This window comes from Oncorhynchus nerka, linkage group LG20 (genome assembly GCF_034236695.1).
Source record: "Oncorhynchus nerka isolate Pitt River linkage group LG20, Oner_Uvic_2.0, whole genome shotgun sequence".
NCBI classification, from domain to species: Eukaryota; Metazoa; Chordata; class Actinopteri; order Salmoniformes; family Salmonidae; genus Oncorhynchus; species Oncorhynchus nerka.
Genome location: NC_088415.1, coordinates 83,845,207 through 83,915,664, shown reverse-complemented (window position 1 = coordinate 83,915,664; position 70,458 = coordinate 83,845,207). Strand labels below are relative to the sequence as shown.

The 70,458-nt window shown below is 42.9% G+C and overlaps 2 protein-coding genes across 3 annotated transcripts; one reads left to right on the top strand and one right to left on the bottom strand.

Moving 5' to 3' along the window:
- Positions 1–7,840: 7,840 nt before the first annotated feature.
- LOC115101825 (nucleolin-like) lies at positions 7,841–12,165 on the bottom strand. Its single transcript, XM_029621300.2, has 14 exons — positions 12,038–12,165; positions 11,619–11,679; positions 11,434–11,535; positions 11,186–11,242; positions 10,981–11,064; positions 10,749–10,872; positions 10,507–10,643; positions 10,283–10,409; positions 10,038–10,180; positions 9,695–9,824; positions 9,376–9,512; positions 9,126–9,252; positions 8,809–9,041; positions 7,841–8,172 (listed from the first exon to the last, which is right to left on the bottom strand). The coding sequence occupies exons 1-14, from the start codon at positions 12,152–12,154 to the stop codon at positions 8,141–8,143; spliced, it is 1,611 nt and encodes a 536-aa protein (XP_029477160.2). The 5' UTR covers positions 12,155–12,165; the 3' UTR covers positions 7,841–8,140.
- Positions 12,166–24,392: 12,227 nt separating this feature from the next.
- Positions 24,393–64,989, top strand: LOC115103300 (unconventional myosin-VIIa-like). 2 transcript variants are annotated; one of them, XM_029624156.2, is made up of 48 exons: positions 24,393–24,553; positions 25,018–25,054; positions 25,890–25,991; positions 26,503–26,652; positions 26,960–27,144; positions 27,383–27,504; positions 27,754–27,896; positions 28,179–28,292; positions 29,983–30,136; positions 30,354–30,430; positions 30,543–30,662; positions 30,925–31,067; positions 31,223–31,433; positions 31,523–31,658; positions 31,765–31,934; positions 34,610–34,753; positions 34,991–35,149; positions 35,301–35,393; positions 36,089–36,183; positions 41,017–41,101; positions 41,586–41,804; positions 41,920–42,129; positions 42,362–42,688; positions 43,442–43,591; positions 43,841–43,909; positions 44,221–44,348; positions 44,558–44,684; positions 44,824–44,943; positions 46,077–46,250; positions 47,698–47,925; positions 49,128–49,295; positions 49,509–49,626; positions 49,779–49,905; positions 50,272–50,444; positions 56,960–57,141; positions 58,046–58,155; positions 58,387–58,535; positions 60,032–60,185; positions 60,611–60,766; positions 60,997–61,102; positions 61,630–61,743; positions 61,830–61,941; positions 62,356–62,462; positions 62,692–62,877; positions 63,402–63,518; positions 63,612–63,695; positions 64,400–64,519; positions 64,741–64,989. In XM_029624156.2, exons 2-48 carry the CDS (start codon positions 25,037–25,039, stop codon positions 64,837–64,839), a joined length of 6,555 nt encoding a protein of 2,184 aa, XP_029480016.2. In that variant the 5' UTR covers positions 24,393–24,553; positions 25,018–25,036; the 3' UTR covers positions 64,840–64,989. The 2 variants fall into 2 exon arrangements, with proteins under 2 accessions (XP_029480016.2, XP_029480018.2); XM_029624158.2 differs by lacking the exon at positions 34,610–34,753.
- Positions 64,990–70,458: the final 5,469 nt, after the last annotated feature.

Genomic DNA, 70,458 nt, shown 5'->3' with positions numbered 1-70,458 from the left:
AGAGTCTTCTGTGGCCAGGGAAGGAGATGAAGACATCTGCTAATGCTTTGATAGCCAGACACACACTCCTTATTGTGCGGCAAATTGTGGCCTTGTTCAGCTGTTCTGCATCCCCCACTGAGTACAGGAAGGCTCAACTAGCAAAAAGCGCAAGGCCACACAAACCATTTGCTCCACACTCAGTGCATGGCTCCGTGCAGTGCGGTGCTTAATCCTGGGACCCAGTAGTCTGCATAGATACCTGATGCCATCTGCAGAAAACCTGTATCTTTCATATAGATGGTCATCAGGGAAGGCCAGTGGGTCCAACCGGTCCCTGAAGACCCTTTCTCGCCTGAAGGCTCTCCTCAGCACAAGTGCTTCTTCATCCACCACATCTCGCACGAATGGGCATGCCATTGTCAGAGCAGAAAGGAACACACAATTTTGGGCCTTCATATAGGCTAGTGGCCACACCTGGTGCTGGGGGGGTGGGCAAAAGAGGGCGATGCCTTATAACGATGACTTGGTTGTACTGATTGCTGGGAAAATAAAAAAAACCTTAGAAAGATGCCACCGTCCTGTGTGCTCACAATAAGAGCTCATATGTCATGGCTCACTTGACTTTACGAGAATATACCTAATTTTTATTTTGAGCTGTGTCATCTTCTTGGAACTGGGGGAGGAAAGAAAAATAATGATTAATACATTTGTGTTACAGTTAGCATACAGTGTACATTGAAGGCATATCTCACCTCCCTCTCAAGTTTTTTTATTTCAAGGTCCAGTTTCCTAATTGTCCTCTTTTTTATTTCGGACTCCAGTGCAAGATTTTCCATCTTTTTCTTCTTGTACTGAATGTCTATGTCTGCCAGTTCTATTTGGCGCCGGAGGTGGTTGCCATACAACTTTCTGATAGCTTGTGAGCTCTGTGAACACAATACAATTAGCGCAGCTGGAATTTGGCAGGATGTGGTGTCCTTTTATTAATACGCACTATGTTGCCAGGCTGGTTTTCCCACTGTATAGCATCTGGGTCCTGTAAAAGAAATTAGATTTTTTGATTTTGATGAGGACTCCTCACCATTGTAGAGTAAATAGTACTTTCACAGTCTTAACATGATACCTCATGCCTTCTGGAATCCAGAGAGATGGTCTCCTCCTCATCATCGTCTCCATCATGTGCTGTTGCTGCTGCACTGGGGCCTTCACCCTATCACATTTAATCGGATTCATATTGAAGCTAGTAGACAAGACATGCCAGGCCTACAGTATGCCTTTGATGGAGTACTCACTGGATCAGCATCGTCTGGTGCTTGTGCTGGTGGCTCTAACAGGAACACAGTGCTGCCAGGCACTGCAAGGCAATAGGTAAACCAAAGTCAGACAGTCCAAATTGATTCAATATGAATGTGGTTGTATCCCATGTAGAGATGGAAGGACATACCTTGAATGAAGCGGGTGGCATCTTGGGAGGAACCTATGCTCGTCTCTTTCCCCCCAGGGATCCCCTCTAAGACGGGCCTGCCTTTATTTAGCTCCAAGGCCATGTCCTCTGCTGGGGTAAGGTCAGCCTTTGGTGACCCACCACCCGTGCCTTGTCTGTGGGTATTCTTTTTCACTGCTAAAACAGTACAGACAATGTGTGAGCAGGCACCTTCTGGGTACAATATATGCTTGTGCTTTGTTAAATATTAGTCAGGGACCATACCATTCTGCAGAATGTTCTTGTATTTGATTTTGACCTGCTGCCATGTCCGTTTTGGCCCGTTCATGTTTAATCTACACACACACACACACACACACCACATTTAATGGAGTCACACTGCAAAAAATTACTTGGTATTTTTGTCTTGTTTTCAGTAAAAATATCAAAAAATTTATCATAGCTTTATACAGTGTGATGGAGTTACTTTACACAATTTCACTCATATCTGCAGTGCATTTCAATTAAAAATTGAACCGTTTCATAATTACAGTACAACTGCATTTTTGGAGATGTGAATTAAATATTTGAATTGTAATTGTGATGTTTCAGCGGAGCGGTGAGTGTGTAATTGTGCACTACTTACGCATTCAGGCGGTCTGCAATACTTTGCCACGCTTTTTCTCTTTGCTTTATCACTGTGGCGGTGTTGCCTTTCTTCTTAATTATATCTTTTACCTCCTCGTATGCCTCCATGAGGATTTGTGCTTCCGACGGGGAAAAGTACGCGGCTCTAGTTGCCATGGTAAATCAGTTATAATCTGTGATCTGTGGCGGGGTCTATTTGAGTGAGCCGTGAGCGCGCACCTATCCAGGATTGGTTTCACCTGGCTTAATGAATCCGTGTCTGCTCATCCTGGCTTGGTCTTTGTGCAACCAATTAAGCCTGGACGCACATGTTTTGGCTTCATTGAGCTCAGCTGAGTCATTTATCCCGGATGTCTTAATTCTACTTTTGTGCAACAGGCCCCTGGTTTTAGTATTCTGTGTGCTCGTTATTATTTTGGTTAGGCCAGAGTGTGACATGGGGATTTATGTGGTTTGTTTTGTCTGGGGTTGTTTGTAGTTATGGGATTGTGGTTAGAGTAGTACTCTAGGTAAGTCTATGGTTGCCTGGAGTGGTTCTCAATCAGAGGCAGGTGTTTATCGTTGTCTCTGATTGGGAACCATATTTAGGCAGCCATATTCTTTAGGTCTCTTGTGGGTATGTAAAGATCTTATCCCGAAAACGACATGAAAGGTGCACTATGCAGAAATCACTCTGCCATTTTCTGTTTGCTAAAATTCTAATTTCAGTTTGTGGCAAACAAGCAAGTATAGTGTGGAGAATCATTGTACCGTCTAAACTGCCGTGTAAATATAATTTCCATAACCCAAAATATTGTATTTTCAGCTGCTTGAAACTGGTATACAAAGCCTAAAGAACGGGAAGCAGAGAAATTGCACACATAGAACAGATATACCGCTTTTTAGACTTGCTTTCAAGAGAATGACAGATCTATAACTCACATATGTGAATTTGGTCAGATCAGCCAAAAAGTTACATATTGCAGCTTTAACCAGGATATGAGCTATTATCCGGAATACTGTGTGGATGTTACCGTGGTCAATGAAGTAGGTAGACCAGACCCAGCTGCTATGCATTGGTGTCTATGTGAGAGTCACCCCTTAATAACTTTTTACTGTAGTCGGCTAAATCAGGGTCCCACAGAGTGATTCTTGGTCTTAAACAAATCTACTTTGAAACCAAAGTATACACCTCACACACATGGTTATGGGGTTAAAAAGAAGAAACGTGAACCATGTCAGATTTTAGAGTTTAAATGTATTCCATTTTAAGTTTGCATCCCAATATTACACTTTATATACATCACAGAAGACTGAAATATAACAAAACTGTTTGACATAGAAACACCAGATTTGCATCAGTAAAAAAAAAAAAACTTTATTAATTATGAAAAATATTATTACCATTCCACCCATGAGGCCAAAGAGGGTGCTTTTGGTAATTGACTCCAGTAAAGGAATTATATATATATATATATATATATGTAGACTTTTTTTCAATGGTAAACAACCTGAGTAAGACATCTTAATTTATCCACCATCTTTGGTTAAAACAGACCTCAAAGACTGGGCTTGCATCATCCATCTCAATGTGTTACATCTACTTGCATGCAAGACTTTTCTGTCTTCTTAGGGGGGAAATAAGAAAATGTTCCAATTTATTCTGAAAACATTCTTCCATCGGTTTACACTACCCTATCATGCTTATCCAAGAGATGGCAGTGTTCTACAACATTTAACCATGATCTAAAATCGATTGATATCAAATAACAATGTGTGTAATATTCCAATCATTACGGTCACATCACGTACATTTTACACCAGGTTGGACATTTTTGACTAAGAAAACATTAGCAAAATGGGCACCTACTGAAACCTACAGTATATATATATATATACAGTATATACTGAACAAAAACATACATGCTACACGCAACAATTTCAACACTGTTACTGCGTTACAGTTCATATAAGGAAATCAGTCCATTTAAATAAATTCTTTAGGCCCTAAACTATGGATTTTACATGACTGGGCATGTGCATCCACCCACTGGGGAGCCAGGCCCATCTACTGGGGAGCCAAGCCCATCCACTGGGGAGCCAGGCCCATCCACTGGGGAGCCAGGCTCATCCACTGGGGAGCCAGGCTCATCCACTGGGGAGCCAGGCCCATCCACTGGGGAGCCAGGCTCATCCACTGGGGAGCCAGGCTCATCCACTTAGGAGCCAGGCCCATCCACTGGGGAGCCAGGCCCATCCACTGTGGAGCCAGGTCCATCCACTGGGGAGCCAGGCCCATCCACTGGGGAGCCAGGCTCATCCACTGGGGAGCCAGGCTCATCCACTGGGGAGCCAGGCCCATCCACTGGGGAGCCAGGCTCATCCACTTAGGAGCCAGGTCCATCCACTGGGGAGCCAGGTCCATCCACTGGGGAGCCAGGCCCATCCACTGGGGAGCCAGGCTCATCCACTGGGGAGCCAGGCTCATCCACTGGGGAGCCAGGCTCATCCACTTAGGAGCCAGGCCCATCCACTGGGGAGCCAGGCTCATCCACTGGGGAGCCAGGCCCAGCAAATAAGAATACATTTTTCCCCACAAAAGGGCTTTATTACAGACTAACCGGTGCCCCCGCACATTGACTCTGTACCGGTACCACCTGTATATAGCCTCGATACTGTTATTTTCACTGTCATTTGACTGTTTATTTTTTTATTTCTTTACTTATCTATTGTTTACCTAATACCAATGTTTTACTTAAAATTGCACTGTTGGTTAGAGCTTGTAAGTAAGCATTTCACTGTAAGGTCTACTACACCTGTTTTATCCAGCGCACGCGACAAATAAACTTTGATTTGAGAAATACTCCTCAGTTTCATCAGTTGTCCATTTTGGCTGGTCTCAGATGATCCCACAGGTGAAGAAGCCGGATGTGGAGGTCCTGGGATGGCATGGTTACATGTGGTCTGCTGCTGTGAGCCAGGTTGAATGTACGGCCAAATTATCTAAAACAACATTGGAGGCGGCTTATGGTCAAGAAATTAACATTAAATTATCTGGCAACAGCTCTATTGGACATCCCTGCAGTCAGCATACCAATTGCATGCTCCCTCAAAACTTGAGATATCTGTCGCATTGTGTTGTGTGACAAAACGGCACATATTAGAGTTGCCTTTTATTGTCCTCAGCACAAGGTGCACCTGTGTAATGATCATGCTGTTTAATCAGCTTATTGATATGCCACACCTGTCAGGTGGATGGATTAACTTGGAAAAGGAGAAATGCTCACTAACAGGGAAGTAAAAATAAATAAGCTTTTTGTGCTATTGGAAATTTCGGGGATCTTTTATTTCAGCTTATGAAACATGGGATCGACACTTTACATGTTGCATTTATATGTATGTATATAAATGTACATATGCTGAGCACTTGTTGGATGCTTTTCCTTCACTCTGCGTTCCAACTCATCCCAAACCATCTCAATTGGGTTGAGGTTGGGTGATTGTGGAGGCCAGGTCATCAGATGCAGCACCATCACTCTCCTTCTTGGTCAAATAGCCCTTACACAGCCTGGAGGTGTGTTTTGGGTCATTGTCCTGTTGAAAAATAAATTCTAGTGTTAATAAGCGCAAACAAGATGGGATGGTGTATCACTGCAGAATGCTGTGAACCATGGTGGTTAAGTGTGCCTTGAATTCTAAATAAATCAGTGTCACCAAGAATGCATCCCCACACCATCACACCTCCTCCTCCATGCTTCACGGTGGGAACCACATATGCGGAGATCATCTGTTAACCTACTCTGCGTCTCACAAAGACACGGTGGTTGGAACCAAAAAATCTCAAATTTGGACTCATCAGACCAAAGGACAGATTTCCACCAGTCTAATGTTCATTGGTTGTGTTTCTTGGCCCAAGCAAGTCTCTTCTTATTGGTGTCCTTTAGTGGTTTCTTTGCAGCAATACAAACATGAAGGCCTGAGTCACACAGTCTCCTCTGAACAGTTGATGTTGAGATGTGTGTGTTACTTGAACTCTGTGAAGCATTTATTTGGGCTGCAATTTCTGAGGCTGATAACTAATGAACTTATCCTCTGCAGCAGAAGTAACTCTGGGTCATCCTTTCCTGTGGCGGTCCTCATGAGAGCCAGTTTCATCATAGCGCTTGATGGTTTTTGCAACTGCACTTGAAGAAACTATTAAAGTTCATGAAATTTTCCAGATTGACTGACCTTCATGTCTTAAAGTAATAATGGACTGTCATTTGTCTTTGCTTATTTGAGCTGTTCTTGCCATTATATGGACTTGGTCTTTTACCAAATAGGGCCATCTTCTGTATACCACCCCTACCTAGTCACAACACGACTGACTGGCTCAAACGCATTAAGGAAAAAAAAACTACAAATTAACTTTAAACAAGGCACACCTGTTAATTGAAATGCATTCCAGGTGACTACCTCATGAAGCTGGTTGAGAGAATGCCAAGAGTGTGCAAAGCTGTCAAGGCAAAGGTTGACTTTGAATAATCTTAAATATAAAATATTTAACACTTTCTTGTTTAATACTTTATTCCATGTGTTAATTTAGTTGTGAACTCCTCACTACTATTCTATATTGTATAATTATGATTTTTTTAAAAACCTTGAATGAGCAGGTGTCTACAAACATTTGACTGGTACTGTATATATGGGTGATTTCGTGGAAAAGTTAACCCGAGCGAGCGAGCCAGTACAAAACAAAAAGTTGTCATTTCCAAATGAAACCATGTTCATAATTGTCCTTAAAAGCCAAATTGGTTTCTCTCTTTTCACTGTCAGTATCCTTTTTCAGCATTATATCCTTAACGGTAACGGATATTTCTGTATCATATCTTAGCTTCAGACGCTTGTACATTCACCAAATGTTGTGTGCTTGCTCCGAGCTAGTCTTCAGACTTTCACTGAAGCAACCGCTGATATCTTGAAAATATGTTCTAGCTAAGCTTCATGGAAAATATGCTAAAATGTGTTTCTCATAAATGGCAGTACTGTTCTTTTGATAGTTGATAAAACACAACTTTCTATCTGCAATTGGTCCGGCAGCGCCTTTTAAAAATGAAAGCCCCCCCAAAATATACTGACTTAATTCAGTGTCCAGAGAAGTGGACTGTCACTCAGTATAGGCAGTCTAATTAGCATGTCAGTTTTGAATACAAATTAAATTCTGGTCTGCATTCATTCTGGTAAAGTAAACTTTTCATACACAGTAAGTGTACAAAACACCCAGAACACCCGAATATTGAGCACCCCCTTTATGTCCTCAGAAACGCCTCAATTTGTCAGGGCATGGACTCTACAAGGTACCGAAAGCATTCCACAGGGATGGTGGCCCATGTTGACTCCAATGCTTCCCACAGATGTCAAGTTGATTGGATGTCCTTTGGGCGGTGGTCGATTCTTGATTCACACAGGAAACTGCAGAGCTTGAAAAAACCCAGCAGTGTTGCAAATCTCGACAAAAAACAGTGCGCCTGGCACCTACTACCATACCCCGTTTTAAATCTGGTCTTGCCCATTCACCCTCTGAATGGCACACAAAACACACTCCATGTCTCAATGCTTAAAAATCCTTCTTTAAACTGTCTCTTCATTTACACTGATTGAAGAATTTAACAAGTGATCATAGACTGACCAGGTGAAATCTGTCATGGAAAGAGCCGGTGTTCCTAAATGATTTGTACACTGTATACATTATTTTTTTAAAGAAAGATTTTGTCTCAAACAAAACACAAGCTCCCCTAAAAAAGACAAAATAGAAAAAAACAGAAAATCTGAAATTTGGGGACCTTTTAATTGCCCAGCCTTCAATAAAGTCTTTACATGAAATTAACAATTAAAAAGGTAAACTAAAGTAAAACAGACAAAAACGGTACAATGTGTCAGACATTTCACCATTATGTATGAACAGCGTGGTAGAAACTTTTCACATATATCGCTAAACAAATTGGTTTGTTTCTGATTATCGTTAGGTGCCCATCACAAACTTGTCAGGAAATGTAGACGTTGAAATAGAGCTGTTGCAGTAGTCCACTGTAAAAAATAAAAAGCGCCTTCCTTTACTTCTTTTATTTTTTAAGTCCTCTTTGCGCCGCCACTACCTCTGCCTGAAAAACAACAATAACAAACGAAAGCATCTTACAACGCTGGTAGAATTGTTGGTAGATACAAGTGGAGTAAAGAGAATACATTGAGTATGAAGTATCAATTGACATGTCCTCATCAGTTTTGCAACTTCAATTCAACCTATAGCAACCCCCCCCAAAAATCTGAACTTATCACAAGGGGCCACAGTTGCGCGCTTGTATCTGCTTACCCACACAAGCAGTAAGAGTTGGCCCTAGCCTTTTGTGGGCCCCAAGCAAAATTCTGCTAATGGAAAATATATTTCAGTGGTTTAAGATGGTACAATGATTCTCTACGCTATACTTGCTAGTTCTGCATCGTGCATTTTAATTTCCTGACATTTTGCCATGGTGCGGAGAGAAATGTTAATAGTCCCCCCCCCCCCCATAAGTTGAGATAGCTGGCCGCTAGACTAAATGTATCATTCTAAAAAAGAATGAGACTGACATAATAGAAAAACATCCGACACACAACCAAATTGGACCCTGTGTATTCTATCACTCTAACTCTCAACAGTAAGTTGAGACCCCAGCGGAGTTCCTCCTGGTGGAAATTGATCTACGGGCCTACAAAAAGGTGGACCGCCAGTTAACCATCCCTGACCTAGATGATCTCACCTCCTCGTCCACCTCTGGAGCCGCTACCTCTGCCCCTGCCTCCAGAACCACCTCTAGCCCCGGGTTTCTCTCCGTAACGCATGTTCGAGCCCGCTCCTTCTCCACGAGATCCTCTTTCACCCTGGGGTTTGGCATAGACCAGGGTCACCTTGCTCCCATCAATCTGTAGGTCTGCCATGGCATCCTTGACAGCCTTACAGACCTCTGGGCTCTCAAAGTCCACAAAGCCAAACCTTAAGAAGTGGCCAACTGTGAGTATTCAAAGGACATCTGAATGTAAAAATGTGATTTGAAGGGGGAAACTTTTCACCACATACCCTCTAGATATGCCAGTCTCCTTGTCTTTGGTGACTCGAGCTTCAATGGCACCTTCAAAGACACTTTTCAAAGTCTCCTCACTCGTCTCTTTGGCAAGATTCCTGACCATCAACGTCTTCGAAGGAACTACAAGAGAGCACACACATTACAGAAGTATGCATGATCACACAGCCAAACAACGTCAAATGAGTCGCCAACCAATTCTCTGCTATGAGACGTTCACTGGGCAAGTCTAATAGTGATATTTACCAGTGTTCCCTTTGTCACCTTCTGGCCTCTTCTGGCTGAACTCTACTCTGATGGCTCTTCCACTAATCTCTTTGTTTAACGATGATTCCAGGGCTTCTTTGGCATCTTCCACACTTTCAAACTGAATGAAGGCATGACTTTTGAAAGAAAAAGGCCTAATTGTCACAATTTAATTATTTCCAGTCAGAACATAAAATGAATCGCATGAATACTTAATCATTTAATTCAACAACAAAAAAAATTGGCAATTTGATGGCGTTCAACATTTTCAATAGAGGTCAACAAAGCAGATGCAGCAACAACCTGCATCTTCACTCACCCTCTTGGTTTACCATTGCTCTGTGGTATCTTGACACTGACTGCTTTGAGAAAGATTTCCTTCAGGGCATCCTCTTTTGCAGCGTAAGCCAGGTTGGTCACCAGTAATTCGTTATTTGGTGTGGCCTCAGCTATGGAACAGAACATTTGAGAACACGTTAACTTCATTCACTTTTCAGAGAACTATGATAAACAAGATGTCTCAACTAATCACTGAATTACAACATACTTTAATCTTGAAGATGCTAACGAGCAACATGACTAGCCATATAGCTAGCTAATCAAGTAGCTTGTGCTTCTACAGTAATTTAATTCCCATTGACCTCATTTCTTTCCATCTTTACCTGGAGCTTTGATTATTTTTTGTTGTAGGCTCTTTTCTCCCAAAAAGTCAATAACGATTACACGGCCTTGGACATCAATCCCCTGCTTCTCCTCCAGCACTTTCTCAGCATTGGCCTCCGTTTCGAACTCTATGTAGGCAATTCTGTCACAACGAAATAGATGCAATAGACGTGTTTAGAACAGAATCCTGGGATAGACATAACTAGCCATTTCACGTAAATATCAAATGGACACTGCATCTCACCCTTTGCTTGGGGTGCCAATGCCTCCAGGAAACCTGATTTCCACAGCCGTGTCAAAGACTTTCCTCAAGTCCTCCTTTGTTGCTGCAAATGGAATATTCTTGACAAACAGGGTCCTGGCATCTTTAGCTGTGAGGAAAAAGACTGTTACTACATGGAAATCAATCAATTCTAGAAATGACTCATAACAGTAGCAAGGATAACTCACTCAAGATGAGACTAGTACCTTTTTTGTCATCTACTGTGGGGTCTTTGACCTTGGCCTTGCCTAGCCTCATCTTTCGGTCCAGGATCTTCTCCCCATTCAGCTCAAGGGCTTTTGTCAAGTTTTCCTCTGTGTCAAAGTCGATATATGCAAATTTCCTACAGAATGCACAAAAACATGGGGAAGAATCTGTACCATGAAGAAATCTACAAACATTTGTAGAGGTTAAGTTTATGCAGTGCATAACAATGCCAAGTACTCACTTTGTAATGTCCACTCGAATATCCTGAAACAACAGACTATGCGATGTGAAGAAGTTTGCCAAGGCATCATTAATTTCCTCCACTGTCTTGGATGTGTTCAAGCTTCCAACAAAAAGACAAAAACCTTCAAAATAAAATAAAAACAAGATGCATGTTAGCACACTGTTAGCACACTGAAACCATCAATCGCTCAAACAGAGGAGGTGATATTTACTGCTGTTCACAATCGTACCATCATTAATGCACTTTGTTTTCTTCGCTGGAGAAGTCTCATCCTCTGTTTCCGCTTTTCTCTTTACTGGGGCAGCAGCAACAGCTGGAGAGAGAAATGCAGACATGTATTAAAACACTATTCCATAGATACCCTGATGAAAAACAAATAATGGGTGACATCTGGCAAATATTGGTTACAATTCCGTTCTGTTCTTTGACCTCACCCTGGACTTGAACCTTTTCCGCATCAGCAGTTGTGTCCATCTGTTCCGCTTCTGAAGCTACACAAACAATATTAATTGACATTGGAAATACCTACTGAATTTAAAAACATATAGTTTCTTTTGTGTTTTGCATTTAAGAAATTTCATATTAACATTATCACCATTCCAATTAGGCTACATGTTGGGACTTGATGTCATACGCAGATATACAGTCTACGCTTCTTACCACCCCTCAAAGCATTTGCTACCTGGGGCATCTTTGACCTTGTTCTCTTCAGGTTCTGTGGAAACGATGACCTGTGGAGTAGTGGCAGCTTCCTCTGTTGATGCTGGAGAATCAGTCTGAACCTCTGCAAGGCATCATGTTATATCAAAGGCTGATTTAATGTCATTATAATTGTATTTATTGCCAAAGTTACACTGGCACACTTACCAGAGTTATTGTCTTCGCTGATCTTTCCGGTTCTCTTTTTAGAGGTCTTTAATTGGGTTGTCTATAAAGCATTTTGGGGGAATGAGCATTTCAGTACATTGCACGTCATGGTGTGGACTTTGGTGATTGATTAATCATCGTCAATCAAACAGAACAGGCCGATACTGAGCATTCGAATTACATTATAACTCATTACGTTGAACACGTTTCAAGTAAAATGTGATACAAAGTTGCTAGTTAAACATTCCATGAACACACAGTTAGGCAGAGTAACATTGGAGTTCAGCAATAGCTACCTAACGTTAACTTAGCTAATTAGCTAGCGTTCAACAATGTCATTTCACGTGTGGTCGTGTGAGACTAACTGCAGTGAGCCAGTTCGCCTTTAATAATAAGTGTATTTTAGATGTCATTCTTACTTTGCCTGACTTTGCCATGTTTTCTGCGTATTCTTTTCTTTCTGCTAACGTTGCTGTACAGCGAACACGACTATTCACATGTGGGGAGCAGCGATTAAATACTTTCTTTCCCGGCATGCAAGTTGACCTAACGCCCGGATATGGTTTGAAATTTTGACGGGGATATTTGGGATCCTTGGAACGTCCTTACGGCAATTAAGGATTGTGCATTTGAATAAGATGTGTAGTGCTAGGGCAAAAAACAAAACGTGCACCCCTTGGGGTCCCCAGGACCGAGTTTGGGAAACACTGGGTTAGGGTAAGTGTAGGGGTTAAGGGTTTTTAGTTAAATAAAATAAAGGGTTTAGGGCATGGACGTCCCAATGATTCCGGATTGCAATTACCAGTCATTTACACACACAGTGGTTATTTAAGGTCTCCCCTAGATAGCACAGCCACAAAGCTATATCTTGACTCAAATAAGCTTTTTGGTCTTAATGTAAGGTTATGCATATCAGGTGACTATTTTTCGGAATACTCAGGTACTTCAATTTATTAGTTTGTTCTTATATGACCAGAAGACTTGTTTTGTTTACAAACTTACGAAGAAGACTGAAAGCTGTGTTTTTTTTTGTGTTTAAAAAAAATGTATAGAGTAACTAAGATACGGTTTTAAAGGGCATACAGGTCTGCTCTGACTTTACACGGGTATTGTTCTATTTAGTTATTAATACTTATTTCCAAGTGAAAAAGGTCTTAGGAACATGTATATGTAAAACATTTTTTATTCCATTTTTTTATGATCAGTTTTCATATGCACTTAAAATAGTAGGTGCCGTTTTATTTAAATTATTATTTCGTATTTTATTTCTCAGAATAGTTCCTGATTACACTAAAGAGGGTTTTTAGTCTCTCTTACTACAAGAACCCTTGGTTTGGTCTTGAACATAATTTTCAGCCGAGTTGAATTTAAAAGCCAGATAACATCTAGCTCAAAGTTGATGGAATAAGCTATTTTCACTTTAAATAGACTTAAATGGTGCAGATCTCGGTTCCTTATCGTTTGTTCACTGCTCCTACGTCTTTGACTCATCCTACTACAGTTTATACTTTTATATAATATTTGTTGTTTTGTCTTTGTCTATAGTTTATCTTACTTCTAGGGGATTACGAAACAATGTGGAGTGCAAGGCCTACTTTTTATTTGCTAAACAATTTCAAACAGATGTATGCTTTTTTCAAGAGTCTCACTCAATTTCGGCTAATGCCAACTTCTGGAGGTCACAGTGGGGCAACGATATTTGGCTCTCCCATGGATCTGAACGCTCCGCTGGTATCACTACAATGAAAAATACATTTGGTGGTAATATTCTACACTCGGAATGTGACCCCTTTGGTCACTTTATTTGTCTTGTGATCAGTTATTACACTCATTACACTCATTACTGTAAACTTCTATGGGTACAACACCAAACATGAGAATGATCAGTTACAATGACATTACGCTCATTACTGTAAACTTCTACGGGCACAACACCAAACATGAGAATGATCAGTTATGACATTACGCTCATTACTGTAAACTTCTACGGGCACAACACCAAACATGAGAATGATGAGTTGCTTTGAATCTATAGAGAAAGATATACTTCATTGGTTTTCTAAATTTCCCAATTCGTTATTATTGATAGGAGGGGACTTTAACGTTCAACTGATAGATGGCCCCCAGGTAGGCCAACCAATCAGAATTTGGGTTTAATACTTTTTATGGAAAAGTTTGATCTTACTGATATATGGAAAGAGAGGTTTCCGGCCTACAGATCATTCACTTGGAGTAACAAAACAGGTCCCAGACAATCCAGAATAGATTTTTGGCTTATATCCAAATGTATTGATAGTGAGTGTGTTACTACAAATTTACATTGATATCAAAATATTTACCCCTGATACTAACCTTGGTAGAGCATCCCACTAGAAGCTAAATAGCTTATTATTAAATAAGGATATAGTTACATTTTAGGTTAAATATCTGCTCTCACACATTTGGGAAAGGGCTTGTGAAGAAAAATCTTATTGAACTGGGAAGAACTGGGAGCTCTTTAAATTTGAGGTGTCTAAATACCTTAGAAAATATTATTAATGTTAAGATATAGACCAGATGCTTTGGAAAAGGATTGTAATCACATTGATCGATATGGGAACTTGGTTAGCATCTTTCAGTAGTATCGTCAGCCAGCTTGATGAAACACAGTCTGGCTTCATGAGGGACAGACATATTTCTAAGAATGTCAGTGTATAAGACAATGTATAAGACATACTAGACTACTCAGACCTAATAACCGAGGATAGTTTCATATTATTTTTAGATTTTTAAAAAGCATTTGACACAATAGAGCATCAGTTCCTCTTCCACTCCCTTGAGAGACTTGGCTTTGGGGATATTCTTCCGTAAGGCTATTAAGACTCTCTATACAAATGGTAACAGCTCTATCAAATTGAAATATGGCACCTCACCTACATTTGAGTTAAAGAGTGGTATTAGGCAAGGTTGTCCTATCTCTCCGTACCTGTTTTTATTCATCACCCAACTTCTTGCAAATTCTTTAAATAATAGTCCTGTACAAGGTATTTCCATAGCTGGTAAAGAAATTATTATAAGCCAGCTGGCTGAAGATACTACACTTTTTCTGAAAGATGCTAACCAAGTTCCCATATCGATCAATGTGATTACAATCCTTTTCCAAAGCGTCTGGTCTATATCTTAACATTAATAAATGTGAACTCATGGCTGTCAAAGATTGTGTGACACCTTCATATTATGGTATTCCAGTAAAAGAAGAACATACATATTTAAGCATAACCATTACAAAGGATCAGAAGTCTAGAGGCTTACTTAATTTTAACCCTCTTATTAAAAAACCCCAGAAGAAGCTAAATCAATGGCTACAGAGGGACTTATCTTTAAAAGGTAGAGTCCTAATAACCAAGGCTGAAGGTATCTCTAGACTAACACATGGCACTCTATCTTTATATCTTGACAGTAAAATAAGCAAGGAGATAGACCAGATGCTTTTCAACTTTCTGTGGAGAAACCGTACTCATTACATTAGGAAAACTGTTATGAGAATGGTGGGATGAATTTTCTGGACTTTACTACCTTAAATAATACTTTTAAGATCAATTGGATAAAACAATTCCTAAGAAGACCCACTTCTATCTGGAATTTTATTCCTCATCATGTCTTCTCTACTTTTGGTGGCCTTAACTTCATGTTGTTTTGCAATTATAATATTGACAAAGTTCCAGTGAAACTTTCTGCTTTTCATCGGCAGGTTTTCTTGTCATGGTCCTTAATTTATAAACACATTTTTTCTCCACACAGATATTATATATGGAATAATCGGGATATATTGTATAAAAATACTTCTTTGTTTTTAGAATATTGGTTCCGAAATAATATCCTATTGGTGAGCCAGTCAGTTAAGAACAAATTCTTATTTACAATGACAGCCAAACCCGGACAACTGTGCGCCGCCCTATGGGGACTCCCAATCACAGCCGGATGTGATACAGCCTGGATTTGAACCAGGGTCTCTTGCACTGAGATGCAGTGCTTTAGACCGCCGTGCCACTTGGGAGCCCACCTGGGATGCCGAGGAGGTCCAAAGAAGACAGTGTTTGAGGCGTCCATGAACATGGAAGACGTTTCCGGCGGCCTAAAGAGAGGAGAGCACATTCAGGTGAAGACATTCCCAAAAACAAAGATTAGTATGATGAATACTTATATCAAACCAAGTAACCACGGTGATCATTTGGCTACTTGTTTACCAAAGAACACTGGCTTTCATACAATGCTGACCAAAAGCTGAATCTTTCAAAGATGATCTAACGCACTAGGCATCTAACCATCCTTCCAGTCTAAGAAATTGGTCAAGGTGACTACTAACAAGTTAAGCAAAGCTGTAGCATACTAATAGAAACATTTCCATCTTCTTTGCAGGGATCAAGAGAATCAACCCTAAAAAGTATCATGAGGCTTTCATTGCAGCACCTGTGTGTGTGTGTACACAAACCGAGAGATACATGTTTGTTTGGACTGTGTGTGTCTACACAAACATGTATCTCTCTGTTTGTGTGTGTGTACACATTTATTATTTTTTTTATAAGCTGGGCGGTTCCAGCCCTGAATGCTGATTGGCTGACAGCCGTGTTATATCAGACCGTATGACAAAACGTTTATTTTTACTGCTCTAATTACGTTGGTAACTAGTTTATAATTGTAATAAGGCACCTAGGGGGTTTGTGGTATATGGCCAATGCAGTGTGTGTGTGTATACCTCAAGAAAGCAAGCGAACTGGATTCAAAGTGAGCTTAATGGCAACTAGAGAGCTGGTTGTATAGAATGTATTGGCAGTAATTTTTGTCAACTTTTTACATTTTCCTCTTTCTTTCATTCCTCTTCCAGGTTGGTGGAGGAGTTCATGTTGCTAGCCAACGTGCTCTTCTACAGACAATTCACCTTGTTGCAACGCTGATGTCATCGTCCACAGGCTGGCAGACTCTCTGGGTGGGTGGCGAGAGGAGAGGACACTGGGCTGTGTGTGTGTTTACCCCATAGAGAACAATGACTTTGTTGTAGAACGAGGGCAAGGAGGCAGTGTCTCTGCTGTTTTGTAGCACACAGAGAAGATTGGGTCTGTGGTGAAATAGTAATGTGTTGAAACACCAGAGAAGATTGGGTCTGTGGTGGAATAGTAATGTGTTAAAAGACCAGAGAAGATTGGGTCTGTGGTGGAATAGTAATGTGTTGAAACACCAGAGAAGATTGGGTCTGTGCTGAAATAGTAATGTGTTAAAAGACCAGAGAAGATTGGGTCTGTGGTGAAATAGTCATGTGTTAAAAGACCAGAGAAGATTGGGTCTGTGGTGGAATAGTAATGTGTTAAAAGACAAAGCTTCCCTTAGATTCCAAAACACCCTGAATCTCAGATGAGGCTTTGTTTCTCCCGGTGTTCTCTCTGAGAGATTGATTGGCTTTGATGGTGTTGTGCTGCCCTCTCTGTAAGAAAAAAAGTAGTTCAAGTTGACGCGTGTGTGTGTGCCCGCGCGTCTTGTCTTTACAATACATTATCTGCCTCTTTGTGACATTGGTGTGTAGGCTGTGGTCCTCTTCTGTAGTGGAGGTGCAGAAGCAGGCGTCCCGCTGTAACGATGACGTGACTGCCTCCGATAGAGTCCAGGAGCTCACCTCTGAGCTGTTCTACATCAGGGTACCAACAAGACGCTGCTTAATGTTCCCACTAGAGCATGGGTACGCAACTCTTACCCTACAAGGTCCGGAGCCTGCTTATTCTGTTTTACCTGCTAAGGAATTTCATCCACCTGGTGTCCCAGTTCTAAATCACATTTTATTTTTCACATACATGTCTTTAGCAGCTGTTATTGTGGGTGTAGCGAAATGCTTGTGTTTCTAGCTCCAACAGTGCAGTAATATCTAACAATTTCACAACAATATACACCAATCTAAAGTAAAGGAATGGAATTAAGAATATATAAATATTTGGGCAAGCAGTGTCAGAGCGGCAGAGACTAAGATACAGTAGAATAGGATAGAATACAGTACATACATATGAGGTGAGTAATGTCAGAGCAGCATAGACTAAGATACAGTAGAATAGGATAGAATACAGTACATACATATGAGGTGAGTAATGTCAGAGCGGCAGAGACTAAGATACAGTAGAATAGGATAGAATACAGTACATACATATGAGATGAGTAATGCACAATATGTAAACATTAAAGTGACTAGTGTTCCATTAGAAAAGTGGCCAGTGATTCCAAGTCTATGTACAGTGGGGCAAAAAAGTATTTAGTCAGCCACCAATTGTGCAAGTTCTCCCACTTAAAAAGATGAGAGAGGCCTGTAATTTTCATCATAGGTACACTTCAACTATGACAGACAAAATGAGAAAAAAATCCAGAAAATCACATTGTAGGATTTTTAATTAATTAATTTGCAAATTATGGTGGAAAATAAGTATTTGGTCAATAACAAAAGTTTATTTAGTCTTCACAAGGTTTTCACACACTGTTGCTGGTATTTTGGCCCATTCCTCCATTACCCCACTGTATAAATATATATTTAATTTGGCCTCTACTTCTATAGCCTATAGAAACACATTGAATAACATATTCATAAATGGCAAAAAAGACTAGGTTTTGAGTAAGAAAGGTTTTGAAGTGTCTGTCCTATATTTGCAAGATTTATAAGAAATCTCAGGATACCCCTTATTTATGTTGGCACAAAACGACCTCCATACTTCCATTGGTTTGTACTGGTTACATTCAGACAAGTCCCGTGACACTTGTGGGGGTCGTAGAGCAAAATGAATAGTCCCCCCTTTCTATAGAGTGGTCATAATAGTTTTGTAGGCCAAACCGTTCAAATGCTGCAGACATTTTTGTGAGAAGATTTTCCGGAATGTCTCATGGTCTGCAAAAACACAGCTGTAGCTCGGCCACATTCCACAGCAGATGTGATTGGCCGACATAGGTGGATGCGGTGGATAGAGCTGCAGCCCATGCAAAAAACCCCGGATATCTCTATCTTAAACTGACAGATTTTGATGGGGAGTTTTATTATGTTACTTAAGGAAAGACTCTCAAGAACATGATGGTGTCCTCCGTTTTTCTCTACGACCCCCACAAGTACCTTCACCTCTGAAGGTAAGCAGTACTGTTTTTTTTAAAGGTATGGAAGTCAAATCAAATCCAAATCAAATGTTATTAGTCACATGCGCCGAATACAACAGGTGTAGTAGACCTTACACTGAAATGCTTACTTACAAGCCCCTAACCAACAATGGAGTTGAAAAAATAACTAAAATAAGAATAAGAAATAAAAATAACAAGTAACTAAAGAGCAGCAGTAAAATAACAATAGCGAGACTATATACAGGGGGGGAGGGGTACCAGTACAGAGTCAATGTGCAGGGGCACCGGTTAGTTGAGGTAATTGGGGTAATTGGGACTATATACAGGGGGGGGGGGGGGGCAATGCAAATAGTCTGGGTAGCCATTTGATTAGGTGTTCAGGTGTCTTATGGCTTGGGGTAGAAGCTGTTTAGAAGCCTCTTGGACCTATATTTGGCGCTCCGGTACTGCTTACCCTGCGGTAGCAGAGAGAACAGTGTATGACTAGGGTGACCATTTTTAGGGCCTTCCTGTGACACTGCCTGGTATAGAGGTCCTGGATGGCAGGAAACTTTGCCCCAGTGATGTACTGGGCCGTACGTACTACCCTAGTAGTTTTGTGGCTACCCAAAAACAGGGTTAAATATGTGTAATGATAATGCTGTTAAATCAGCACCTTGATATCTTGGCAAAAATTCTAAATCAAATAGCTAAATGATCCATGGTATGACCATCTTAAAACAATTCAATATATTAGCTGAGTACACCCTCCTCAACGGCTTAGACTTTTAGAAGCGATTAAGGTGTTTACTTGTACTAATAATGTGAAAGGTTGCTCAGAAAACCAGGTGTTTTAATCAGTGTATGCTTACTTCCATTTGGACCGTACACCGATTAAGTTAAGCAGAGTAAGGTGTTTACATGACTATTGCATAATCTGCCTACTGCCATAATCAGTTTAATATCGAATTATTAGTGTGCAAGTAAACATACTAAATATAATTGAAAGCAAATCTAAGAAGTGGCAGATCTGTTCTCTGTGCACTCTTTCTATGCTTCCCATTCTTAAGTTTCATTTTTGCATCTTTTACTTTCAGTTTTGTACACCAGCTTCAAACAGCTGAAAATACAATATTTTCGGTTTTGGAAAATATATTTTACAGCGGTTTAGATGGTACAATGATTCTCTGTACTGCACTTGCTTATTTAGTCACATAATCAGAAATTAGGCAAACTATTCAAACTAGTTTAGCATCCAGGAAATGCTGGGGTGATTTCTGCATAGTGCATCATTAGAAAAATAATAAAAAATTATTCAAATCAATTGCCCATCTAAGCATTACCCCACGAAAGAGCTCCAAGTTCTTCTGTCCTTCACACCGACTGATGATCAGTCTGATTTGTTTTGACTATGTCCCATTGCTCATGTGCACACATTTATTGACCATATCCACTGTGCTCCCCTAAAATTGCCATATAAAGATGATGACTCAGATAAATTGGTGAAACTTCTCTGGAGATGAGCCTGATAAGATTATTCAGACTGTAATGACTAACTGGCTGACTTACTGACTGACTGACTGATTGACTGACTGATTGACTGACTAGCTGACTGACTGGCTGGCTGGCTGACTAGCTGGCTGGCTGGCTGGCTGGCTGGCTGACTGGCTGACTGGCTGGCTGGCTCACTGTAGTGACTGGCTGACTGACTGACTGGCTGACTGTAGCGACTGGCTGACTGCCTGACTGACTGGCTGGCTGACTGACTGTAGCGACTGGCTGACTGACTATCTAGCTGACTGGCTGGCTGTAGCGACTGGCAGACTGCTGGCTGACTGACTGTAATGACTGGCTGACTGACTGGCTGGCTGACTGCCTGTAGCAACTGGCTGACTGGCTGGCTGACTGACTGTGACTGGCTGACTGACTGGTTGGTTGGCTGGCTGTACCAACTGGCTGGCTGACTGACTGTAGCAACTGACTGGCTGGCTGACTGACTGTAATAACTGGCTGACTGGCTGTCTGGCTGACTGTAGTGACTGGCTGACTATCTGACTGACTGGCTGGCTGACTTGCTGGCTGACTGTAGCGACTGGCTGACTGACTGGTTGGTTGGCTGGCTGTACCGACTGGATGACTGGCTGACTGTAGCAACGGACTGGCTGGCTGACTGACTGTAATAACTGGCTGACTGACTGGCTGGCTGACTGTAGTGACTGGCTGACTATCTGACAGACTGGCTGGCTGACTTGCCGGCTGACTGTTGCGACTGGCTGACTGACTGGCTGGTTTTAGCAGCTGGCTGACTGGCTGGCTGACTGACTGTAGCGACTGGCTGACTGACTGGCTTGCTGACTGTGACTAGCTGACTGGCTGACTGACTGACTGGTTGGCTGGCTGTACCGACTGGCTGGCTGACTGACTGTAGCCACTGGCTGACTGACTGGCTGGCTGACTGTAGCAACTGACTGGCTGGCTGACTGACTGTAGCGACTGGCTGACTGACTGACGCTGGCTAATTGACTCTATATCTTGTTAAGGACAAGGTTCTTTACCCAGCTGATATCATTGTTATTGTCCTGTAAACATTACAGCTTATCCTTAACTCACATAAACCCACGTTACAGCAAACCAAATAAGGTAATGGCAGTGAGAAGAGGCACGGGGAGTTGTGCTTCATTTCCCCTTTGGATTGGCACGGTTTCCAATAAGCCATCCGAGAAACTGATATGCCTTTATGATTTCCTTATCTGAATTGGTTACACAAACTTTGACTGTTTAGAACTTTTCTTCTTCTAATTCCACAAGGAAATTGTCCCTTAAATCAGGACCCCATTTTTTTCAATATCATTTCTGTTTTGTAAATAAACAATTACAATTTTACAATCATGGGGAAACAATACTTGTTCCAGAACAACACAGGGTTCAATTGTCAGTTTGGTATAGTTTGCTGTAGCTCGGTGAGAGAATACAAACTGCTTTTTTGAACAGAACTTATTGGAGGAAACAAATGTCTTGTTATTTTTCAGCTAATGCCTATTTGTGTGTGTGAGGTGATGCACACGTCCTATTAACTAGAGGGAATTCCTCGACTAACCATCATCAGTGTGATGCAGGTGTGGGGTCATCTCCAAGTACTGTTGTTTAAGATGACTATCTCAGTGATTTACTACTTTATTAAATCAAATCAAACTTTATTTGCCACATGCGCCGAATACAACAAGTGTAGACTTTACCGTGAAATGCTGACTTACAAGCCCTTAACCAACAGTACAGTTCAAGAATAAGAAAATATTTACCAAGTAGACTAAAATAAAAAGTAATAATAAAAAATAACACAATAAGAATAACGAGGCGAAATACAGGGGGCACCGGTACCGAGTCAGTGTGGAGGTCATATACAGGGGGCACCGGTACCGAGTCAGTGTGGAGGTCATATACAGGGGGCACCGGTACCGAGTCAGTGTGGAGGTTATATACAGGGGGCACCAGTACTGAGTCAGTGTGGAGGTTATATACAGGGGGCACCGGTACCGAGTCAGTGTGGAGGTTATATACAGGGGGCACCGGTACCGAGTCAGTGTGGAGGTTATATACAGGGGGCACCGGTACCGAGTCAGTGTGGAGGTCATATACAGGGGGCACCGGTACAGAGTCAGTGTGGAGGTCATATACAGGGGGCACCGGTACCGAGTCAGTGTGGAGGTCATATACAGGGGGCACCGGTACCGAGTCAGTGTGGAGGTTATATACAGGGGGCACCGGTACTGAGTCAGTGTGGAGGTCATATACAGGGGGCACCGGTACAGAGTCAGTGTGGAGGTCATATACAGGGGGCACCGGTACCGAGTCAGTGTGGAGGTTATATACAGGTGGCACCGGTACCGAGTCAGTGTGGAGGTCATATACAGGGGGCACCGGTACCGAGTCAGTGTGGAGGTCATATACAGGGGGCACCGGTACCGAGTCAGTGTGGAGGTCATATTCAGGGGGCACCGGTACCGAGTCAGTGTGGAGGTTATATACAGGGGGCACCGGTACCGAGTCAGTGTGGAGGTTATATACAGGGGGCACCGGTACCGAGTCAGTGTGGAGGTTATATACAGGGGCTACCGGTACCGAGTCAGTGTGGAGGTTATATACAGGGGGTACCAGTACTGAGTCAGTGTGGAGGTTATATACAGGGGGCACCGGTACAGAGTCAGTGTGGAGGTTATATACAGGGGGCATCGGTACCGAGTCAGTGTGGAGGTTATATACAGGGGGCACTGGTACAGAGTCAGTGTGGAGGTTATATACAGGGGGCACCGGTACGGAGTCAGTGTGGAGGTTATATACAGGGGGCACTGGTACAGAGTCAGTGTGGAGGTTATATACAGGGGGCACCGGTACGGATTCAGTGTGGAGGTTATATACAGGGGGCACCGGTACGGAGTCAGTGTGGAGGTTATATACAAGGGGTACCGGTACGGATTCAGTGTGGAGGTTATATACAGGGGGCACCGGTACCGAGTCAGTGTGGAGGTTATATACAGGGGGTACCGGTACGGAGTCAGTGTGGAGGTTATATACAGGGGGCACCGGTACCGAGTCAGTGTGGAGGTTATATACAGGGGGCACCGGTACGGATTCAGTGTGGAGGTTATATACAGGGGGCACCGGTACGGAGTCAGTGTGGAGGTTATATACAAGGGGTACCGCAGGATTCAGTGTGGAGGTTATATACAGGGGCACCGGTACCGAGTCAGTGTGGAGGTTATATACAGGGGGTACCGGTACGGAGTCAGTGTGGAGGTTATATACAGGGGGCACCGGTACCGAGTCAGTGTGGAGGTTATATACAGGGGGCACCGGTACAGAGTCAGTGTGCAGGGGTACAGACTAGTTGAGGTAATCTGTCCATGTAGGTGGGGGCGAAGTGACTATGCATAGGTAACAAACAAACAGCGAGTAGCAGCAGTGTACAAGAAGGGGGGGGGGGTGTCAATGTAAATTGTCCGGTCGCGATTATGAATTGTTCAGCAGTCTTGGGGGTAAAAACTTTTGAGGAGCCTTTTGGTCCTAGACTTGGCCCTCCGGTACCGCTTGCCGTGTGCGGAGCAGAGAAAACAGTCTATGACTTGCATGACTGGAGTCTGACAATTTTATGGGCTTTCCTCTGACACTGCCTATTATATAGGTCCTGGATGGCAGGAAGCATTGCCCCGGTGATGTACTGGGCCGTTCACACTACCCTCTGTAGCGCCTTACGGTCATCTTACTACTATTACTGTAGTAAGATGGCGTCGGTCGCTCCATGAACAGGGCGACCATGTCTACCGGCGCCATAACATCTGCTAAATATTTGTATGCAACCAATAAAATGTTATTTGATTTTGTATCAATACAGAAACCAGACCAGTGTCTGCTGCCATTAACACAGGTCAAAAGAGCACTACTATAGTTTCATAAGAGCTCCCAGCTCATAAACTCTTTCTAAAATGTTCTGTGATTCAATTTGTAGATTTTGATATGGATTATTTAGGTTACAGGTTAACGTCTGGAAGCAGGCCCAGAATTGAAGGGCGTATTGGTCCAAATGCACTAGGAGAGTGAGTGGGTAGGAGCCGACTTTGATCCGGTCTTCTTGAGCAGTGAGTCTACAACATGACAGGTCAAAGTCAAAGTGCCATAAAGGAGATGTGTCAGGGCCAGGAGTTTCAGTCGTTTCCTCGTTCCTTGTGCTATCCTGGTAGGGTTGTGTTAACATCATCTAACAAACATATGAGCTCCACATCTACTGTACAGGACTAACTGAAGAACTGGGATTTCAATGAGGACCATCACCTGAGTTGCTACGAGTAAGTTGGCAGATGTGTGTTTTTGTGGTATTTTTTTGTGGAGTTATGAAATGTGGCAATAGCCATTACCCACTGGGTACAAACATCAATTCTATATCTATTCCACGTTGGTTCAATGTAATTTAATTGAACTGAGGCAAAAACAACATTGCTTCAACCAGTGTGTGCCCAGTGGGTAGGCTGAATGGTGTAGAGTAACGATTTGCTGTCATTTCAGCTGTCCTTCTAGAAGGCGATAAAAGGTCTTGAGTTCTGTATCGTTCGTCTTGTATAATATGTTGTTAGAATGGATGATTGCAGTTATTGAGCACCATTATCTCCATATAATCACCATTGGAATCTTTTCTTACAAAATGGAGATCACAGACATTGAGATCACAGTATCTCCCGGTTTACATTATACAATCCACATATATTTCTTGAAAAAATGCATGACTCGTGTCTTTCTTGTTTCTTGAATTTAGGAAATAGGAGGGTTCTATCATGGTGATGTTGAGAAAGGTAAGCTCCTCGATATGATCTATGTTGACTATTTGATCAATGTAACCCGGATGCCATCCTTTGGTTATAAAGGTTTTTGAAATAGAATAGTGTTATGTGATCAGCACTTCCATTGCCTAGTCATTCCAACTCCTTTGGGCCTGAAAATGACCATAGGAGATGACTATACGGTGCAAACAAATTTGATACCGGACAAAGAATTCTCTCTGGCATTATGTCTGAATGTGATCTATCTAGGGGTTTGGGACAATGCCATTGCCATTCAATTCAGAAAATGGCTTGAAATGGCAAAATCCCTATTTTGGTATCAAATCTGTTTGCAGTGTATGGCTTCGGTCCTAGACTTGGCACTCCGGTACCGCTTGCCGTGTGCAGTAGCAGAGAAAACAGTCTATGACTTGCATGACTGGAGTCTCTGACAATTTTATGGGCTTTCCTCTGACACCGCCTATTATATAGGTCCTGGATGGCAGGAAGCTTTGCCCCAGTGATGTACTGGGCCGTTCACACTACCCTCTGTAGCGCCTTACGGTCATCTCTTAAATCTCCTATGGTCATTGTCATGGAGTTGGGAAGACAGTGTAAACAGATCTGTGCTAGAAAATACCTATGTTGAATTGTAAGCTTTAGCACACTGGCAATCTTAGATGCTCCACAAACAATTTATTAGATCTTACACAATGATCCTACGGTCACCAGTGTGATGGACTTTCTTGCAATAGGTCTTTGCACACTGTCCTTTTTTTTCAATAGAGTAACAAGCCTTTGAATGTAAGGGCAAAATCTGCGTTCTTTCAAATGTATGATCCTGAACCACTAAGCTACTTGCTCCCAGGGTGAGTGGGTGTGGGTGGACTCTGGTACCGGGGTGCCCATCGGAGCCCGGGTCAAAGTGACCGACACTGGACACCAGCTCCTGGTGGACGATGAAGGAAAGGTGACCGTGGTACTTCATTATACTTGTATTGTATTGAATTGTATGACTCTGGTATTTTAATGTACTGCTGGTCTCAAATTAGCTCAAGATATAAATCAATCACTTTAGGGAATAATCTATCAAACTACTATCTCATTTACAAATGACATAATTTAGAACATTAAAAACATTTGTTTAGTTTTGTCTTTTCATTTTTGCATTATTGTCTTTTTATTTTTGCATTCTGCACTGCTCTGTTATAAAATGATGTAAAGCCTAAACCAAAAACTTAAAGAGACAGTTTAAAAACAAAGCTAAAGTTTTCAGACCTTCAGACCTCAAAATCTGACATTATGTAACTTATGATATCGAACAAATCAGGTATTGAATCCAGGCCGTCATTGAAAATAAGAATTTGTTCTTAATTAACTGACTTGCCTAGTTAAATAAAGGTAAAAAATAAAAAATAAAAATAAAAATTGATGTCAATCTGTGCCTAAAGTTCTGTTTATTGTCCCTGTATTGTTCCCAGGAACACAAGCTCTCCCAGAAGGAGGACTCCATAAGGGTGATGCACCCCACCTCGGTGGAGGGGGTGGACGACATGGTCCGCCTGGGGGACCTCAACGAGGCCGGGCTCCTCAGGAACCTGCTGGTCCGACACAGACAAGGCATTATCTATGTGAGTCCCCTATTGTACTACACTACCCATAATGCTTGGTGTAACAATAAAAGGTTTGGTCTTGATGTTTTGAATCTTTTGAAGCGTAACCCATCTCCGTACCAATACACCCATCACCACTCCTACACATGCTTGCTGTACATTCAGACCCTTTCTACACTATGGATGTTGGACTATTTAGATTATGTTGGAAACAAGCAGAAAAATATGAAAGATTCATGAAAGACGTTCACAGAATTATTAATGTGGTGCCCCCACAAAAAGTGGGCTGCGCAAGCCTAAACCTCTGTTAATGTCTTTCGCACAGACCTACACAGGCTCTGTGCTGGTGGCAGTCAACCCTTACCAGGAGCTTCCTCTCTACAACGCCGACCAGGTGAGGCTGTACCACGGGCGTAGGCTGGGAGAACTACCCCCACACGTCTTTGCCATCGCAGATACCTGCTACTTCAACATGCGCCGCCACAACCGAGACCAGTGCTGTATCATCAGGTTAGACTGGCAGCATTCCACTTATCAGACACTCAAGTCATTCGGTTGAGCAATAGGAAACCAAAGCAGAAGTGTCACTTTTTTATTATTATTATTGTGGAATATGCTTTTTAAAATGTTATTTTATTTGAAGATGCTCTTTGGAGGGGTTCAGTCCTACTTTTTACATTGACATTTACACTGGATATACACCTGAAATCCAATAACTGATGGACTGTCTCTCTCTTTTGTCTGTCAGTGGGGAGTCGGGTGCAGGGAAGACTGAGAGTACCAAGCTGGTACTTCAGTTCCTGGCTGCAGTAAGTGGACAGCACTCCTGGATAGAGCAGCAGATACTGGAGGCTAACCCTATACTAGAAGGTAGGCTCTGTACTGATTAAAATATTTTCTCTACAGTACATCTCTCTTTCTCTCTCTCTATGCCCCTCTCTGTCTCTCTATGTCTCTCTCTGTTGCTCTCTCTCACACACGGACACACACACGGACACATGCACACACATACATACACACACATGAGACTAAGAGGGGTCTGTGTGTTTTTACACAGACACACACACTATTGTAAGTGTTGTTACTCATGACAACCTTCCTATTCCTGCGTTCCCCCAGCATTTGGGAATGCCAAAACAATTCGCAACGACAACTCCAGTCGCTTTGGGAAATACGTGGAAATCTTCTTCAACAAAGATGGCGTCATCGAAGGGGCTCGACTGGAACAGTACTTACTGGAGAAGTCTCGTGTCTGCCATCAGGTAGGGCAGCAAAGGCAGTATCTTTTAATAACATGTAGAACATGAGGTAATATCATAGCTAATTGCTTCATAAAGGGAATTGATTCCAAAACCATCTAAACTTTCTCTGGTAAACAACAGGTTTGTCTAATTTAATATTAATTTTTTTGTGTCCGTACTTGGAAGAGGACAAAATTCATTGTTGGATTTTCCAGTATCAAGGCAAAAAGTTTTAATGTCATGAGATTTTGATATATTGATATATGCAACACTACTGTTATAATTTTTACTAACTAACCCTAGGCCATGGAGGAACGGAACTACCACATATTCTACTGCATGTTAACGGGGATGACAACAGAACAGAAAAAAAATCTGTGTTTGGGAGATGCCTCTGAATTCAACTACCTCAAGAGGGTAATATCACTAGACTGCTACAACACGACCACTTACAGGTTTTCCTACTCACATTTATACATCTAGCTCATTAATACATTACATTTTTACTGGGTACAACTAAGTAACTGTCCACTGGGCACAGACGTCAGTTCAACGTCTAGTTTTGATTTACAGTGCCTTCAGAAAGTATTCATACCCCTTCACTTATTCCACATTTTCTTGTGTTACAGCCTGAATTCAAAATGGATTAAATTGTGGTTGTTTTCCTTGCCCATATACACACAATACCCCATATTGACAAAGTGAAAACATATTTTTAGAACTTTGGGCAAATTTATTGAAAATGAAATACAGAAATATCTCATTAACATACATTTTCACACCCCTGAGTCAATACATGTTAGAATCACCTTTGGCAGCGATTACAGCTTTGTGTCTTTCTGGGTAAGTCTCTAAGAGTTTTGCACACCTGGATTGTACAATAATTGCACATTATTCTTTAAAAAAAATCTTCAATCTTCGTTAAGTTGGTTCTTGATCATTGCAGACAGCCATTTCCAAGTCTTGCCATAGATTTTCAAGACAATTTAATTCAAAACTGTAACTAGACCACTCAGGAATATTTAATGATGTCTTGGTAAGCAACTCCAGTGTATATTTGGCCTTGTGTTTTAGGTTGTTGTCCTGCTGAAAGGTGAATTTGTCTTCCGGTGTCTGTTGGAAAGCAGACTGAACCAGGATTTCCTCTAGGATTAGCTCTATTCCGTTTATTTTTATCCAACAAAAACTCCCTAGTTCTTGCCGATGACAAGCATACCCATAACATGATACAGCCACAACCATGCTTGAAAATATGAAGAGTGGTAGTGATGTAGTTTGTTGGATTTGCACCTAACACAACACTTTGTGTTCAGGACATGAAGTTCATTTTGTAGTTTTACTTCAGTGCTTTATTGCAAACAGGATGCATGTTTTGGAATATTTGTATTCTGTACAGGCTTCCTTATTTTCTCTCTGTCATTTAGTTAGTATTGTGGAGTAACTACTATGTTGTTCACAGCCATTAAACTCTGTAACTGTTTTAAAGTCACCATTGGCCTCACGGTGAAATTCCTGAGCGGTTTCCTTCATCTCCGGCAACTGAGTTAGGATAGAAACCTGTATCTTTGTAGTGACTGTGTGTATTGATACACCATCCGAAGTGCAAATAATAATAGATTCATTGTACCCATCTACCAATAGGTTCCCAATAACCCCCTGGTATTTGTGGTTGAATCTGTGTTTGACATTCACTGCTCGACTGAGGGACCTTACAGATAATTATATGTGCAGGGTACAGAGATAAGGTAGTCATTCAAACATCATGTTAAACACTATTATTGCCCACAGAGAGAGTCTGTGCAACTTATCGTGTAACTTGTTAAGCACATTTTTACTCCTGAACTTATTTAGGCTTGCCACAACAAAGGGGTTGAATACTTATTGACTCATCAACTGTCAGCATTTCCTTTTTTAATTAATTTGTAAACATTTCTAAAAACATAATTCCACTTTGACATTATAGGGTATTGTATGTAGGCCAGTGAAACAAAATCTCAATTTAATCCATTTTAAATGTAGGTTATAACACAACAAAATGTGAAGTAAGTCAAGGGGATTGAATACTTTTTGAAGGAAACTGTATAACCTTAGACCCTGTGTTCTAAAGGGAGACTGTATTGTCTGCGATGGACGTGACGATGCTAAGGACTACACCCGTATCCGCACGGCTCTGAAGATCCTCACCTTTACCGAGACACACTGCTGGGAGATCCTCAAGCTGCTTGCTGCACTCCTCCACCTGGGCAATGTCAGCTTCGAAGGTGGAGTCCTCTCTGGGTCTATGACCTGATGTCTGAGTGTGTTCTTGGGGAATATGACCTGGGCCTTGTCCTCACCCAATCCTCCCCAACCCAAATGGCCATATTTCTTGAGATCCTAAAATACTTGAATGTTGATGTGTTTTTGTTGTTGTTATTCTTTTTTTGTTAAGTTGAAAGCTCTGATTGACCAAGTTTTCTTTTGTTATTTGCCTTACAGCCTCCATCTTGGATAACATGGAGAGCTCTGATGTCAGTTCATCGGATCACTTTACAATTGCAGCCAAATTGCTGGAGGTAGGCATATTTGTTGCCATGACATTTTTTTCTGGGATGTTTTTTAATAACATATTATGAATATACAGTACAGTTTACATGATATACATATATCTTCATATCTTCCTTACAGGTGCAGCCTGCGTCTCTGGGTGTGAGCTTGACTTACCGCTCCTTCATGACCAACAGAGAGCGAGTATCCAAACCCCTCAGCTCTGAACAGGCAGCCGACTGCAGGGACGCCTTCGTGAAGGTAATGATGCCACACCTGTTTGAAGGTGCCAAGGAAAGATATACAGTAGGCTACCTCCTGAAAGAAGAGGGAAGACAACATACATATTCACAAAGGCACATAAGCCTTAATCGTTACTTAAGATCCGTGGGGGAATGGACGTAACTCGAGTCTTCCATTGTCATCAGTGCACGATTTACTTGATTGTTGAGTTAAACACTCTAGGTTTTGGTCCATATTCTATTCAAGAGTATGTGTGTTGTTTGTGTCATGATTTCTTCAGGCAATATATGGTAAACTATTTATCTGGATTGTTGGGAGAATCAACAGTGTCATCCATAAGACTCCCACCAACGGTCCCAAATACGTCCGTAACTCCATTGGCTTGCTGGACATCTTTGGGTTTGAGAACTTTGCCTCAAACAGGTATTTCAGTCAATATCAAATACTAATTTCCCTTGTTGTTTGCGACAGTCGACACACAGGTAGTTAAATACAGGCTTGTATGTCCTTCATGCTCCCCGATCCTATGTAACCAACTGGTCAATAACACAAGCTTTTTCCACGTGCTTTTTTCACAGCTTTGAACAGCTGTGCATCAACTTTGCCAATGAGCAGCTGCAGCAGTTCTTTGTGCGTCATGTGTTCAAGCTGGAGCAGGAGGAGTACACTAAGGAGGACATTGTCTGGAAAAACATCACCTTCAATGACAACACGCAAACCCTTGATCTCCTGGTTGGGAAGCCCCTCAATGTGTTGGCTCTGATCGATGAGGAGAGCCACTTTCCCAAGGTAAACTATCTCAAATGTCTCTAATAAACCCTGCTATGGAGGCAATCTGAATTGGTGAGGTTTGTGACGACCTTGAATGTTTCTTCCAGGGCACAGATGTCACCATGTTGAACAAGATGAACCAGGTTCATGCCAAGTGCAACATCTACATTCCGTCTAAGAACACCCACGACATGGAGTTTGGGATCCGCCATTTTGCTGGGGTTGTTTACTACGACTCAAGAGGTAACCAGAAGAAAAAGGGATCACATAAAATATTTGTTGATTTGCTGGGACACAGGAATATGTGTTTTTTTTACTCACCATTTGATCCTGTATGTTTTTCATTCAGGATTCCTGGAGAAGAACAGAGATACTCTCAGCTCTGACATTATCAAGATGATTGACACGACAACCAACAAGCTGCTGAGGCAGATCTTTGAGACGCAGCTCAGTGCTAATGTCGTGAAGAACCCTGCCAGCAACAACAGGGTCGTTATGACACCCAAGAGCTCTCTACGGGTTTGTAGCTACTGTTATTATTTGGATTCTGAATATCCAACTCCCATTAGCTACGCTGAACAAAAATATAAAACGCAACATGCAACAATTTCAAAGATTTTACTGAGTTACAATTCATATAAGAAAATCAGTCAATTGAAATAAATAACTTAGGCCCTAATCTATGGATTTCACATGAATAGGAGTACCGATATGCATCTGATGGTAACAGATACTTAAAAAAAGGTAGGGGCTTGGATCAGAAAACCAGTTAGTATCTGGTGTGACCTCCATTTGCCTCACGCAGAGACGTACATCTCTTTCACATAGAGTTTATTGGGCTGTTGATTGTGGCCTGTAGAATGTTGTCCCACTCCCTTTCAATGGTTGTGTGAAGTTGCTGGATATTGGCAGGAACTGGAACATGCTGTCGTACAGGTCGATACAGAGCATCCCAAACATGGTCAATGGGTGACATGTCTGGTGAGTACGCAGGCTGGGACATTTTCAGCTTCCAGGAATTGTGTACAGATCCTTGTGACATGGGGCCATGCATTACCATGCTGAAACATGAGGAGATGGTGGCGGCTGAATGGCGTGACAATGGGCCTCAGTGTCTCGTCACGGTATCTCTGTGCATTCAAATGTCCATCTATAAAATGCAATTGTGTTCATTGTCCGTAGCTGATGCCTGCCCATACCATAACCCCACCGTCACCATGGGGCACTCTGTTCACAACATTGACATCAGCAAACCGCTCACCCACACAACGCCATAGAGGCTGTCTGCCATATACACTTCTCCAGCATGCCAGTGGCCATCGAAGGTGAGCATTTGCTCACTGAAGTTGGTTATGATGCCGAACTGCAGTCAGATAAACACCCTGGTGAGGACGGCGGGCACGCAGATGAGCTTCCCTGAGACGATTTCTGACAGTTTGTACAGAAATTAATTGGTTGTGCAAAGCCACAGTTTCATCAGATGTCAGGGGGGCTGGTCTTAGATGATCCTGCAGGTGAAGAAGCTGGACGTGGAGGTCCTGGGCTGGGGTGGTTACACGTTGTCTGTAGTTGTGAGGCCGGTTGGACGTACTGCCAAATTCTCTAAAACGACGTTGGAGGGGGCATATGGTAGACAAATGAACATTCAATTCTCTGGCATCAGCTCTGGTGGACATTCCTGGAGTCAGCATACCAATTGCACGCTCCCCCAAAACAAGTCATCTGTGGCATTATGTTGTGTGACATAACTGCAAATGTTAGAGTGGCCTTTAATTGTCCCCAGCACTCTTTTGGCGCATGAACCGCTAGCGGGACAGCAACGAAAACAACGGTAAAATTGCAGAGCATGAAATTCAAAATCAAAAATCGTAATATTAAACATTCATGAAAATAGAAGCGTCATACATCATTTAAAAGCTTAATTTCTTGTTAATCCAACCGCTTTTTCAGATTTCAAAAAGGCTTTATGGTGAAAGCATACCATGCAATTATCTGAGGACAGCGTCCCACATCAAAATACCGTTTCAACCAGCACAGGCATCACAAAATCACAAATAGCGATTAAATAAATCCCTTACCTTTGAAGATCTTCCTCTGTTATCAATCCCAAGGGTCCCAGCTACACAATGAATGGTCATTTTGTTCGATTAAGTCCTTCTTTATATCAAAAAAAGTCAGTTTAGTTGGCGCCAATGATCTCAGTAATCCACTCTTTCAACATGCATACAAACAAATCCAAAAAGTTACTAGTAAAGTTCATCCAAACAAGTCAAACAATGTTTCTAATTAATCCTCATGTACTCTAATATCTAAATAAACTATAATATTTAAGATGGAGAATAGTATGTTCAATAGGGAAGATAAATAACGAAGAGTGCGCACCTCATTCACGCTCCAACAAGACCACTTTTCTAATGAGAGACACCTTGTAGTTCTTCCAACTAGTTGTTAATTTTTCAAAAAACAAGCCTGAAACCCTTTCTAAAGACTGTTGATATCTAGTGGAAGCTATAGGAACTGCAATATGGGTCATATCTATTTGTATTTCCCAAAGGCAAGCACTGTCCTGGCAAGCAAATGGCCTGTGACCTCAAAATTATTCCTTGGGTTTTTGCCAGCCAAACAGGTCTGTTATACTCACAGACATTATTTTAACAGTTTTAGAAATGTCAGAGTGTTTTCTATCCAATGTTACCAAGTATATGCATATCCTAGCAGGATTTCCCTACCGGCCAAACCCTTCCTAACCCGGACGACGCTAGGCCAATTGTGCGTCGCCTCACGGACCTCCCGGTCGCGGCCGGTTACGACAGAGCCTGGGCGCGAACCCAGAGTCTCTGGTGGCACAGCTGGTGCTGTAGTACAGCGCCCTTAACCACTGCGCCACCCTTGGGACCAACACTTTACACGTTACGTTTCTATTTTTGTTCAGTATATATTCACCATAAACAAAAGCTATGGGTTTCCGTATGTCATGTAGATTAGCAGTATTATTAATTATTCATACATTATCTACCCATTATTCATCAAGTAATCTGTGCTTTGGTAACATCCAATGGTTAGATTTGGGGTCATCTCAAAAAGTATTGCACTGGGGGGAATTCCAGTTTTTCCACATGGTTTTCCTATATATATGGTCACTGACAACGGTCCAAAATTCCACACAGATGACATTGTGATCTTTCTCCCCAAAGGCGGCCCAGACGGACGGTAGGAAACAGGTGTCCACGCTGAGTGGTCAGTTCCGCCAGTCCCTCGACTCCCTCATGAAGGCCTTGTCCATCTGCCAGCCACACTTTATCCGCTGCTTTAAGCCCAATGACAACAAGAAATCCATGGTGAACAAGACAGCCATTTGTAGCACTGGGCCAGATACAGCGAGACATGATTCATTGATGGTGCAATATCACAATCATAGGAGGTCAAACTCACACAAAACAGAAAAAAATGTGATTAGGTAGAATGGCAGTTTCACACCATACACATTTTACAATTCCACTGAAGTCCCCTTTTTCCATCCTACAGTGCTCTCCACTCTACTAAAACAAGCGTATGAATGTCTCTGTCTTCCTCAGTGTTTTGACAGAGACCTGTGCATACGTCAGCTGCGGTATTCTGGAATGATTGATACCATCAGAATCCGGAAGCTGGGATATCCAATCCGTCATACGTTCAAGCAATTTCTGCAGCGGTACAGAGTACTCCTAAAGACAACCGTCTGTGACCCCAAAACTGTAAGACATTATTATTTAGAATATGTTGATGATGATGATGATAAAGATGACAGAGATAATGACATTTGTTAGCATTCAAATCTCCAAAGTTGTCATGGCTTTTAGTTTTATGGTTATGGTTCCCAATATCCTCCTCTCTCTCCTAACCCAGGAGTCAGCATCAGCCTGCTGTATTGCCATTTGCAAGGCCGTGATCACAGGACATAACGACTGGAAGATTGGCACAACTAAGATCTTCCTAAAGGTGCAGTTAAACCTAGATTTTCCCGTCCAAGTCAAAATGATTCTTAGCCGTAATGTGGACACCACCCAGCCGGGGAGGGATATGGCTTGAAAACGTACCTCAATGCAGGGGTGGGATATGACACTGTACTCCTAGTTATGCCAGTATCCGAACTGACAAATGGAGAAGATTGCTAGTTTTGAATTAAATGGCCCTTTTTCATCCTCATGCTAGGCTAGCGAGACTAAACCAAAGGCTAGCAGAGACTAAACAAAAGGCTAGCGAGACTAAACCAAAGGCTAGCAGAGACTAAACCAAAGGCTAGCAAAGACTAAACCAAAGGCTAGCAGAGACTAAACCAAAGGCTAGCAGAGACTATCAGTATTTCAATATTCTCCATTTGTCTGTTCGGATATTGGCATAACTAGGAGTACAGCGTCATCTTCCATCCCTGGATTGAGGTACGTTTTCAAGCCATATCCCTCCCCGGCTGGGTGGTGTACACATTACGGCTTAGAATTGTTTTGACTAAGTTTTAGCTAAGTTAAAGCCTACCACACTAGACAACCACAAACATTGGTCATGTTGTAACAGCAGTGATGGAATCCCAAATGTCACTTAAAGCAATTAGAATATGTTACAATGATGTTGGTCTACGTTTTTGAAAAGGTCCAGATTAATCCTCTGTAACCTGTCTCCACCCTCTTCCCATTCAGGATGCCCATGACTCCCTACTGGAGTGGGAAAGAGAGCGAGAGCTCAACAGGAAAGCCCTCATCATCCAGCGGGTTATTCTTGGCCACAGAGACAGGTAAATGAGGAACACTGAGACACACAGCTTGGAGGGAATATAGGGTATAAAATGGCATGTGACATGTCATACCTGACACAGGAACTTTAATGTTTGGGATGTTGTAATGTTTGGGATGTTGACATTACATAGCAGAGTTCTGTCCTACTATCCAGGTCTGTACCCAAACAATTTGAACTTCTACTTTAAAAAATCTACCTCTCTAAAAACAAGTCTCTCACCGTTGCCACCTGCTATAGACCACCCTCTGCCCCCAGCTGTGCTCTGGACACCATATGTGAACTGATTGCCCCTCATCTATCTTCAGAGCTCGTGCTGCTAGGCGACCTAAACTGGAACATGCTTAACACCCTAGCCATCCTACAATCTAAGCTTGATGCCCTCAATCTCACACAAATTATCAAGGAACCTACCAGGTACCACCCCAAAGCCGTAAACACGGGCACCCTCATAGATATCATCCTAACCAACTTGCCCTCTAAATACACCTCTGTCGTTTTCAACCATGATCTCAGTGATCACTGCCTCATTGCCTGCATCCGTAATGGGTCAGCGGTCAAACAACCTCCACTCATCACTGTCAAACGCTCCCTGAAACACTTCAGCGAGCAGGCCTTTCTAATCAACCTGGCCGGGGTATCCTGGAAGGATATTGACCTATTCCTGTCAGTAGAGGATGCCTGGTAAAAAAAAATTAAATGCCTTCCTCACCATCTTAAATAAGCATGCTCCATTCAAGAAATGTAGAACCAGGAACAGATATAGCCCTTGGTTCTCTCCAGACCTGACTGCCCGTAACCAACACAAAAACATATTTTGGCGTTCTGAATTAGCATCGAACAGCTCCTGTGATATACAACTTTTCAGGGAAGCTAGAAACCAATATACACAGGCAGTTAGAAAAGTCAAGGCTAGCTTTTTCAAGCAGAAAATTGCTTCCTGCAAAACAAACTCAAAAAAGTTCTGAGACACTGTAAAGTCCATGGAGAATAAGAACACCTCCTCCCAGCTGTCCACTGCACTGAGGATAGGAAACACTGTCACCACCGATAAATCCACTATATTTGAGAATTTCAATAAGCATTTTTCTATGGCTGGCCATGCTGTCCACCTGGCTACCCCTGCCCCGGTCAATAGCACTGCACCCCCCACAGCAACTTGCCCAAGCCTTCCCCATTTCTCCTTCTCCCAAATCCAGTCAGCTGATGTTCTGAAAGAGCTGCAAAATCTGGACCCCTACAAATCAGCCGGGCTAGACAATCTGGACCCTTTCTTTCTAAAATTATCTGCCGAAATTGTTGCAACCCCTATTACTAGCCTGTTCAACCTCTCTTTCATGTTGTCTGAGATTCTCAAAGATTGGAAAGCAGCTGCGGTCATCCCCCTCTTCAAAGGGGGGGACACTCTTGACCCAAACTGCTACAGACCTATATCTATCCTACCATGCCTTTCTAAGGTCTTCAAAAGCCAAGTCAACAAACAGATTACCGACCATTTTGAATCCCACCATACCTTCTCCTCTATGCAATCTGGTTTCAGAGCTGGTCATGGGTGCACCTCAGCCACGCTCAAGGTCCTAAACAATATCTTAACCGCCATCGATAAGAAACAATACTGTGCAGCTGTACTCACTGACCTGGCCAAGGCTTTCGAACTCTGTCAATCACCACATCCTCATCGGCAGACTCGATAGCCTTGGTTTCTCAAATGATTGCCTCGCCTGGTTCACCAACTACTTCTCTGATAGAGTTCAATGTGTCAAATCGGAGGGCCTGTTGTGCGGGCCTCTGGCAGTCTCTATGGGGGTGCCACAGGGTTCAATTCTTGGATCGACTCTTTTCTCTGTATTCATCAATGATGTCGCTCTTGCTGCTGGTGAGTCTCTGATCCACCTCTACATAGACGACACTATTCTGTATACTTCTGGCCCTTCTTTGGACACTGTGTTAACTTCTTATGGTATAGGGGACGCTTGCGTCCCACTTGGCCAAAAGCCAGGGAAAATGCAGCGCGGCAAATTCAAATACAATTATATAAAAATCTAACTTTCATTAAATCACACATGTAAGATACTAAATTAAAGCTACACTCGTTGTGAATCCAGCCAACATGTCAGATTTTTAAAAGGCTTTTCGGCGAAAGCATAAGAAGCTATTATCTGATGATAGCACAACAGTAAGGGTAGCCTAGTGGTTAGAGTGTTGGACTAGTACCTGGAAGGTTGCAAGTTCAAATCCCCGAGCCGACAAGGTACAAATCTGTTATTCTGCCCCTGAACAGGCAGTTAACCCACTGTTTCTAGGCCGTCATTGAAAATAAGAATTTGTTCTTAATTAACTGACTTGCCTAGTTTAAATAAAGTTAATATAAAAACAAAGAGAGTAGCATATTTTAACCCTGCAGGCGTTACACAAAACGCAGAAATAAAATATAAAACATGCCTTACCTTTGACGAGCTTCTTTTGTTGGCACTCCGATATGTCCCATAAACATCACAATTGGTCCTTTTGTTCGATTAATTCCGTCCATATATATCCTAAATGTCCATTTATTTGGCACGTTTGATCCAGAAAAAAAAACAGCTTCCAAATTGCGCAACGTCTCTACAAAATATCTCAAAAGTTGCCTGTAAACTTTGCCAAAACATTTCAAACTACTTTTGTAATACAACTTTAGGTATTTTTAAACATTAATAATCGATCAAATTGAAGACGGGTCTATCTGTTTTCAATAGAGGACGAGAGGAAACTAACGCTACTTTTCAAGTCTTGCGCAACTCTCAACAGTGTTACCCATTTCCTAGATGGCCGTACCTCTTCATTGCACAAAGGAATAACCTCAACCAAATTCCAAAGACTGGTGACATCCAGTGGAAGCGGTAGGAACTGAAAACAAGTGCCTAAGAAATATCGTTTCCCAATGGGAACCCACTGAACAGACAGAGACCTAAAAAAAAATCTGAACGGTTAGTCCTCTGGGTTTTGCCTGCTACATAAGTTTTGTTATACTCACAGACATGATTCAAACAGTTTTAGAAACTTCAGAGTGTTTTCCATCCAAATCTACTAATGATATGCATATCTTATATTCTTGGCATGAGTAGCAGGAAGTTGAAATTGGGCATGCTATTTATCCAAAAGTGAAAATGCTGCCCCCTATACCTTAAGAAGTTAACAACTCTCCAGACGAGCTTCAATACCATACAACTCTCCTTCCGTGGCCTCCAATTGCTCTTAAATACAAGTAAAACTAAATGCGTACTCTTCAACCGATCGCTGCCTGCACCTGCCCGCCCGTCCAACATGACTACTCTGGACGGTTCTGACTTAGAATATGTGGACAACTACAAATACCTAGGTGTCTGGTTAGACTGTAAACTCTCCTTCCAGACTCACATCAAACATCTCCAATCCAAAGTTAAATCTAGAATTGGCTTCCTATTTCGCAACAAATCATCCTTCACTCATGCTTCCAAACATACCCTTAAAACTGACCATCCTACCGATCCTCGACTTGGCCGATATAATTTAAAAAATAGCCTCCAATACCCTACTCAATAAAGTGGATGCAGTCTCTCACAGTGCCATCCGTTTTGTCACCAAAGCCCCATATACTACCCACCACTGCGATCTTTACGTCCTTGTTGGCTGGCCCTCGCTTCATACTCGTCGCCAACCCACTGGCTCCAGGTCATCTCCAAGACCCTGCTAGGTAAAGTCCCCCCTTATCTCAGCTCGCTGGTCTCCATAGCAGCACGTGCTCCAGCAGGTATATCTCTCTGGTCACCCGCCAAAACTAATTCTTCCTTTGGCCACCTCTCCTTCCAGTTCTCTGCTGCCAATGACTGGAACGAACTACATTTCGTTATTTCTTTTTTTTTACCCCAATTTCATGGTATCCAATTGTTTAGTAGCTACTATATTGTCTTATCGCTACAACTCCCGTACGGGCTCGGGAGAGATGAAGGTTGAAAGTCATGCGTCCTCCGATACACAACGCAACCAAGCCGCACTGCTTCTTAAGACAGCGCCATCCAACCCGGAAGCCAGCCGCACCAATGTGTCGGAGGAAACACCGTGCACCTGGCAACCTTGGTTAGCGTGCACTGCGCCCAGCCCACCACAGGAGTCGCTGGTGCGCGATGAGACAAGGATTTCCCTACCGGCCAAACCCTCCCTAACCCGGACGACACTAGGCCAATTGTGCGTCGCCCCACGGACCTCCCGGTTGCGGCCGGTTACGACAGAGTCTGGGCGCGAACCCAGAGTTTCTGGTGGCACAGCTGGCGCTGCAGTACAGCGCCCTTAACCACTGTGCCACCCGGGAGGCGGTCTCCCATTATTTCTATCTCTACTTTGCACATTCTTCCACTGCAAATCTACAGTTCCAGCGTTTAACTTGCAATATTGTATTTACTTCGCCACCATGGCCTTTGTTTTGCTTTCACCTCCCTTATCTCACCTCATTTGCTCACATTGTATATAGACTTATTTTTCTACTGTATTATTGACTGTATGTTTGTTTTACTCCATGTGTAACTCTGTGTTGTTATATGTGTCAAACTACTTTGCTTTATCTTGGCCAGGTCGCAATTGTAAATGAGAACTTGTTCTCAACTTGCCTACCTGGTTAAATAAAGGTTACATTAAAAATACATTAAAAAAAATAGCACACTGGCAGTGGTCACTGACATGGGTTTATCTGTTATTCTCTCTAATACCCCAATCTAAAGGTTTACCACAGAGTTACATACAGTTGTTACTATTGTTTTAATACAGTAGTTCATACAAGTCTGCGCTATTGATGTTTTGTTGAAATGTATTCCTCTTGTAGGAAGAGCTTTGTAAAGAAAAGGAGAGCCACTGTGGTGATACAGAAGCATTGGAGAGGTTACAAAGACAAGAATCAATATAGAAAGGTAAGTTACTGGCTCAGTTTCAAGTGGCAATTAGGGAGGTCTACTGCCGAAAAAGAAAGACAATTCTTGTCTACTTTACCAATATTTTCTCCTCTTTTTGCCAAAAAATGAGTGTGAAGTTCTAGTATTTAGCTACACCACTACATGGTAAAAAAGTAATTAAATACTGAAAACACTACCAATATTTGAATTGAGTCCAAGCTACAGCAAAATGCTATTAAATTACTAGTTGAACTACACATAGTTCACTACACCACAACACTGGTAAGGAGTCAACTCAGATACACGTTTGTAGACAAACTGAGGTGATATTGATCAAATGCCCTAGCTAAGGAGTGCACATTATTGTGCTGATAGAGATTTTCTCATTTTCTTTTTTTTATAGGCTGGATCAGCTTTTAACATATCTTTCGGTTTTCTCTCTGCTGCTCACATTTACCTTCTACAAACATAATTGATCCTCCTCTCCGTCTCGTTCGACTAGCTCCAGCGCGGCTTTCAGCGTCTGCAGTCTACGATCCGTGGTCGTCTATCCCGGCTGCATTACCTGAAGGAGCTGGCGGCAGCCGTCACTCTGCAGTCCCAGGTGCGCGGGTACCTGGCCAGGAAGAGTTATAAGAGCAAGAGAGAAGCTGTGACTGTCCTCCAGGCACACACCAGAGGCATGCTGGCTAGGAAGACCACCAACAAGAGGAGGACAGATGTGAGTTCTGACATTTGAGAAAAGTGTGTGTGTGTGATTGCAAGCCTGTTGTGCCACCTGTGTGCAAATTCAATATATCTGTGTGTGTGTGCTTGTGTTTGTGTGTCTGTGTTAGGCATTCCTATCAGCCCAGGAGCGGGAGGCGAGAGAGCAGACAGCCGCAGAGCTCCAGCGGAGGCTAGAGGAGGTCCTCAGCCAATCACAACAGGCTGCTGCCGAGCCAGAGCCAGTCAGTGAGCAGGAAATGGTGGAAACAATGTTTGAATTCCTGCCCCACAAAGTGTCAGTAGGAGGGCGGGAGGGCCCGGCTCCAGAGGGCTTTGAGGTGATGCTCAAAACCAATGGTGGATCTTAATGTCATATTAACATAGGTTTCCATTTGCTATAGTCTTATATGTCTTAATACCTCAGTGATAAACACTGCTAACAGAATGACCACATCCATCTAACCTTCTCTTCTCATTGAAGAAGCATTATAATATTCTACTATTCTCTCCAACTCCAAGAAGAAAGTATCTAACTGAGTATCCGACTGCACTCTCCCTATCCATCCTCAGGACTTGGAGAGAACGCGAACAATCCCAGAGGTGACTGAGGAGAGCCGAGAGGAGAGTCGAGATGAGAGCCGAGATGAGAGCCCAGTAGAAACCCCAGCTCCGGTAGTAGTACAAGTACCAGTACCAGTACTAGCTCAGACTGAACCAACTCCTGCACCAGCACCAGTACCAGTGGAACTACCAGTGGTGGAGTACGATGATGAGGATGAGGAGTTCTCCTTCATCAAGTTCAGTGCTTTGCACTTCCAGGGCTCTGCTACCCACAGTCACATCACCCAAAGGCTGCGTCAGCCCCTGCTCCACCACGAGGACGAGGGGGACACACTGGTGAGAAGTCAACATCAGGCTTCTGTGTCTCTCAGAGGGATCCAAAGCAAGGATGGCATTTTTCTTCCTCTGTCACATATGCGACATTATAAACTGGGTGGTTCGAACCCTGAGTGCTGATTGGCTGAAAGCCGTGGCATATCAGACCATATACCACGGGTATAACACAACATGTCTTTTTACTGCTCTATTTACATTGGTAACCAGTTTATAATAGCAATAAGGCACCTCTGGGGTTTGTGGTACATGACCAATATACCACGGGTAAGAGCTGTATCCAGGTACTCTGCGTTGCGTCGTGCATGAGAACAGCCCTTAGCCATAATATATTGGCCATATACCACACCCCCATGGGCCTTATTTCTTAATTCTTCTCTCCTCTTTTCTCTTTTTCTACTGTACTTTATCCTCTCCTCCTTCTTCATTTTCCCCCTGCTGTTTTTGTTTTGTTCCTCACTTCACCCCATTCTTTTATTTTCTTTTCCCTTCCCTACTTTCTCCTCTCCATTCCTCTCCTCTCCATTCCTCTCCTCTCCATTCCTCTCCTCTGCACTGCTCTCTGCTCCTCTCCATTCCTCTCCTCTCCATTCCTCTCCTCTCCATTCCTCTCCTCTGCGCTGCTCTCTGCTCCTCTCCATTCCTCTCCTCTCCATTCCTCTCCTCTGCGCTGCTCTCTGCTCCTCTCCATTCCTCTCCTCTCCATTCCTCTCCTCTCCATTCCTCTCCTCTCCGCTGCTCTCTGCTCCTCTCCAGGCCTGTCTGACAGTGTGGTGGATCATCTTGAGGTTCATGGGGGACATCGCTGAGCCTAAACAGATCAACCAGGAGCCCTCCACCATCATCCAGAAGAACCTTGGCCAGAGGCAGAACAGGAGGCTCAGCAATCTAGTGGGCCTGGATCAGGTACTGAACATAAGGCCTTACTGGGACTTAACCTTACATTCAACTAAGTTCAATAGGACTTTATTCATCCCTTACGGGCAGCAGGAAAAATATCGCTACTCACTGATTCCCTTAATGTGATGACAATAGACACTTGTGTCATTTTGTGTGTTTCTAATAGTTTACTGTTGTACTGAGTTTTTGCTGACTGAATTCACCCACTAAACAGTTTGTCAGATGTCTAATTCGTCCTATACATTTTCCCATCAGAAAATACTAAGGAAAAATAGAAAGAAAGAAGGAATGGGGAACAGAAAAGCTTCGACCATTGTAGATGAGGTATGTTACATACACATTATTTTGTCCTCAGAACTAAAATGAGTCTGAATATCCATGATGTAACAAGACAGGCTAATTGTCCAGATGGGATACAGTTTATGTAAAATTGATGTCAAAAGTAGGTTTTTTTGTTGTTGTGCATTTTAACCCTACTCTTTTCCTAACCTTAATCTAATTCTCCTAAACTGCATTTCTCCTAACATGCTGCCTAAGTTTTCCTAACCTGCGACGAAAAGGCAAATATGACATAAGCTGTATCCGCTCCAGACAAAACCGGCTAATTGTCTCGTTGTGCTCCTCATCTCCTCCAGCCGGAGACTATGACGGAGGAGGAGAAAGACATTCTAATTGGAGAGGGGCGCACTTTGGATCGGCCAATATCCGACCTGGAAAAACTGCACATTATTGTTGGATACGCCCTATCCAGACGAGATATAAGGTAACAAACCGAATTACAACACGTAAACAATGTTACCCAGATATTTCCCAGTTATTGATGTCTACAAAAATAATTTGTTTGTCATCCCAAAACGGTTTCATTCAGAACTAATAAAGGATTACAGCTACAGTTGCAATGCAAATGAATTGGATCCAATCAAAACTGATGGATAGCTACTTGAGCTTGTCTGTCCTTGTTTGTCCGTGTAGGGATGAGATCTATTGCCAGATCATTAAACAGCTGGTGAACAATAAGAACCAGAAGAGTTCCCTCAGAGGCTGGGTCCTCCTGTCCATCTGTCTTGGTATCTTCCCCCCAACAGAACTCCTTATACAGGTCAGGCTAAAGTTGACATTTTTTCACCTGTGGCTGTATGTCTTAAGGCGCTGTGTTTTTTACGTATAGGCATACTGAATTTATAACCCAGGCCCCACTCAATCAATTACATACACTGTAATTCTATTCTATTCCACAGTATCTGGAGAGCTTCCTGCGCAGAGGGCCAAGTAGCTATTGTCCGTACTGTGCTGAGCGCCTGCGTCGCATCGTGGCCAATGGGGAAAGAGGCGAACTGCCTTGTTGGATAGAGCTCCAGGTAAGATCCATGACAGAGACATAGTCATCTGGGCGCCATCTCCCTTCTGACACAATGCAACAGAATTGGGGGGTAGGCCTGTCAGGACTCAAACCCGGGTCCAACACCCTAGCCAAAGAATCTCTTGACGATGCCGCTAGGTGTCGACTACTGCTGCTGTTAAGCAGTATCAACACTACAGGTCATGGACAGTATTCATGACAAATGTCGCATTCAAAACAACTGGGAACTCAGAACTGGGAACTCGGAAATCTCTGACTTCCGACTTCAGTGCGTTCAAGACAACTGAGAACTCTGAAAAAAAGTGCTCCGATTAGGAAAAATCGTTTCGAACGGTCATCCAACTGGGAATTCCAACTCGGGAACTTAGGTCTCTTTCTAGAGCTCCGACTTTACACCTGACGTCATGATTTGACCTCGTATTTTTCTGAGTTCCCAGTTGTCTTGAAATCACCATCAGAGCAGGTTTGGTCAGACAACAATACATTGAGTGATCAGAAACAGACTGGCACTCATGTTAATTGATGAGAGGTCGCATCAGAGTTATGTGAGAGACCGTTGCTAAACTACAGCTACATGCGCCAACCACTGCTAATATCCCACCTACTCCAACATATGAAATCGATTCTCTGTTTTTGCTCTGCGGACATATCTTTATGGCGGCAGGTAGCCTAGCTGTTAGAGAGGTGAACCAGCAACCGGAGGATTTCCTGTTTGAATCCTGGATCTGCCTGGAAAAATCTGTTGGGAAGTGAGCTGGCAACAAGAGTGTTGCTGGTATCAAATATTAGATGCTATTGCCTGCCGTTGTGCCCTTGAGCATGGCACTTAAACTCCACACAACAACTGCTCCACGGGGGCCCAGTGTGGTAGCCCCCTGTTCCAACCTGTCCAACCCCTAACGTGTCTTTTGGAAGGGTTGGAATAAATGGAAGTCAATGTTTGGTTCGACATTGTGTACAATTGACGAATAAGGTGATCTTACAATGAATCTTATGACAGTGACTGTATTAGTAGGGAGACAGGACACCAAAACCGCGTATGTGCAGTACAGAGCAATATGGGTCCTGTAGTAAGTAGTTATTATACTGCAAGGACTAAATATTCCCATGTCTCCACCTTCCCACATGTAGGCCGTCAAGACCAAGAAGCCCACACAAGTATCTGTGGCCCTGATGGACGGCCTTAGTGTCAGCCTGCCTGTTGACTCAGCCTGTACCTCTGCTGAGGTGTGCCAGGCTCTGGCCAAGAAAGTCAACATCAAGGATACCTACGGATTCTCTCTTTACATCGGCTTCTATGAGAAGGTGAAGGAAACCCCCAAGGGTTTTGGGGATACCTAGCCATGCAACTAAAACGAGTACATACAGATGTAGGATCTTAATTTGAGCTATTTTGCTACAGCAGGAAAATAATCCTGCAGCAACAGGAAAATGTGAATTATTGGGTGGATTATAATGAATGGATATTTTTGTAGGGGTTGATATATTTTTCGTACGATAAAAACAAGTCTGTAATTTCTAAGTGGATATTACTAACTCCAGAAGCTTTTTTACAACTCAAATACACTACAAATTTGAAATCTCCTGCATTTACAGGAACGTTCTCCTGCAACAGGGTGATCAAATTAAGGTCCTACATCTGTATTGACAAAGATGATACATAATAAATACAACAGTGTCAATAGGTACTCTTCTTAGTTGCATGGCAAGGGGATACCTAACTGTGGTGTCCTGGGTACTAGCATCATGCCTTGTGGATTGAGAAATTGAAGTTGCTCATTCAGTGTCAGTTCAATATTGAGATTGAAAAGGGACAACATTGACTTGATAGCATTTGACTACCATTTATTAGCATCTTCACTAGCTTTCAGAAGTTGACTAACATTGACTTGCATTGACTAGCCCTGTGACATGTTTGGACTAGCCCTGTGACATGTTTTGACTAGCCCTGGCATGTTTTGACTAGGCCTGTGACATGTTTTGACTAGGCCTGTGACATGTTTTGACTAGCCCTGTGACATGTTTTGACTAGCCCTGTTACATGTTTTGACTAGCCCTGTGACATGTTTTGACTAGCCCTGTGACATGTTTTGACTAGGCCTGTGACATGTTTTGACTAGGCCTGTGACATGTTTTGACTAGCTCTGACATGTTTGACTAGGCCTGTGACATGTTTTGACTAGCTCTGACATGTTTGACTAGCCCTGTGACATGTCTTGACTAGCCCTGTGACATGTTTTGACTAGCCCTGTGACATGTTTTGACTAGCCCTGGCATGTTTTGACTAGCCCTGTGACATGTTTTGACTAGCCCTGGCATGTTTTGACTAGGCCTGTGACATGTTTTGACTAACCCTATGACATGTTTTGACTAGCCCTGTGACATGTTTTGACTAGCCCTGTGCATGTTTTGACTAGCCCTGTGACATGTTTTGACTAGCCCTGTGACATGTTTTGACCAACCCTGTGACATGTTTTGACTAGCCCTGTTACATGTTTGGACTAGGCCTGTGACATGTTTTGACTAGCCCTGTGACATGTTTTGACTAGCTCTGACATGTTTTGACTAGGCCTGTGACATGTTTTGACTAGGCCTGTGACATGTTTTGACTAGCCCTGTTACATGTTTTGACTAGCTCTGACATGTTTTGACTAGGCTTGTGACATGTTTTGACTAGGCCTGTGACATGTTTTGACTAGCCCTGTGACATGTTTTGACTAGCCCTGACATATTTTGACACTGCTGTTTCCAGGTGTGGTCCCTAGGCAGTGGCGGGAAGCACGTGATGGACGCTATCTCGCAGTGCGAGCAGGAAGTGAGGCGGAAGGGCGAGGAGGAGCAGCACGCCTCCTGGAGACTCTACTTCCGCAAGGAGTTGTTTACGCCCTGGCACGATTCCTCGATAGATGCCGTCAGCACAGATCTCATCTACAGACAGGTCATCAGAGGCCTCAAGTCTGGGGAGTACCATTCTGAGAAGGTGAGTACCATTCTGAGAAGGTGCCCATTCTGAGAAGGTGCGTACCATTCTGAGAAAGTGCGTACCATTCTGAGAAGGTGCGTACCATTCTGAGAAGGTGCGTACCATTCTGAGAAGGTGCGTACCATTCTGAGAAGGTGCGTACCATTCTGAGAAGGTGAGTACCATTCTGAGAAGGTGCGTACCATTCTGAGAAGGTGAGTACCATTCTGAGAACGTGCGTACCATTCTGAGAAGGTGAGTACCATTCTGAGAAGGTGCGTACCATTCTGAGAAGGTGCGTACCATTCTGAGAAGGTGCGTACCATTCTGAGAAGGTGAGTACCATTCTGAGAACGTGCGTACCATTCTGAGAAGGTGTGTACCATTCTGAGAAGGTGAGTACCATTATGAGAAGGTGCGTACCATTCTGAGAAGGTGCGTACCATTCTGAGAAGGTGCGTACCATTCTGAGAAGGTGAGTACCATTCTGAGAAGGTGAGTACCATTCTGAGAAGGTGAGTACCATTCTGAGAATGTGCGTACCATTCTGATAAGGTGAGTACCATTCTGAGAAGGTGCGTACCATTCTGAGAAGGTGCGTACCATTCTGAGAAGGTGCGTACCATTCTGAGAAGGTGAGTACCATTCTGAGAAGGTGCGTACCATTCTGAGAAGGTGTGTACCATTCTGAGAAGGTGCGTACCATTCTGAGAACGTGCGTCGTTGTTTTATTTATTTGATTGAACCTTTATTTTGACAGGGAGTTAATGCTGAGACCAAGGTCTCTTTTCCAGATGAGCCCTGTTTAGCACAACAATACACATCAAAATACAATGCACACATATACACATTAAAATAAACATTATTGTACAATACATGGAAAGCAAAACACAATCGTAAAAAACAGTACAAGACTCCATCCACCCAGACAATGTGGATATCATATCACTGAAGGTGACATTGTGAAAGTAGCCTCCACTACTCTCGAGGGTAGGTTGACCATGAACCAAGCATGAATCTTAGGAGTCACAATGTATCACTGAACTCTATGTAAGAAATCATAAAATAATAAAAATCAATTACCACTATTGTTGAAAAAAAGAAAAGATATAAAGACTGCATATGTTTGAAGTGGAAATTATATTAACTAAACAACTAAACTGTTTTCTTTATGAATTGGACCTAAACAGACTTTGTATTTATTTGTTTTTGTCATCCAGGAGGATGACTTTGTGCAGCTGGCAGCGATGTACTACTATGTGACGTTTGGGTCGACCAACAGTGTAGAAAGTGCCAAGAAGGTGGTGGGGGAATGCATCACTACAGAACTTATTGAGACCAAGTCACAAGGAAAATGGATTCAGCTGGTCACCGCAGCGCATACACAGGTACTGCTACTCACTGGTGCAATAAGTAATGACCAGACCACCTGTAGTATATTCTGTTCTAAAATTCCTGCTATTCAGTGTGCTATCCCTATCAAGTAAAGTCAAGCAAAGTTAAATAAATAATTAAATTGAAAAGTTAAGTTAAGTACAATAAAGGAAAGTTAATGCCAGACAAAATGATTCAACTAATAATGATCCTAATCATTCTCACAGGGTCCTTACATAAACAGCAGAAGGAGCACAGACAGCGTGAAGGGGGACGTGGTTGACTACGCTCGTCAGAAATGGCCCATCTTCTTCTCCAAGTTCTACGAGGTTACGCAAATGTCAGGTAAGTCTAACAGGAATATGTCCGCATAATGTACCAAGTGAAGTTTCTATCATTTTTCATGATGAAGCTTTTAGTTGGTTTTAAATCAGGCAAAATATTTATTTTATTTGTCAAAGACGATTTCTATAACTAAGGTATTTGTATACTCACAGGACCTCCTCTATCCAAAAGTAATTTTATTGTGGCCATCAACTGGAATGGGATCTCCTTTCAGGACGAGAAGGAGAAGAAGCTCCTCGAGCTGCCCTACCCAGAGGTGACTGGGGTGAACAAGTCCAGGTATGAACAGGCTATTCCAAGGCCCTGTTTACATATTTCAGAAATGCATCCATCATTCCTTCTCCCCTTCGAAGTGATCACTGATCTGAATTGGTTGGTTTTGAGGTAATGGAGTGATAACCTTACTCACAGCTATCCAATCACTTATAGGTCTGTTTACCTCAAGGAAACAAGGAAGGATGCATTTCTTAAGTATTCCAACATGGCCCAGAATACATAGCCAGAAACTAGTTTTATACACGGGCTGTTTATTGATCAGTTGTCAGGTAGCAGTGGTCGTCATGGTTCACATACTCCCTCATACTGACATTCAATCCACCATGAAGTTATTACATACATTTCACATACATTTCATATGTTCATCAGTGACGACGGCAGGATCGACAACAGTCAGTCTGTGAGCCTGGCCACACTGAGAGGGCAGTTCCTACTGCAGTCTGTGGAGGCAGGGGAGATGGCTGACCTGATCCAGTGGTACCTGGAGGGCCTGAGGGAGCGCTCCGTCTATGCAGTGGCCCTGCAGGACATCAACAGACAGGGTAAGAATATGACAATAAATCACTTGATCAACTCACCTCACAGCTGAGGTTCACTGATTTTGGATACGTTTGTCTAGGGTTAAGCTTTGTATCTCTGAGCTACAGAGGGTAAGTTACAGTAGATGTATGTATTTGTCAGATTCATAATACTTACTAGTATATCAACAGATACTTCATAACTTAGGTTCATCCATTTGGATGAGATGGGTGAAGGCCATGCTGTGTAGCACTGCTGAAGAGGGGTGGGTAATCTGGATGTTTTCCATTGAATTCTAATGCTGTAAATTGGAGTGGAAAACAATATAATTGTCCCCATCAGATAACAACAGGTAGTAGGTAGTCAGTGTTTAACAGAAAACAATATCCTAAAAGAACCCTTCATATACAGTAAGTGTTTTTGGCTGGGGATCATGCAGGACCTACTATGGTTTCTGTTATATACAGAGCATTCGGAAAGTATTCAGACCCCTTGACGTTTTCCACATTTTGTTTCAGCCTTAATCTGAAATGGATTAAATTAAAATGTTTTCCTCATCAAGCTACACACAATACCACACAACGACAAAGTGAAAACAGGTTAAGACATTTTGGCAAATGTATATAAAAAAACAACAGAAATACCTTATTTACATAAGTATTCACAACCTTTGTTATGAGACTCGAAATTGAGTCCACCTGTGGTAAATTCAATTGATTGGACATGATTTGGAAAACCACACACCTGTCTGTATAAGGTCCCACAGTTGACAGTGCATGTCAGAGCAAAAACCAAGCCATGGGGTCGAAGGAATTGTCCATAGAGCTCCAAGACAGGATTGTGTCAAGGCACAGATGCGAGGAAGGTTACCAAAACATTTCTGTAGCATTGAAGGTCCCCAAGAACACAATGGCCTCCATCATTCATAAATCGAAAGAGTTTGGAACCACCAAGACTCTTCCTAGAGCTGGCCGCCCGGCCTAACTGAGCAATCGGGGGAGAAGGGCCTTTTTCGTTGAGGTGATGATCACTCTGACAGAGCTCCAGAGTTCCTCTGTGGAGATGGGAGAACCTTCAAGAAGGACAACCATCTCTGCAGCACTCCATGAATCAGGCCTTTATGGTAGAGTGGCCAGACGGAAGCCATTCCTCAGTAAAAGGCACATGACATCCCGCATGGAGTTTGCCAAAAGGCACCTAAAGACTCTCAGACCATAATAAACAAGATTCTCTGGTCTGATGAAACGAAGATTGATCTCTTTGGCTTGTATGCTAAGCATCACGCCTAGAGGAAACCTGGCACCATCCCTACGGTGAAGCATGGTGGTGGCAGCATCATGCTGTGGGGATGTTTTTCAGCCGTATGGACTGGGAGACTAGTAAGGATCGAGGGAAAGGTGAACGGAGCAAAGTACAGAGGGATACTTGATGAAAACCTGCTCAGAACCTCAGACTGTGGCGAAGGTTCACCTTCCAACAGGACAACGGCCCCAAGCACAAAGCCAAGACAATGGAGGACTGGCTTCGGGACAAGTCTCTTGTCGTGTCTTTGGCATCATTAAAACTGAAGACTTATTTATCAAATAACTCTCTGTAATTATTATTACGCGATTAAACTGATTAACCATGTAACTGTAATTAACTAGGAAGTCGGGGCATCAAGGAAAATATTCAGATTACAAAGTTATAATTTTCCTAATATAACTTTCAGATATTTTAACATCTGATCAATTAGTCTTCGATTGAATGAATTATTATTTACCTCACGTTAGTCTCATTCCAAATGTCGTAAATTCTTGGTTATCCGCACGAACCCAGTCTTCACTATGAGTCATCCATACATCAATTGTCTTAAATCCTTTATTTACTAACTAAGTAATTCACAGAAATGCATAACAAACAGTAGATATGGTTACAAGGAAATGATAGGGGAATGTGCCCTAGTGGACTAAACCGGCATGGCGGCTTGGTGGACAAAAGGGAAGAGCGGGTCAACTGAGATGAGACACTACAAAGTTGATCATTATAACAATTGAAATGCTAATCCTTTGCACATGAACGCTCACTCATTTGAGAATAATTGCAATCAATATATGTATATTTACACTCAGTGTGTTGTCGGGATCTCTGTTGAAAAGTTCATTTCTGTTGGAGAGTTTGCCCGCCCGCCCTCTCTCTCTCTCTCTGCCGTGGTTAGAATGTATAGTTCAGAGTAACATTCATTCATATCGTTATATGTTTCGGTGTTGTCGGTCTTTGCGTTCAATGATACCGAATTCCTAGCTGCAGACTAGTAATTAATGTCAAAGACTTGTTCTTATTCTGTCAGTATCGATAGTCTTAGAGTTTCAACAACCATTACAACCTTAGCTTATACTCATACTTATACTCCGGCGCCGACTGAGATGGCCGCCTCGCTTCGCGTTCCTAGGAAACTATGCAGTTTTTTGTTTTTTTACGTGTTATTTCTTACATTAGTACCCCAGGTCATCTTAGGTTTCATTACATACAGTCGAGAAGAACTACTGAATATAAGATCAGCGCCAACTCACCATCAGTACGACCAAGAATATGTTTTCCGCGACGCGGATCCGGTGTTCTGCCTTACAAACAGGACAACGGAATGGATCGCATGCAGCGACCCAAGGAAACGACTCCGAAAAAGAGGGAAACGAGGCGGTGTTCTGGTCAGACTCGAAAAAGGGCACATCGCGCACCACTCCCCAGCATTCTTCTTGCCAATGTCCAGTCTCTTGACAACAAGGTTGACGAAATCCGAGTAAGGGTAGCATTCCAGAGGGACATCAGAGACTGCAACGTTCTCTGCTTCACAGAAACATGGCTTACTGGGAAGACGCTATCCGTTGCGGTGCAGCCAACGGGTTTCTCCACGCATCGCGCCGACAGAAACAAACATCTTTCTGGTAAGAAGAGTGGCGGGGGCGTATGCCTCATGACTAACGAGACATGGTGTGATGAAGGAAACATACAGGAACTCAAATCCTTCTGTTCACCTGATTTAGAATTCCTCACAATCAAATGTAGACCGCATTATCTTCCAAGAGAATTCTCCTCGATTATAATCACAGCCGTATATATCCCCCAAGCAGACACATCGATGGCTCTGAACGAACTTTATTTAACTCTTTGCAAACTGGAAACCATTTATCCGGAGGCTGCATTCATTGTAGCTGGGGATTTTAACAAAGCTAATCTGAAAACAAGACTCCCTAAATTTTACCAGCATATCGATTGCGCAACCAGGGGTGGTAAAACCTTGGATCATTGTTACTCTAACTTCCGCTGACGCATATAAGGCCCTGCCCCGCCCCCTTTCGGAAAAGCTGACCACAACTCCATTTTGCTGATCCCTGCCTACAGGCAGAAACTAAAACAAGAGGCTCCCACGCTGAGGTCTGTCCAACGCTGGTCAGACCAAGCTGACTCCACACTCAAGACTGCTTCCATCACGTGGACTGGGACATGTTTCGTATTGCGTCAGATGGAAATATTGACGAATACGCTGATTCGGTGTGCGAGTTCATTAGAACGTGCGTCGAAGATGTCGTTCCCATAGCAACGATAAAAACATTCCCAAACCAGAAACCGTGGATTGATGGCAGCATTCGCGTGAAACTGAAAGCGCGAACCACTGCTTTTAATCAGGGCAAGGTGTCTGGTAACATGTCCGAATATAAACAATGCAGCTATTCCCTCCGCAAGGCTATTAAACAAGCTAAGCGTCAGTACAGAGACAAAGTGGAATCTCAATTCAATGGCTCAGACACAAGAGGCATGTGGCAGGGTCTACAGTCAATCACGGACTACAAGAAGAAACCCAGCCCAGTCACGGACCAGGATGTCTTGCTCCCAGGCAGACTAAATAACTTTTTTGCCCGCTTTGAGGACAATACAGTGCCACTGACACGGCCTGCAACGAAAACATGCGGTCTCTCCTTCACTGCAGCCGAGGTGAGTAAGACATTTAAACGTGTTAACCCTCGCAAGGCTGCAGGCCCAGACGGCATCCCCAGCCGCGCCCTCAGAGCATGCGCAGACCAGCTGGCCGGTGTGTTTACGGACATATTCAATCAATCCCTATACCAGTCTGCTGTTCCCACATGCTTCAAGAGGGCCACCATTGTTCCTGTTCCCAAGAAAGCTAAGGTAACTGAGCTAAACGACTACCGCCCCGTAGCACTCACTTCCGTCATCATGAAGTGCTTTGAGAGACTAGTCAAGGACCATATCACCTCCACCCTACCTGACACCCTAGACCCACTCCAATTTGCTTACCGCCCAAATAGGTCCACAGACGATGCAATCTCAACCACACTGCACACTGCCTAACCCACCTGGACAAGAGGAATACCTATGTGAGAATGCTGTTCATCGACTACAGCTCGGCATTCAATACCATAGTACCCTCCAAGCTCGTCATCAAGCTCGAGACCCTGGGTCTCGACCCCGCCCTGTGCAACTGGGTACTGGACTTCCTGACGGGCCGCCCCCCCAGGTGGTGAGGGTAGGCAACAACATCTCCTCCCCGCTGATCCTCAACACGGGGGGCCCCACAAGGGTGCGTTCTGAGCCCTCTCCTGTACTCCCTGTTCACCCACGACTGCGGGCCACGCACGCCTCCAACTCAATCATCAAGTTTGCGGACGACACAACAGTGGTAGGCTTGATTACCAACAACGACGAGACGGCCTACAGGGAGGAGGTGAGGGCCCTCGGAGTGTGGTGTCAGGAAAATAACCTCACACTCAACGTCAACAAAACTAAGGAGATGATTGTGGACTTCAGGAAACAGCAGAGGGAACACCCCCCTATCCACATCGATGGATCAGTAGTGGAGAGGGTAGCAAGTTTTAAGTTCCTCGGCATACACATCACAGACAAACTGAATTGGTCCACTCACACTGACAGCGTCGTGAAGAAGGCGCAGCAGCGCCTCTTCAACCTCAGGAGGCTGAAGAAATTCGGCTTGTCACCAAAAGCACTCACAAACTTCTACAGATGCACAATCGAGAGCATCCTGGCGGGCTGTATCACCGCCTGGTACGGCAACTGCTCCGCCCTCAACCGTAAGGCTCTCCAGAGGGTAGTGAGGTCTGCACAACGCATCACCGGGGCAAACTACCTGCCCTCCAGGACACCTACACCACCCGATGTTACAGGAAGGCCATAAAGATCATCAAGGACATCAACCACCCGAACCACTGCCTGTTCACCCCGCTATCATCCAGAAGGCGAGGTCAGTACAGGTGCATCAAAGCTGGGACCGAGAGACTGAAAAACAGCTTCTATCTCAAGGCCATCAGACTGTTAAACAGCCACCACTAACATTGAGTGGCTGCTGCCAACACACTGTCATTGACACTGACCCAACTCCAGCCACTTTAATAATGGGAATTGATGGGAAATGATGTAAATATATCACTAGCCACTTTAAACAATGCTACCTTATATAATGTTACTTAACCTACATTATTCATCTCATATGCATATGTATATACTGTACTCTAGATCATCGACTGCATTCTTATGTCACTAGCCACTTTAACTATGCCACTTTGTTTACTTTGTCTACATACTCATCTCATATGTATATACTGTACTCGATACCATCTACTGTATGCTGCTCTGTACCATCACTCATTCATATATCCTTATGTACATATTCCTTATCCCCTTACACTGTGTACAAGACAGTAGTTTTGGAATTGTTAGTTAGATTACTTGTTGGTTATCACTGCATTGTCGGAACTAGAGGCACAAGCATTTCGCTACACTCGCATTAACATCTGCTAACCATGTGTATGTGACAAATAACATTTGATTTGATTTGATTTGAGGTTTTATGGTCTGGTCTCAAACCTTAGCCCTCTCGTGGAAATCGAGGTAGGCTGGTCTCTACTCAAACCTTAGCCCTCTCGTAGTTATCGAGGTAAGCTGGTCTGAGGTGGGAAAACCCAGGTGGGGGTTTATTCGGAACATAGAAAAGGGCTGTCCCATGACGCTGGGTCCTAACTGTGCTCATGGGCGGTCCTCTGATTTAGTTAAACTCCAATGGGAATTGGAGTTTCCTTCATTAAACAGTCTAAAATCACATTACATAATTTCACAAATAGTTTCATCTTTACTCATTCATTTTATACAACCATTAGATGTAAGCCTCATAACGGAGACCCATGTATAAACATGATTATGGTAATGTGGCTGTATTGTCTCTCATGAGTTTGTGTCTGTGTGTCTGTCTGTGTGTCTGTGTGTCTGTCTCTCTCTCTGTGTGTGTGTGTGTCTCTCTCTCTCTCTCTGTGTCTCTCTCTCTCTGTCTCTCTCTCGCCCTGTCTCTCTCTCTCTCTCTCTCTCTCTCTCTCGCTCGCTCTCTCTCTCTGTCTCTCTCTCTGTCTCTCTCTCTGTCTCTCTCTCTGTCTGTGTCTCTCTGTCTGTCTCTCTCTCTCTGTCTGTGTCTCTCTGTCTCTCTGTGTCTCTCTGTCTCTCTGTGTCTCTCTCTCTCTCTCTCAAACTGCAGACGACCCCACGTTCCTGAGCTACAAGCGAGGGGACATGCTGGTCATCCTGAAGGATGGAGAGTACTCCCCTGACCGGGGCTGGATCAAAGGCACTAACGAGCGCACCGGGAACACCGGCGCCGTCTCCACGGATACCGTCCTGGTTCTGCCAACCCTTGACAAGCCCAGCGATACCACACTGGTAAGACGGTTCTAGACTCTAACAGAATGTTCTAGACTTAAAATACTTATTGAAAACTTCACTCGAGTGATGTTTCAATTCATATGGTTAGAAGAATAGGTCATAGAATAATAGTCTGGTCCCAAATCTGTTTGTGTTGTCTGGGACTAGGCTAATTAAACAGTGCACACATAGTACAAATACGAGGGTGATACAAATGGGATTGTGCATGATAAGATTCTTTATTTGATTCGATTTTTAATTTCTTCCCCCTTTTTCTTTCCGATTTCGTGGTATCCAATTGGTAGTTACAGTCTTGTCCCATCGCTGCAACTCCCGTACGGACTCGGGAGAAGCGAAAGTCGAGAGCCATGTGTCCTCCAAAACACAACCCAGCCAAGCAGCACTGCTTCTTGACAGAATACCCGCTTAAACCCGGAAGCCAGCCGCACCAATGTGTCGGAGGAAACATCTAGTGCGCGATAGGACAAGGACATCAATGCCGGCCAAACCCTCCCCTAACCTGGACGACGCTGTGATAATTGTGTGCCACCCCATGGGTCTCCCGGTTGCGGCCGGCTGCGACAGAACATGGACTCGAACCAGGATCTTTAGTGACACAGCTAGCACTGCGATGTAGTGCCTTAGTTATGATAAGATTCTTATAAGCTAATAAGTGAACATGGATGCATTCCGTTACCAATAGTTGTCCCTACGGGAAACAACGAAATGGTCCCTTTTATTGGATTTATTCCTTACACCTAACCAGTTGGAATGCTGCCCATGTGTTGGGCGGACTTGTGAGCATTGTTAGACCGTGGGGCAAGTCGACATCAAGTCCCTATTCTTCGAGGGATTGTGGAAGGGGAAGACTACCATCTTGTGGTCGTTTTAACATTATGTTTTTCTTTGGTTGAACCACAAGAGTCTGCTGAATCTGAGCCCAGATCAGAGGACAGTGGCTCAGAACGCACCCGCCAGGGAAGAGGCCGTGTCCCCCGTCTCACTGAAAGAGTTTGCCTATGACTACTTCAGGTAGAATCCACTCTCACTACTATTTCAACGACACCAATAACCATTTTAACTTTAATATTTACCACAAACATTTGTAAATGAATCATCGATTTAACAAAGGAGTATTCCAATGTGACAGTAATCTGACGAGTTATCTCACTACTACAGTTTGCAGGGTTAACAGTATGTTTTCTGGTTATACTATTCTCAAGACAGCAAGTTAACCTTAGCTATTTCCTTGGTTTCCCTTAGGCAGCCTGGTAAAGAAGGGGGCCGCGGGGCGCAGGCCAGAGGCAGGGAGAAACTTTGGGCTGCCTCCAAAGAACCCATTAAACAGCCCCTACTGAAGAGTCTGGTGGGCAACACCGACCTCAGCCATCTGGCCTGCATCTCCTTCACTGATATCCTTTACTCAAATACTTTATTTGTTCAAGGGAAAGTACAGGATTTTACAACTTGATGTTAGATGGTTCCTCGCCCTGAAGTAATCTACGAGCCACGACAAACTGGTTAGGGTTTTCTTTAAACGGCCACTACAAACTTCAGTTAACTTTAGCCAACTTCAGCTACTTTCAGGTTGAGAAACCATCTAACATCAAGTTGTAAAATCCTGAACTTCCACTTTAATGTACGGTTGATGTTCATATTGATATTGAGGCGAACACTGGATAACAACAAGGAAGATTCTGTTAGGGATGCTGCGAATTTTCGCAGCTTTTTGTTAAAACTCGCGCAACATTTCAACGTCCTGCTACTCATGCCAGGAATATAGTATATGCATATGATAAGTATGTGTGTATAGAAAACACTCTGAAGTCTCTAAAACTGGTTCAATCATGTCTGTGGCTATAACAGAACGTGTTTAGGAGTAAAAATCCCAAGGAAAACTGTTCACCAAAAACACAAAAAAATTATTAATCCGCCAGTCTATGTATTGTCTATGGCAAGAGAAAATAGATGGATTCCCGTTTACAATGACTACAGCTTCCACACGATGTCGCTAGTACTGGCATTTCATTGCATGTTTATCCTTGGTGGGATTGACGTATAGGCACTTCCTGTCTTGGGGTACACCGAGGAAGTTATGAAAGTGAAAAAATGGACGATGATTTCAAGACTTGCTGCTATCGAATACAGATCGCCCCGTGATCAATTTTATCGATTATTAACGTTTATTAATACCTAAAGTTGGTTTACAAAAGTAGTTTGAAGTGATTTGTAAAAGTTTATAGGCAACTTTTTTCATTTAAAAAAATGACGTTGCGTCTTGTAAAGGTGAATTTTCCTGGATCAGACGGCCTTCATAAATTGACATTTTGGGTATACAATGACGGATTTAATCGGGAAAAAGACCCAATTGTGATGTTTATGGGACATATAGGAGTGCCAACAAAGAAGTTCGTCAAAGGTAATGAATGTTTTATATTTTATTTCTGCGTTTTGTGTAGCGCCGGCTACCGCTAATTCTTTTGTTTAGGTCTCGTTCAGGTATTTCGGGGGGGTGCATGCTATCAGATAATAGCTTCTCCTGCTTTCGCCGAAAAGCATTTTACAAATCTGACATGTTGGCTAGATTCACAACGAGTGTAGCTTTAATTGAGTACCTTGCATGTGTGTTTTAATGAAAGTTTGAGTTTTATCGAGTACCACAGTTGGCGCTCTGAAATTTCCGCTGATTTTGGTCCCTGTACAGACCGCAGCCGTAAAAGGTTATTAATAGGTGTTGAAGACACTAGGGAGGGATTACACCTGGACTTTTTGTTACTGGAGACCTTTAAATGATAAATATAAATACTTTTTTTACAATGGCGTAGCAGTTACCGACTTATCCTAATAAATATGTCTCCCCAAGTGGAGTTTTCTAAACGTTTGCTATTGTCTTTAGCCTTTCCCTCACCTATCCTAAAGTACATGGGAGATTACCCCATCAAACAGGTGCGCCAGCCCATAGAGCTGACTGACCAGATCTTTGGCGCGGCCACTCAGCATGTACCTTTACAGGACGAGGTCTACTGCCAGATCATGAGGCAGATGACCAGTAACAACAGCAGGTGTGTGTGGTAATATACTGCCATGTCAGCTATTTCTCATGTATTACTAGGAAATAACCACAGAGATGTACAGTATATGTCTGATGTTCTATTTTTAATTATAATTGTATTTTTATTATAATTATAATACTCTCCCCTCTCTCTCTCTCTCACTCTCCCCCCTCTCTCTCTACTCTCCCCCTCTCTCTACTCTCTCCCCCTCTCTCTACTCTCTTCCCCCTTCTCTCTACTCTCTTCTCCCCTCTACTCTCTCCCCCCTCTCTCTACTCTCCCCCGGCCCTCTCTCTCTCCCTCGCTCTACTCTCTCTCTCCCCCTCTCTCCTCTCTCCCTCTCTCGCTCTACTCTCTTCCCCCCCTCGCTCTAATCTCTCTCTACTCTCTATTATATCCATCTCACCTTCCCTCTCTCCTCCTCCCTCTCACAGAATGAGTGTAGACTATGGTTGGCAGCTCCTTTGGCTGTGTACCGGCCTCTTCCCCCCCAGTCAGATCTTGCTGAGGTACACCCAGCGTTTCCTAGAGTCACGGCCCAGAGAGCCTCTGGCTGCAGACTGCCTGCAACGGCTACAAATGCTAGTCAGGTGGGGCTCCAAAGCACACTGTAGTGAATTTGGGAGGCAGTGGGAAAAGGTCTTGAACTAAATGTCCCTACAAATCCAACACCAAAGCCATGACACCAAGAGGTCTCAATCTGAATATCTTGGATGAGGTTGCTGGAGCTGTCCTGAGGACGCTACAAAATATGGTATTGAGATGTTAAATACTAAAATGATTGGGGGGAAATGAACGCTATACTGTCCTCTTGTTGTAGTATGGAGCCCAGGAAGCTGCCTCCCCATCAGGTGGAGGTGGACGCCATTCAACAGGACAGCAACCAGATCTTCCATAAAGTCCACTTCCCTAACGACAGAGCTGAGGTAGATAGCTTCTTCTTTGCCTCATATGATCACTATGATCACTGATAACTATGATTATTATGATCATTGACCCTTATGATCCCTATTATCACTGATCCCTATGATCACTGATCCCTATGATCACCGATCCCTATGATCCATATGATCACTGATCCCTATGGTCACTGATCCCTATGATCCCTATGATCACGGATCCCTATGATCACTGATCCCTATGATCACTGATCCCTATGATCCATATGATCACTGATCCCTATGGTCACTGATCCCTATGATCCCTATGATCACGGATACCTATGGTCATTGATCCCTATGATCACTGATACTTATGGTCACTGATCCCTATGATCACTATGAATTTCTGAAATCCACTTTCATATGGTATCTGACCTTTTGTCACAGTGGAAACTATCTGGCTGGCTAAATCTACAGAAATATAATAACACAGAAATGTTGATTAATTATGCTCACTGTCCGTGTGAAATAAATTTAATGAAATAAATTAAATGTGTCAATTCTTTATTTAGCTCTTCGAGGTGACATCAACGTCTAGGATTCGTGACCTTGTTCGTAGCATTGCCTACAAGCTCATTCTGGCCTCAGCTGACGGTTACAGTCTCTTCCTGAAAACGCCAAACAAGGTTAAATTCAAGCTCATTTAACTGGTTTAGTTCGGGTAGTGCAAGTGAATGTATGTTTATTTTTTCTCTCTCCTTGTTGCTTTCAGGTGGTGAGCTTACACGACCAAAACTACTTCTTTGACAGTTTGAGGGAGACGACAGACCAACCTAAGAAAACGAAGAGAGCCAGAGAGGCGAAGAAAGGAGGTAAAACAGAGGGTAAGGCGCAGTCCTGAATTTAACAGATAAAGTTTTGAGCTCATGCCGCAACCGTTTGTGGTAGATGGTGGCAGATTGTGGCAGATTGCATCATTCAGGCAACAATGGCTGATACTTAAATAACGTGCCATAGAACTCTACGGCACCTCGCCAGCTGTGCTGCAGTATGCCACGACTTTTAAAGGAAGAACCACTGTACAATAACATCTAGCATCCACCATATTGTCCTTATATGTACATAGTAGCCCTAAAATAGTCAAAAACATCATATAATGTTTAGCAAAAGGTCAAAGTAGTCCCACCAAGTTGTCAGTGGATGAAACTTATGTTATGCTACACTATGCCATACTAAGCTATGCTATACTAAACTATACTATGCTATGCTATAAGGACTGATGAACATTTGTGTTTCAGGAGGTCCATCCACCATGCCCTACCTGGTTATATTCATGAGGAAGCTGTGGTTCAACGTGACCCCAGGAAGAGACCTGACCGCTGACCTCACTTTCCATTTCCCACAGGTCGGGCATGAAAGACACAGACAGACAGGCACACACACAGACTACTGTACATTTCTAGTAGTAGATTTCGTTTTTATTCATCATTCAGATCTCCCATCGGCGTGCGTCAATGGGTAATGATTACGCTAAAGAGTTACGCATCTCAACCTGTTATTCAAACCGCTGTAAATAGTGAGTAAGCGGGGTGAACCCAGTTACTCATAACTCATACACAAACCTCTCCTCTCAGGAGTTGCCCAAGTACCTGCGTGGCTACCACAAGTGTACCAAGGAGGAAATGACCAGCCTGGCTGGCCTGCTGTTCCGGGTCAAGGTGGACACGGACAGGTCCCAGTTTGTCATGATTCCCAGGATGCTGAAGGAGCTGGTGCCAGCTGACGAGATGAAAACCATGTCCCCAGAGGACTGGAAGAAGGTAAGGAGGAGGAGGAGGAGATAACAGACACCTATGGTACACTGTCAGTCCTTCTCATATTATTGAGCTTTATATGATATTTGGCAGACATCTCTTGCTCTCTCCATTACGAAGCAGATGGCTCATTCCAATAAAGCATAATTTCTGCAATTAGAACTGCCATCATGATCTCAAGACAAGTTATTCAGCCACTACCCAAACAGTGTTCTTAGTAAATTAATAGCGCACCATTATGATAAAAGATTTGGGCGGAAGTTTACATACACTTAGGTTGGAGTCATTAAAACTCGTTTTTCAACCACTCCACAAATTTCTTGTTAACAAACTATAGTTTTGGCAAGTTGGTTAGAACATCTAGGATTAAAGGGGAATTTTATTAGGATTAAATGTCAGGAATTGTGAAAAACTGAGTTTAAATGTATTTGGCTAAGGTGTATGTAAACTTCCGACTTCAACTGTATATAGTATAATAATAAAGAAATACCAACATTTCTGAATCTTTCTGTTTTCTTCTTCCCGTATAGCACATCATCGCCTCCTACAACAAGCAGGCCGGGATCACCTTGGACGAGGCTAAAGTGGCCTTTCTAAAAGGCATCTGCCACTGGCCAACGTTCGGCTGTGCTTTCTTCGAAGTTAAGGTGCGTTAGCAGACAGCTCAAGTCGATACAAAAATGATACCTACAGACACCAACCATCCCATTGGTGAATTTCTGTATGCTCTTCCTTCACAGCAAACCTCTGAGCCGAGTTACCCAAGTATCATCCAGATTGCAATCAGCAAGCAAGGAGTCAACTTCATCAACCCCAAAACAAAGGTAAACGTACCATTGTTTTTTTATATGATTATTTTGATTTGATCAACATTCAGAGTATTTTACTTTAATCTATAGTACATTTACTGACAGATTGTCATATAATTATGCTGACATCAGGTGCAGTTTCCTAAAAATATGAACGCTTACATGTGTGCCATGGAAATTACCACCAGGGACTCAAAGTCAAACTTAAAGTAATCATTCTGTATTATCAGCAAGCTGGGGAGAGTCCAACAACTTAATGCACCATAGTACACGTCGGTTGGGAGCTCTCCCGGGGCAGTCCCGTTAGTTCTCTAATATACTGTTTACACAGACAAGTTACATTTGCATGATTTACATTATTCATCATTAACATTTGGTTCCTGCATGTGACCGACCAATACCTCACGAGGCTTCTTCTCTCCAAGCTGAGACCTTGAAACTGAGATCCCTTTTGGTTCCTAGAACAATGTTCTGCGTGTACTGCCAATTGGTCTGAGGAGGTCACAATCACCTGCACGAACCAAGATGGAGAGAGAGGAGATGCTGTGTACAATACAATGCTATCTCTTCAGACAACAACATTGTCCCTCACGTTTGTTCTCCAAATGCTGCACCACAACATTAAGACAACATCATGCTTCTGCCACCATCAGCACTATAAAGTATTTACCTTTTCTGTTTAACCAAACATTTCCTTTTGACCTTTACCTAAACCTCAGGAGTTTCTGGTCATGCACCCGTTCAACCGCATCACCAACTGGTCCAGCGGGAGCACCTACTTCCACATCACCATTGGCAACCTGGTCAAAGGGAACACTTTACTTTGTGAGACCTCATTGGTGAGTGGCCATTATGTCTTTGAGGCAAAATTAAAGATGTTTCCTTCTTTAAACCAATACATTACAATTTTGTGTAAATCGAAAGTAGTGTTTGTTGAGGGTGTACTAAATGACCTTCACAAACACTTGCATTGATGTGACTTATTCACAAGAGCCAGAATGTGATGTGACTTTGCCTCTATGTTCATACCCCAACGACTCTATTTGACTCTGCTCTTCAGGGTTACAAAATGGATGACCTCTTATCATCTTATGTGAACATGTACGAGATGCAGAGGCAGGCTGTGCGACCCAGAAATAACTCCATGTTCCCTACCTAATGAATGCTGGGAAATACGGAAATATGGAGGACAAGGAAGATTCATTTAATTAATAGAACTAGTAATTTGATGGAGCAATTTAATTCTTATATTGCTTTTCAGTTGGTCTAAAACCTTTTGCTTTGTAATTAAAATGCTGTATTGAATTGACACTGTGCCTTGTTTCAAATCAAATCAAATGTATTTATATAGCCCTTCTTACATCAGCTGATATCTCAAAGTGCTGTACAGAAACCCAGCCTAAAACCCCAAACAGCAAGCAATGCAGGTGTTGAAGCACTTTGGCTAGGAAGAACTCCCTAGAAAGGCCAAAACCTAGGAAGAAACCTAGAGAGGAACCAGGCTATGAAGGGTGGCCAGTCCTCTTCTGGCACTGCCGGGTGGAGATTATAACAGAACATGACCAAGATGTTCAAATGTTCATAAATGACCAGCATGGTCAAATAATAATAATCACAGTGGTTGTCGAAGGTGCAGCATGTCAGCACCTCGGGAGTAAATGTCAATTGACTTTTCATAGCCGATCATTCAGAGTATCTCTACCGCTCTTGATGTCAGGTAGCACATCCGGTGAACAGGTCAGGGTTCCATAGCCGCAGGCAGAACAGTTGAAACTGGAGCAACAGCACGACCAGTTTGTGTGTGTATTTGTGTAAAAGATTTCTCATAGCAATTTTGATGACCGGTATCCACAGTGTGAAACCCCCCAAAAATGTCATGTGTAGGCCTATATACAAACAACAAGGATGACTGAATTCAAACTAAAGCAGGTCTGAAATATAAGATGGCAGCTCATGCTGTATGTGTGAATTGAAAGGATTATTTCAAGGAGTAGAGGGGAATGAAGAGATGGATATTTTTTGGCCAACAACAAAGCTCCCCACTGGGCACAGATGTCAATTCAATGTCTATTCCATGTTGTTTCAGCGTAATTTCATTGTAATGATGTGGAAACAACATTGATTCAACCATTGTGTGTCCAGTGGGTCTTAGACATACTAATGTTGTCCCAGTAAAGCAGAGGCCAAGTGGCTAACTTTAGGAAAGTGATTGTTATTAAGAAGTGGCAGGAGATGTGGAATCAGGGGCGGACTGGCTATTGGGCAGTTCAGACAAAAGCTATATGGGCTGATTCATTTTTGGCCCAGTTGGCCGGTCTAAATTGGGGGTTTTGCACAAAATCATTATTTGGCTTATAATGGGGTAGGCAAAAAATAATGGGTCGGTGTGGGGGCCTCAAGGGACGGAATGGGCCAGTGCGTTAGAAATGCTTGGGCCGATTTCTGATCCCAGTCCGCCCCTGTGTGAAATGGAGGGAAAGGGCCTACATCTTTTTAAGATCCAGGGAAAGGCGAGGGCAGGGAGGTCCTCGGGTAGACAGAAGGGAGACCGTAGTTTCTAGGCTGAGACTGGGGCATACAAGGTTGAAGGAATACTACATTGAATATTATAGGTAGCAGTCAACTAGGAGGTGTGATTATTGGCAGGAGGTTGAGATGGTGGAACATGTCAGCAATATGGGAGGGAAAGGGAATGTTTCCAGGTAAGTTTAACAGCATTCAGGAGGCAGATATGAAAGATATGCTTAGTAAACCACCGGAGATTATTCATATATTTGTAATTTGTTTTCTTGGAAATAGGTGGGCAAAGAGTTCTAGAAGCATATCAACAAGGTTTAGATCTTCCCTGCCACTGGTCCATGCTCCAGCCCAATTAATAATGGTAAATAATGCAACGTTGAATTTGTTTTCCAAATGTCAATAAAATCTGAAGAAGAAAGTAGAATTGAACATTCCTTGTGGTCGAAGCAAATCCCAGGGTGCTTTCCTGCAGGAGGGACTGGTGCTCTTCACAAAATAGATGGCATCATGAGGAAGGACAATTATGTGGATATATTGAAGCAACATCTGAAGACTTCAGTCAGGAAGTTAAAGCTTGGTCGCAAATGGGTCTTCCAAATGGACAATGACCCCAAGCATACTTCCAAAGTTGTGGCAAAATGGCTTATGGACAACAAAGTCAAGGTATTGGAGTGGCCATCACAAAGCCCTGACCTAAATCCCATAGAAAATGTGAGGGCAGAACTGAAAAAGTGTGTGTGAGCAAGGAGCCCTACAAACCTGACTCAGTTACATGAGCTCTGTCATGAGGAATGGGCCAGAATTTACCCAACTGATTGTGGGAAGCTTGTGGAAGGCTACCTGAAACGTCTGACCCAAGTTAAACAATTTAAAGGCAATGCTACCAAATACTAATTGAGTGTATGTACACTTCTGACCCACTGGGAATATGATGAAATAAATACAATCTGAAATAAATAATTCTCTCTACTATTATTCTGACATTTCACATTCTTAAAATAAAGTGGTGATCCTAACTGACCTAAGACAGGAATTTATACTTGAATTAAATGTCAAGAGGTGTGAAAAACTGAGTTGAAATGTATTTGGCTAAGGTGTATGTAAACTTCCGACTTCAAATGTTTGTCCATGTGAGATAGTGTCTATGGGAGAGTGGAGGTCTATGGGAGAGTGGAGGTCTACAGGAGACATTAGTGGTGTGTGAGTAAAATCACAGTGGGAAGAGCAGGTTCAAGGGCTGGAGGCTAAAATCATTGAGTTAATATTAATTGGCTCTCCCCAAGTGAAACGTAAATATGAGCAGGAGGACCCACTTCAGTCCTTAACCAAGAGAGCAACTCTAAACCAGTTGATCTCAAACCTTTTGAATCCCATCTACAGAGTCTCAACATTCACTGTGATCCTCCAGATAACCTAAACAATGTCTTCAGCCAGAAATGACACCCTATTCCCTATCTCCTCAGAGTTTGGGTTGTCATTCTGGTCCACAGCCAGACCTGCACATAAAATGTGTATTGAAATACAAGAAAGAGTTTACTATATTAGATGACATATGGAGTTCTTTCTAGCCACTGTGCTTCTGCATCTGCATTGCTTTCTCTTTGGAGTTTTAGACTGGGTATCTATAAAGCATTGTGTGACAACTGCTGATGCAAAAAAGGGCTTTATAAAATAAACATTATGAACCAAGCTGGTCAGAGCCACTAGGTGGCAGTACTTACTTTCAGTAGAACTGCATGTCAAGGGCACGAATAGTGATGTACTATGGAGGACCATTCACACAATGTAGAGGTAGATTTTGGACCGCATACCCCATACTGCTGAGAGACATTACACATACTTTGCCATAAGCTAAGCTTCATTCGCTCTTGACTGAGGGACGTTTGGACAACGTTTCACTGTGTGGAGAGGGGAAATGATGTCAGTGAGAGGTGGGTCCCAGAACAGTATTTGTGTGTGAAGGAAGGGTGGTAAACACCAGAATTTTGGCCCAAAGTAAAATAACACTTTGCTTGTGTTTACACTGTGGGTGTGTAGTGGAAAAAAGAAGTCCAAGGAAAATACACGATGGCTCATTCTTTAGGGCCATGACTGAAGGCAAACAAGAGTTAACTTGGGGATGTGGTTTCATGTGGGTGTTTCTTGGGTGTGTCTTTGCCATTCAATCACAACAAACAAGGGCCATATAGCTTTGCTAGCTTTGCCATGGAGACAACAAGGTTTTGAAGTTGAGGACTTCTCTGACTTGCCATGTCAAGATGGTCAGCTAATTCAGTTCTACGTGTAGGCCAAAGCCTGCGTTGACCTTGTGTTTAGCCAAGCGGACAGCAGGTAGCTAGCTGGTGATAGGCAGATTGCAAGATGGCATGTGTCTGGAATGTGTTTCATAAGACACTCGTTCTACAACATCTTGCCTTGAAAGTAGCTTCATTTCAACAAGTCATGTAAATATATGTTACTGTGGAAGATCTACACAAAACCTACTGCTTTTACTACTCGTTGTGATTTCTGTAGTAATTTCAGTAGTAATGAGTGATAAATTAGGATGTTTCACTACTGGTGAACACTGCATATTTCCTACTCAAATCACTACAGAATTCTCCATTAATGACTACTGTGTAACTACTGAGCTTTTGAGTATCAACTACTTAAAACCTACACATACAGTGCCTTGCGAAAGTATTCGGCCCCCTTGAACTTTGCGACCTTTTGCCACATTTCAGGCTTCAAACATAAAGATATAAAACTGTATTTTTTGTGAAGAATCAACAACAAGTGGGACACAATCATGAAGTGGAACGACATTTATTGGATATTTCAAACTTTTTTAACAAATCAAAAACTGAAAAATTGGGCATGCAAAATTATTCAGCCCCTTTACTTTCAGTGCAGCAAACTCTCTCCAGAAGTTCAGTGAGGATCTCTGAATGATCCAATGTTGACCTAAATGACTAATGATGATAAATACAATCCACCTGTGTGTAATCAAGTCTCCGTATAAATGCACCTGCACTGTGATAGTCTCAGAGGTCCGTTAAAAGCGCAGAGAGCATCATGAAGAACAAGGAACACACCAGGCAGGTCCGCGATACTGTTGTGAAGAAGTTTAAAGGCGGATTTGGATACAAAAAGATTTCCCAAGCTTTAAACATCCCAAGGAGCACTGTGCAAGCGATAATATTGAAATGGAAGGAGTATCAGACCACTGCAAATCTACCAAGACCTGGCCGTCCCTCTAAACTTTCAGCTCATACAAGGAGAAGACTGATCAGAGATGCAGCCAAGAGGCCCATGATCACTCTGGATGAACTGCAGAGATCTACAGCTGAGGTGGGAGACTCTGTCCATAGGACAACAATCAGTCGTATATTGCACAAATCTGGCCTTTATGGAAGAGTGGCAAGAAGAAAGCCATTTCTTAAAGATATCCATAAAAAGTGTTGTTTAAAGTTTGCCACAAGCCACCTGGGAGACACACCAAACATGTGGAAGAAGGTGCTCTGGTCAGATGAAACCAAAATTGAACTTTTTGGCAACAATGCAAAACGTTATGTTTGGCGTAAAAGCAACACAGCTCATCACCCTGAACACACCATCCCCACTGTCAAACATGGTGGTGGCAGCATCATGGTTTGGGCCTGCTTTTCTTCAGCAGGGACAGGGAAGATGGTTCAAATTGATGGGAAGATGGATGGAGCCAAATACATGACCATTCTGGAAGAAAACCTGATGGAGTCTGCAAAAGACCTGAGACTGGGACGGAGATTTGTCTTCCAACAAGACAATGATCCAAAACATAAAGCAAAATCTACAATGGAATGGTTCAAAAATAAACATATCCAGGTGTTAGAATGGCCAAGTCAAAGTCCAGACCTGAATCCAATTGAGAATCTGTGGAAAGAACTGAAAACTGCTGTTCACAAATGCTCTCCATCCAACCTCACTGAGCTCGAGCTGTTTTGCAAGGGGGAATGGGAAAAAATGTCAGTCTCTCGATGTGCAAAACTGATAGAGACATACCCCAAGCGACTTACAGCTGTAATCGCAGCAAAAGGTGGCGCTACAAAGTATTAACGGGGGCCCAATTTTTCAGTTTTTGATTTGTTAAAAAAGTTTGAAATATCCAATAAATGTCGTTCCACTTCATGATTGTGTCCCACTTGTTGTTGATTCTTCACAAAAAAATACAGTTTTATATCTTTATGTTTGAAGCCTGAAATGTGGCAAAAGGTTGCAAAGTTCAAGGGGGCCGAATACT

Excerpts from the sequence above, each read along its gene's own strand:
- LOC115103300 (XM_029624156.2), top strand. Across the intron at positions 60,186-60,610 it reads ATGACCAGTAACAACAGCAG|AATGAGTGTAGACTATGGTT; the intron begins GTGTGTGTGGTA and ends TCCCTCTCACAG. Across the intron at positions 63,519-63,611 it reads GTGCTTTCTTCGAAGTTAAG|CAAACCTCTGAGCCGAGTTA; the intron begins GTGCGTTAGCAG and ends CTTCCTTCACAG.
- LOC115101825 (XM_029621300.2), bottom strand. The coding sequence starts at position 12,154 with ATGCCGGGAAAGAAAGTATTTAATCGCTGCTCCCCACATGTGAATAGT. Across the intron at positions 10,644-10,748 it reads ATTCGAGTGGACATTACAAA|GAAATTTGCATATATCGACT; the intron begins GTGAGTACTTGG and ends TGCATTCTGTAG. Across the intron at positions 9,042-9,125 it reads GAGACTGGCATATCTAGAGG|GTTTGGCTTTGTGGACTTTG; the intron begins GTATGTGGTGAA and ends CCACTTCTTAAG.